The sequence below is a fragment of the Aulonocara sp. 'chitande type north' Nkhata Bay genome, linkage group LG1 (assembly GCF_057382095.1).
Source record: "Aulonocara sp. 'chitande type north' Nkhata Bay isolate Kocher_YH1m ecotype deep benthic linkage group LG1, A_spYH_male_GT1.1, whole genome shotgun sequence".
NCBI classification, from domain to species: Eukaryota; Metazoa; Chordata; class Actinopteri; order Cichliformes; family Cichlidae; genus Aulonocara; species Aulonocara sp. 'chitande type north' Nkhata Bay.
The window spans coordinates 13,949,983-14,010,930 of record NC_141344.1 but is presented as its reverse complement, the minus strand read 5'-3'; the positions used below and the strand labels follow the sequence as shown (position 1 = coordinate 14,010,930).

The 60,948-nt window shown below is 41.9% G+C and overlaps 3 protein-coding genes across 5 annotated transcripts; 2 read left to right on the top strand and 1 right to left on the bottom strand.

Annotated features, from left to right (window-relative positions):
• The first annotated feature begins 1,215 nt into the window (after window positions 1-1,215).
• On the top strand, window positions 1,216-36,946 carry LOC147338790 (b(0,+)-type amino acid transporter 1-like). Of its 2 annotated transcripts, none has more exons than XM_086278976.1 (13): window positions 1,216-1,352; window positions 2,327-2,445; window positions 13,378-13,525; window positions 14,588-14,830; window positions 18,774-18,899; window positions 19,013-19,112; window positions 32,853-32,897; window positions 32,996-33,119; window positions 33,783-33,886; window positions 34,135-34,231; window positions 34,479-34,628; window positions 35,053-35,227; window positions 35,369-36,946. In XM_086278976.1, the coding sequence occupies exons 2-13, from the start codon at window positions 2,341-2,343 to the stop codon at window positions 35,428-35,430; spliced, it is 1,479 nt and encodes a 492-aa protein (XP_086135102.1). In that variant the 5' UTR covers window positions 1,216-1,352; window positions 2,327-2,340; the 3' UTR covers window positions 35,431-36,946. The 2 variants fall into 2 exon arrangements, with proteins under 2 accessions (XP_086135102.1, XP_086135167.1); XM_086279041.1 differs by having other exon boundaries at window positions 1,242-1,343.
• Window positions 23,867-29,911, bottom strand: LOC147338791 (uncharacterized). 2 transcript variants are annotated; one of them, XR_015126788.1, is made up of 4 exons: window positions 27,021-29,911; window positions 26,574-26,655; window positions 24,965-25,144; window positions 23,867-24,477 (listed from the first exon to the last, which is right to left on the bottom strand). XR_015126788.1 is itself a non-coding variant. In XM_086279150.1 (3 exons), exons 1-3 carry the CDS (start codon window positions 26,699-26,701, stop codon window positions 24,339-24,341), a joined length of 447 nt encoding a protein of 148 aa, XP_086135276.1. In that variant the 5' UTR covers window positions 26,702-29,911; the 3' UTR covers window positions 23,867-24,338. The 2 variants fall into 2 exon arrangements, 1 of the variants encoding a protein (XP_086135276.1); XM_086279150.1 differs by having other exon boundaries at window positions 26,574-29,911.
• An 80-nt stretch (window positions 36,947-37,026) lies between the features above and the next one.
• Window positions 37,027-51,574, top strand: LOC147338789 (b(0,+)-type amino acid transporter 1-like). Its single transcript, XM_086297743.1, has 4 exons — window positions 37,027-38,450; window positions 40,143-40,261; window positions 45,951-46,098; window positions 51,279-51,574. Exons 2-4 carry the CDS (start codon window positions 40,157-40,159, stop codon window positions 51,572-51,574), a joined length of 549 nt encoding a protein of 182 aa, XP_086153869.1. The 5' UTR covers window positions 37,027-38,450; window positions 40,143-40,156.
• The last annotated feature ends 9,374 nt before the right edge of the window (window positions 51,575-60,948 follow it).

The window sequence follows — 60,948 nt, the reverse complement described above, 5'->3', positions numbered from 1 at the left end:
CTCTAGATCTGACCTCCACCTGCTGCCTTTTATTGAGAGACAGTTCACACAAAACACGTCAGAACAAAGCCACGCCCCCTTGGTTCCAAGACAAGGCATTGTATGTATATGTGTGAACTTCTGTATCTAAGTAAGTGTGTGTGTGCGTGTGTGTGTGTGCGTGCGTGTGCGTGTGTGTGTGTGTGTGTGTGTGTGTGTGTCAGACCTCCTGCTGACCAAAGGGTCGTAAACGCAGGAAGCTTACATCAAAAGCACAAGGATGTGTCTGTGATAAAAGACTACAGCTCCCCACCTAGAACCTCGAGAATCTGGGGGGAAGGACAGTGAAATTTCTTTCATCAGAGTTAAAACAATGTACAAATGGTAAACATAAAAATGACAAACATTTAACAATTCACTCTAACAATATACAAAGCTTTCTCATTTTTAGCTTGATTCACTCATTTCATTGAATATTAATGTCTGTAATAGAATCTGTGGATGTCATAATGAAGCAAAGATTTGTATAATAATATCTGAAGGTATATTTAAAGGTGACCTAGTCAGAGCTAACTTTACAGCCTAAAATACATGTTCTTTCAGAGGTAAAAGAACATGTATAGTGGAAAGGGAATGTCAAACACACAAACTCACAAATGTTCAAGCACACAACTGCAGGGGTGTCACATATCCTTATCAAAGAGGCATTGTGAAGGAAGTCAGGCTAGGTAAACTCAGAAGGAAGGAATTCTTTCAGAGTATCAAAAAACAAAACAGAAAAAAACGTAATAGGTGTTTTGGTTGTGTCACTTTTAGTTTCTTACTGGGATTCTTGGAGTGCTCACTGAGTAACAGATTAAGTGATCTCCCTCAAGAAACAAAAGGGTATAAATTAAATGAAATAAAGCTTATCATGTGATTTTCTTTTTTTATGGTTATAGTATTGCCGTCAGACTCTCACTCTATTCTTACTCTCAGTTACTGTTTTACAAAGTTGGGGAGCTGCATATGTATAAAATTTTGCTATTGCACAATATTATGAGTTAAGAAAATCTGCTGTGTAATTCAAAGCAGTACCTTTTTAAAGCTTCTGCTCAATAGATTTCATGAAGCTAGAACTTCGCCTTAACCCATCCCCCTTCTCATGTAGAGCTGTCCAATCACATTTGGGAACCTCCCACCAGAGGAGTTACTCAGTCTCATGGAGATTTTTGTCTTTTCCCCCCCAATTTTCATCAGACATTTCTGCTCTACTTCACTGAACTTAGCTTAACATAATTTGCGTGTTCACAATACTGCACCTGGGTTTGGAAAAGCTGCATTCAAGGTTCATGGACCAACATTGAGGTTTTTGTTTTCTTCAAGTAAGTTAAGTAAGTTAAAACATGTTTTTTAAATGTGCATTTCTTTATAATCATGTATTACATAGTATGTGATAGTGGTGATGCAGAGCTACTGTTAAATGTAATTACATTCAAGCAATTCTTTCCTACAATTTGTATTTAAATATTATCACTGAGTGTCAGAGTAAGACACATTTCCGCTCTCCCCATTCTTTTTATAATGTTTGACTTACTGCCGGTCTGTACCAGTTCTCCTAGTATGACTAAGTTGGAGTCTATGTTTACAATAGTAATATATTCACAGTTTTTCCCAGTTAAAAAGCATATGAAGCATATGAGCTGATCATTACTGCACTAAAGAGCACCAAATCCAAATTTTACAAAATCCAAATTTTACAAATCACAAAAAATCACTAAAATTAACCCTTTGACTCTCAAATAGTTAATGAATGTTAAGGATTACAGTTAATACAGCTCTAAGGGACATTTGTTAAAAATTGCTATTATATTTGTTTAAAAGCTCCACACAAACAATGCTTACATGCTGAATCACCTTATAATAAACTTAAAATCAACCCAAAACCCTTCTAAAGATATTTCAGTGATCTCTTTAAGGCTGTTATTGAGCTGCTCTATTGATGATTAGTCTAAGATATCACTGCATGAGGTTAATACTGTAGTGAAACTCTTTAAAATCAAAATTTGTGCAATTCAGCCATATCTGTTCCTGGTAATGTAATTAAATCTGTAAGATTATGGGAATCAATTTGTGAACAAATTTAGTTTTGATTTGGCTTTGAGTGGATTTTTAGTGAGCTCTTGTTTCTGAGAGTCACTGTGTATCTTGATGAAAGGGAACATTTACTGCCCATGGAAGAGCATAGTTTTCCCTCTAAACGTTATCATGTCATGATAACCTTTTATAGGGACAACAAAGATGTGTTTCCTGTAAAAGTTAATGCAAGTGGTCTGTAATGTGTGTCAACACTTATGTTACCTCATAGACCAGTGTGTTGCTATGGATGAAAGTGGAATAAGGAAGAGAAAGGAGTCACAGAATGGCTCCACTGACCTTACCAAAGACAACAAGGAGGTGGTGAAGGCCGTTGCCCTTCAAAAAGATGTAAGTATGAACCAGTGTGCTTGACTTTTATATACATGCAGGTTCCTGAGAACAAGTCTCACTAAATTTTCACACTAAAGGATCATCCTTACCTTTTACAATAATAGAGCCTTGGAACTGAGTACCAGGCAGTACCACAGCAAGCGTCTCTACAGATTAACTCCATAATCATCCACTCAGCAGTGCAATCCAGACCCCTAATAAGCTCCATAAGACCTAAAATAAACTTATGGGAACTGAAAGGTTTTCTCAGGTTAAAATAGGATTATTATGATAGTCGTTGCTCTCATCCTGGAAAAGTCCATTCACACATATTTTCCTGCAGACTTCTGTAATTCTCTTTCTGGCATAAAGAAAAGTCACTGGCTTTGTATCTTTATATCAAGCCCCACCAGATCGCTGTTTATTTTAATAGATTTTTAAGATTTTACCCAATGTTTGCATCCTTATATCCTCAGGTAGGGCCCTTCTGGGAGGCCGTCTCACATTTGAAGCATAAATCTAAAAGTGACCACACCCTAGGCTTTAGAATGACCTACCTGAAGAGATAAGGCTTGGAAAATCAGTTACTTTGGTCTCTTCTTTAAACACATTTTATAGACTTGTTTTTATGTGATATTGCTTTTTTATTGCTTCTTCAATCAATCAATCAATCAATCAATCAATCAATCTTTATTTATAAAGCACTTTTCATACAAAAAAAATGTAGCACAAAGTGCTTTACATGGTTAAAAGCAGCTCACCCCACCCTCCAACTCACTCCCCACACTCTCATTAACATAAACGATGTGAATACACGCACATCTTCCCCCCCCCCACACACACACAAACACGTAATTCTGCTGCGTGTCTTCTTTTATTATATCGGCATTTACAGTCATGGTAAAAGTAACCCTCCATCAATCCTAATTCAAGACAGTAAAAAAAAAAATCCAGTCCTTACCAGGTACTAAAATGATTTAAATAAACATTAAATGAACAACAACACATAGCATATTATAATGTTTCATTATTTATTTACCAAAAACTGAGCCAAAATGCAGAAGCAGTTTGTGGACAAACTAAGTACACCCAATGATTCAGTATCTTGTAGAACCACTTTTATTTGCCATAACTTGAAGTAATTATTATCTTATTGGTCTCTCACATTATTGTGGAGGATTTTTTTTTACCTAATTTTCTTTACAATATTGCTTCAGTGCTCTAAAGTTTGTAGGTATTTGTTTATGCAGCTTTTCAATTAGGTTCAAGACTTAGACAGGGAACTTCAGCACCTTGATTAGTTTCTTTTTTTCAGCCACTTTGTTACAGATTTGCTGATGTGTTTGGGGTCATTCTCCTGGCTCATGACTCACTTTTGGTCAAGCTAGCTGTTGGACAGATAAATCTGACTCTAGAATACTTTTGTATACAGGAGTTAGCGGTTGACTAAATGACTACAAGGTGCCCAAGTCCTGTGGCTGAGTCACCCAAACCATTACCCTTCCACTAGTGTGCTAAACATTTGTCAAAAGTTGTTTGTGTTGATATGGTGTGCCTAAAGGACATTTTTACCCTACAATTTCACCTGGCAACCCATGCAACTTGTCAAACTTCAGCTATGCTGCCATGTTCTTTTTAGATACAAAATGCTTTTTCCTTCCTAAAATAAACTTATGGGAACTGAAAGGTTTTCTCAGGTTAAAATAGGATTATGATAGTCGTTGCTCTCATCCTGGAAAAGTCCATTCACACATATTTTCCTGCAGACTTCTGTAATTCTCTTTCTGGCATAAAGAAAAGTCACTGGCTTTGTATCTTTATATCAAGCCCCACCAGATCGCTGTTTATTTTAATAGATCTTTAAGATTTTACCCAATGTTTGCATCCTTATATCCTCAGGTAGGGCCCTTCTGGGAGGGCCCTAAAAGTGACCACACCCTAGGCTTTAGAATGACCTACCTGAAGAGATAAGGCTTGGAAAATCAGTTACTTTGGTCTCTTCTTTAAACACATTTTATAGACTTGTTTTTATGTGATATTGCTTTTTTATTGCTTCTTAATTGTCTTCTTTTATTATATCGGCATTTACAGTCATGGTAAAAGTAACCCTCCATCAATCCTAATTCAAGCAGCGCTCGCAAAATTTTTCCAGTCGGGCTACCAAAATCTAACTCAGCCCTGCCCGTCGGGCTATCATAGGAAGGAAAATATATGTCTATGCTTTTGCATTCTTTCGCCAATGTAGCTGAGTAATTATGTCATTGGCATCGATGAGCCACTGTCAATATGTGACATATTGAAATTGCGTTTGAATTTGCGCTTGTTTTTTGCTTTCACTTTCATTTTGCAATTGTGCGAACGGTGTGTAGAGAGCAGCAGCACTGATTGGTGAGTGACGATTAATTGCGCACCAATTCCTCTGACATCGTCTTATCACTCATTAGCTTACTATTCAAAAGTGACAAGTGAAATCTCTCGCAGCAAGCTTAAACATGTGAGAGGTTGAGTGTGCAAAGAATCGCTGACCGTTATGTAAGTACGTGTGTAAAAGCAGCAGGATTTACGCTGGTATTTTAGTTCTGCTCAGCCAAATAAGACAGGTCAGGGTGAAGAAGGGGCAGCCAAAGAAAAGCTTACCACAAAACGGAAAAGTTAGGACAAATCAGACTATGAGGCAAAAAGAAAGCGCAGCTTTTTTGGTTTCATGGACAAAAGAATTTCTGTGGCTGGAATATGACAAGCTAAATAACATGATGTTCTGCCAGGCGTGTTGTGAGTTTCATTTGATTTCTGAGTCGACAAGCGCCTTTGTTACTGGGACCAGTAATTTTAAGAAAGACCCCATCAGAACCCATGAGAAATGCAAGAAATGCATTATTGCCCAGTCTGCAGTATCTTTCCCAGAACAAACAGCAATTGCAAAAAAACATACTAAAAATAAACCAAGCACAACAAGAACTCCTGAAAAAGCTGTTTAGAACAGCGTGCTATATTGGAAAGAGTGAACTACTATTGGCAAAATTTAGCAGTCTTTGCAAACTTCAAAAAGCAAATGGCCTAGATCTTGGTTCCACTTGCCTCTTACCCATGACTTCAGTGGAAATTTCAGATTCAGGATCTGACACAGACTGATTCTTACAAGTTCATAGAAATTTCTGTTCAATTTGAACCAAGTATTTGAGTTGATGGTTGTAATTTTTATACAGTTGTTGTGATTTGTATTTTAACATTTTTTTTGATTCATTTTTGTTTCCATTACAATATTATACATTAAAGTATAATATTGTAACGGAAACAAAACATTAAAAAATTGCTTTCTTTTTTATTCGGGCTACTAAATTTATTTTGGGCTACCAAAAACTGAAGAATGCCTGCCCGAATGGCTACCAGAGATTTTGAAATTTTGCGAGCCTTGTCAAGACAGCAAAAAAAATATCCAGTCCTTACCAGGTACTAAAATGATTTAAATAAACATTAAATGAACAAAACACATAGCATATTATACTGTTTCATTATTTATTTACCAAAAACTGAGCCAAAATGCAGAAGCAGTTTGTGGACAAACTAAGTACACCCAATGATTCAGTATCTTGTAGAACCACTTTTATTTGCCATAACTTGAAGTAACTATTATCTTATTGGTCTCTCACATTATTGTGGAGGATTTTTCCACCTAATTTTCTATACAATATTGCTTCAGTGCTCTAAAGTTTGTAGATATTTGTTTATGCAGCTTTTCAATGAGGTTCAAGACTTAGACAGGGAACTTCAGCACCTTGATTAGTTTCTTTTTTCAGCCACTTTGTTACAGATTTGCTGATGTGTTTGGGGTCATTCTCCTGGTTCATGACTCACTTTTGGCCAAGCTAGCTGTTGGACAGATAAATCTGACTCTAGAATACTTTTGTATACAGGAGTTAGTGGTTGACTAAATGACTACAAGGTGCCTAAGTCACCTAAACCATTACCCTTCCACTAGTGTGCTAAATATTTGTCAAAAGTTGTTTGTGTTGATATGGTGTGTCTAAAGGACATTGTTCCCTAACAATTTCACCTGGCAACCCATGCAACTTTTCAAACTTTAGCTGTGTTGTCATGTTCTTTTTAGATACAAAAGGCTTTGTGTCACGATCTGAGGAGACAGACCGTGCGGTGGTGTGTGTGGTGGACCCCGGTGCGAATACAAGAGAGCAGGTTTCAAACAAAGCAGAAATACTGTGACTAAACTGAACTTAAACTAAACTGGAAGCAGATACTGATAAGCTATGAAGACTAAGAAAACCATGAAGATGACTGTAAAGACTGGCCGTGAGGACATGGAGGGTGGGAACACAGACGACGCAACACAGACTGCATGAAACACAGAGACTAAATACACATGAGGGATGATCAGGGGAAGTGGCCACACATGGGAGCACAGCTGACACACATGAACCTAAAGACAGGACAGGAGAAGTGAAACTAAATACACTGACATTGAATACAGACTTTCAAAGTAAAACAGGAAACATGGAGATTAGACATGACATGAACTAAACATAACCACGCATGACAGGTAGACGCACGAACCAGGGAGACTGAGTACAGGGAGATGACATAAACAACTAAGAAACAAAGGGCTAAACAGCACCCTAGAAATTAACTAGACGAACTAAGCTAAAGCATAAATGAATACAAAAGATACATAAAACTCAACACGGGGTCACACGACCCAGGACCATGACACTTTGTCCTTCCAACCCTTCTACACAAACCATGTTTGTATAGTCTTTTTCAAATCGCACTGTCATGATCCGCAACATTTAACATGCTAGCGGAGGCCTGTGGATTCTGAGATGCAGCTCTTGTTTTTTGGGGGGTCTTTTTTCACCTTAGGGTGAATTTTCTGGAATATTCACTCTTGAAAACATTGGGAAGTGTCTTGAAACCTCAGATTTATTGGTAGTAATAATTGATTCTTTAACATGTTTACTAATGTCTTTCCTTTACAGCATTGTGTTATCAGACACTTGAATGCTTCAGACCCACAACTTGACAATGTTTCTGCTCTTAGAAGTGGTCATACTTGCTGATGATCAGTTAATTGTGTAAAAGTGTATTTGATCATTGGCAGTTGGCTGGTACTCAATTCTCACTGAATGAGGTATACTTAGTTTTCTATTATTATTATTTTTTATATACTGCTTTTTGAATTTTGGCTTAATTTTTGTTAAATAAATGAAAAAGTATAATGTTTTGTGAAACCATTTTTTCCTATTAAAACAATTAGAATTGAAAGAGTGTGTAATTTTTATTTTATTTTTTCATATTGATTGTGTGACATTCCTCCTGTGTTCTTACTGTTAGTGGAATGTAAGCTGAACTAGTTAATTATCTCTTTGGTCCCACGGACACTGGTCAGTGACCTGGATTCAATAACCCCAGGATGTGTCGTTCCTGTTTTTCTTTATTAATCAATACAATATAATAAATATAGTATCAAGTTAGGTTTGCCTTTAGCCAGTTTACATTACTCATGCTGGTTTACTTGTGAAAATGTAATAGGATTAGCCAAATTCTTGGAAAATACTAACTGAAAACTCAGAGGTTGTTGGTTGTTGGTTGTTGTGTTGATCTTTGGATCCTCCTCCAAAATTATTATGATGATATCAGATCAACACCAACAAAGGGATATCAGGGTGTGTGCTGACATGCCTCTGAAACATTGTGGTCAAGGTGGTGTCTTTGAATGTGCAAACTAAAGTGGTGGTCATCCTTTTTATGAAGACGGGACCATACTCTGTATCCTCCCTTACAAGATGCATGCAAGGGTACAAAAGAGAAGAGTCTGCCCCTTTGTTGGACCTCAGATTCAGAATAAAAAATGTGGTTTCACTCTGGTTGAGGAACATTAAACCAGCTCTTTGCTCCTCTCAAGGATACTTGGGAAATTTCTAAACAAGTATAGAGATGACAAGCCTCTCTGTTTTTTTTTTTCATGACTGGGTAAGGCTGTATGAGATCCACAGAAAGATCTGGAACACTTTTGCAGTGATTTAGACAAAGTACAAGTTTAGTGTATTACCCTTATCTCTAGCCTCATCTATCTATAGTGACTAAAAAATGAAATTACCTATAAAAGTGACATTGCTGTTTGTTTTCACATGTTGTGAGATGTGAGAATTTTGCCTTTAATGATAAGGGACTTCTTCATCTTTAATTTAGTCTTTAGCAGCTTACTCTGCCTCACTCAACGTGGCAATGTAATGATATCTGATTCAACCAGTTCTTGAGTTTGTTAACTGCTGCTGTCAACCAACTTAAAATCAAAATATGACACGGAAATGGTGCATCAACTATTTCCACTATTATTTTATTTATTTATTTATTTTTTTGCCTGTCCCGTTTGGCTCTTTTGCCATCAGAATTATTGTCTAAAGGCAAAGAAAGATGCCCAACGGATTTACTTTACCAAATTGACCATCCCAGCCTTGCCATAATGGTCCATTTGATTCACCTTTTATTGTTTATTTTATTTTCACTTGCTGAATACGGGACAGACTTGACTGGGGGAAAGAAGGGGAGAAAGAAAGAGGGAAAGGGAAACAGCTGAGAAGAGGGACGGGGGAGAAGGGCAAAAGACAAAAACCAACAGAATAAGCAGGAAAAAAAAAGAAAAAGAAAATGCATATATCGATCACCTGGATCACCTGTTGAGAAAGAAAAAAGAAAACAAGCAGAAGAGAACAAGAGTAATAGAATAAACAACATCACAATGATATATGGGAATATGACAGTAAATACAAAATATTAAACATTATTGTGCAGCACATAAGATCAACAGAACACAGTGTGCTTTGAGGTAGGAGCCAAAAAGGGTGTAGTTTGTGGGTGTGATCACCCGTGTGTACTAGAGATGGACCGATCCGATATTACGTATCGGTCCGATACTGACCTAAATTACTGGATCGGATATCGGAAAAAAATAAAAAATGTAATCCGATCCATTAAATATCACGAAAGCACCTCACAAAACTTGCAACACGCCGTAACTCACCTCAGAACGTTAGCACTCGGAGCAGTATGCATCACGTGATAGAGCGGCTGTGGCATGCGGGACCTGTCGGTGGTCTGGATAGCATGTGGAGCTTCGCTAGCAACCCGGCATTTCATCTCCGACAAAGTTATCCCCGAGAGAAGTAAAGCAAGTGTGTAAGTCCATCTCTGAATGTTTGTAAAGCATTCCTGCGTTAAGCTTAACAAACGATATATGGAACGACTGCCTCTTCTCGCTGCTACTTCAATCATGAAACTGCTTAATGATCAGCTGATCGGCTTTTCTGTCGCGAGTCCGTCTCTCTTGTTTGTTTTTGGCCCACTTTGCACCAGAAAGAGGAAACCAGCGGCTGAACAACAGCAGCAGGTTTAAGCTTGATCAGCTGTTGTTAGAATGTATTTAATATTACTTTCTACACCAGGATCTTTTTCTACGTAGCTGACGGCTGGTAACTGTGCAGGGGCGGATCTAGCAAAGTTTAGCCAGGGGGGCCGATAGGGCATTAACAGGGAAAAGGGGGCACAAAGACATACTTTTCTTTCTTATTCTCATTTAAAATGTCTAGCTTTTAATAAATAATTATCTGACACCCAAAGTTTTAATTTGATGTAAAATGAATAGAAGTCAATTACTGTATATAGTGACTATTAAGTCTAATATATATATACCCTAGTAAGCTATAGTACTTTTTCCTTTGGGAAGGTACCATCTGTGCAGTCTGCAATTTTGTTGAAGAAAGATGTTGAATCTATTTAATATTTCTTGAAAAATAATTGATTTCTGTGCATTTTTTTTCACACTGCATCAAATTAAGGTTGATTACGTTGATTAAGCATCATGAGGTGGAGTGTGAGGGGTGGTTCCCTATTTTTTATTTATTTATTTTTGTTGTTGCTGGGAGTTGGAACCCTATTAGTTAGGTTGCTTAATATTTACGCTAAGTACTCTTTAAAATACCAGAATAGGGAGGATGGTGTAGGTTTAAGTTTATTAGATTGATCAGTATTGCTGAACTATGAAATATCTTTTTTTTGCATACAGGTATAACAGAATAGCTTTAGTGTAGTTGTTGTTTTAAACTTGAGTATGAACTTATACAAAATGCAGCAAGATATTTAAAAAAAAACAGTTTTGTTGATTAAAAAACATTATATCGGATTCATATCGGTATCGGCAGATATCCAAATTTATGATATCGGTATCGGTATCGGACATAAAAAAGTGGTATCGTGCCATCTCTAGTGTGTACACCTGTGAGCATGGACGCGCTTGTTTTTTTAAAAGGGTCCTTCATGTAATGATCTGCTAGAGGGTGTGGGGGGGCCACAGCCCCGTCCTCCAGGGCATGAAGCAGGTATGAAGGAGATCAAAACTCCAGACATCCAGAGGCCCTCAGAACACAAGAGACCAAGGAAGACCAACAGAGGGGCAGCCGCGCCACTGTCCCAGAAAGAGCTGAGGAGAGTCCCAGATGAGGGCTCACTCAGCAGCCGCGGAGCAGAAGCCAGGGGGGGTTGCAGTGACGTGCCCGTGAGCTCCGCCGGCAGCCAGCTGTGCCTGAGTGACCGAGCCCCAGGCCGAGAGGCCGAGGGCACCCCACCTCCGAAGTGGCCCGAGCGAGCCCCAGGCTCCAGGCCCCGATAAGCGGCCGCCAAGGAGTGAGCCGGTGTGTACCCGGACGCCCACCCCCAGACACAAAGAACCACCAATGCACCGACACCTGAGGGAGTCCGCCACTGGCAGGGGAAGTGGTGGTGGGGGGAGATAGGCGTCCAAACCTTGGAGGGCCTGAGATGTCCCCAGAGAGGTGGCGTCTGACACCCAACCTGACATATAGACACAGACATACAGGCACACACAGATACAAACATCCATTCCCACCCTCATGCTCTCATATGCACTTACTCCACACTCAACCAACGTGGAGACAGACATAAAGAGACGCTGTACACACAATCACACTCCCCAAGCGTACTCTACGAACCGGGTCTAGGTACCCTTGCCCCTGGAGGGGGAACTGCACCCAGACCCAGGTGGTGTTACCCTTTTCCCTGCGGTGGGGGGAGGCAGACCGCCCCGACTCCGCAGCAGCAGGGAGGCCCCACACTCCAGACCGCAGTCGGACGGCCAACTCCTCCTCCTAGCCCCCCCGCTCCAGCAGGCCGCAGAGAATGGGGGTGAGAGAAGACTCCAAACCTCCCTCCACCCGCTCATTGTAGTGTTGATGCATGTGTGTTCTAAGGTGCATTTAAAACCCAGGAGGGCATGGAGCTACCTGCCAGAGAGCAGCAGGTAAGCGCATAGTCCCTCCTGCTAGCCCTCAATGTCTACGTGTATTTAAAATTGAGAGGTGGGCAACGACGCCAGGGGTGAGGTGTACACCCTGATGGTAATTTGGATTCCGTGTATCGTGCCCACCCCCAAGATCCTATATGTATGTGTAATGAGAGTGTGAGTAATGTGAATGTCTAAGTTGTGGGATAAAATTGAGGCAGAGGCAGCCAGAAGGGGACAGGGGGGTAGCCTCCTCTGCACCCTGGTGACATACCCCTACTCCAAGGCCCTGCATGTGTGGGTGGTTGTGGTGGAGCGGGAAGAGGGAGGCAGCTGGAGATGGGGAGGGAAGGAAGGGAGGGGCAGGTAACCCCTCCCTGGGGCCAGCTCCCCCGCTGACCCCAGTAGGCACCCCCATACTCCGCGACCCGCCAGGGAAAGGGGGCCCAGGCCCATCCAGACCGGGGCCCAGTGCAGCAGCGCCCCCCGGCCCCACAGAGCCCAGGACAGTCCACCCAACCCCACCACAGAGAAAACTGCACCCACACCACCATCCACTCATAAGACAATAGACGCCCAGGCTGAGATCTTCCTCCACCTCTCCTGTATCTCCCCCTCCTGCAGAGAGAGTTCCTGAAGAGCGGAAAGCTCCTGCAAGATGTGACAATATCCCCCACCAGTTGAAGAGCCCCCCAGGTGGCTCGACGCACCGGCGGCACCCTGCGCCAGGCCCCCATGCACCCACCCGCCCACAACCCCGGCAACACACCAACCAGGACCCAAGATTCAGAATGAAAAATGTGGTTTCACTCTGGTTGAGGAACATTAAACCAGCTCTTTACTCCTCTCAAGGATACTTGGGAAATTTCTAAACAGGTATAGAGATGACAAGCCTCTCTGGGTTTTTTTTTTTCATGACTGGGTAAGGCTGTATGAGATCCACAGAAAGATCTGGAACACTTTTGCAGTGATTTAGACAAAGTACGAGTTTAGTGTGTGAATGTGTGTGTGAATGGGTGGATGACTGGATGTGAAAAGCGCTTTGGGGTCCTTAGGGACTAGTAAAGCACTATATAAATACAGGCCATTTACCATTTAGTGCATTCTTACCCTTATCTCTTGCCTGATATACTTATGGTGACTAAAAAATGAAATTACCTATAAAAGTGGCATTGATGTTTGTTTTCACATGTTGTGAGATAAGATAAGATAAGATAACCTTTATTAGTCCCACACGTGGGAAATTTGTTTTGTCACAGCAGATGTGAGGATTTTGCCTTTAATGATAAGGGACTTCTTCATCTTTAATTTAGTCTTTAGCAGCTTACTCTGCCTCACTCAGCGTGGCAACGTAATGATGTCTGATTCAACCAGTTCTGGAGTTTAACTGCTGCTGTCAACCAACTTAAAATCAAAATATGACACGGAAATGGTGCATCAACTATTTCCACTATTATTTCAGATCCCAAGAGCTGAAGCACAGCCACGCATTAAACGGTGTTGCTAAAAAAATTATTATTTTATAATATAATTATGATGTTATAGAACACATGGGAATGATAGTTTCCTGAAAACAGTTACTGACATTAAATAACTGAAAAAACACATTAATATTTTTTATTTTCCATGTGCTTGCTTAGGTTGGTCTGCTGAGTGGCATTTGTCTCATTGTGGGGACTATGATTGGCTCAGGCATTTTCATTTCCCCAAAGTCTGTTTTGCTGTACTCGGGAGCTGTGGGACCTTGCCTCCTAATCTGGACTGCTTGCGGCGTGTTATCTACTCTTGGTGAGACCAACATTTTAACTCATATTTCATTGTATTCGGCAACCAGTTCTGTTGCTATATCAGGAATCTAATATTCTTTTCAAGTCATGTAGACAAATAATGATGGTCAGAATAGGAACAAGCTCACACAGTATCACCTTTTGTTTTCTGCCAGGAATATAATTTTTCATTGTGGAAGATGTTTTTACTGGCTGTTGAAGTCAAAATCGTTATTGTGAGGATTTTTAGTGCACATTAGTCTTCAGATTAATTAAGCTCACAGATACAAAGGAGATGTTCCCGAAAAGCGTAAAGAACATCGTTGTTTTATCACTCAGACACTGAACTGTTTGATGTGAGAAAACAATTAAATGGGGAAAAAATAACAAAAGATGTCTGATCTAAGTCAGTTAAATTTTTGTTTTGTACTGTTTATACTAGCACACGCTATTTAGTATGGCTTTAGTTTGTATTTCAGTTATGTTGTATTTAGATTTTGATTATTGTAGTTTGACAGAGTTTTATATAAAATGGGTTCCATCTAATCTGGATTTCCTGAATCTAATTATATGGATCTGAAGATATACTTTCTGGTCAACCTAACTTGAAAGCCCAGAAATTGGGTGGCACACTGGTGAAGTGTGTGTGTGTGTGTGTGTGTGTGTGTGTGTGTGTGTGAGAGAGTGTGTGTGTGTGTCTACATATCTATATCTCTATATCTCTATATCTATCTATATAGATATATATCTATATCTATCTATATATCATATATTACATATATTTCTGGAAGCACAAGCACCTGCAATGTAATGCAAAAATTTAGAAAAAAAACAAATTTGAAACCATTTCTTTTGATCTTATTAAAACTAAAATAAGAGGTGAAGAGCATTGAAAATGAGAGCATAAGAAGCAAGGGAGATATAATGACAGCGATTGAGTGTGCCAAGCATATATGAGTGTCACAGACATGCAAGGTTTCTTACCACTGCTTTGAATACATGAACTCATACAAAGTTTTGAAAGTCCCTTCTTCTGTGTTGTTTTACAACTTTCCTTTCTGTGTTTTTGTGTGTGGCTGCATAGGAGCACTGTGTTATGCTGAACTTGGAACCATGATCACCAAATCAGGCGGCGAGTACCCCTATTTCATGGAGGCTTTTGGCTCTATTGTTGCCTACCTTTACTCCTGGACAACTATTATGGTGTTAAAGCCTTCATCCTTTGCTATCATCACACTGAGCTTTGCAGAATATGCCTCTACTCCTTTCTACCCTGGCTGCTCTCCACCTCTAATTGTCACCAAGTGTCTAGCAGCAGCGGCTATATGTAAGTTCATGCTTAACAGCAATAAACTATACACAAGTACAGAGTCACTTTAGAAGCTCATACATGACTATACTTTATAATGGAAACCACAAAGTGATTGTGAAGACAATCGGTTTTCAGGCCACATTAGCCATTTCAAGCTAATGTGTGCCTTACTTTGTAAGGTGTCCAGAACGATGTCACTCTCCAATTTGCAGATGTAAAAAAAAATACTTTTATTGAAATTAAAATAATTAAAGCCAACTGTGATGCCTACACACAACTCAGACCACACAGTATTCTTGCTATGGGTTTTGTTACGGATTCAAATATTGGGGATGGATACAAGAGGAAAAACCAAAATAACAACACTGGTCCGGCCGGGTTGAGTCAAACGATGATTTTAATGATCACACGCGTGGGAGATGGACACCGTACGCAGACAGCATCAGATCTCAAAATGGTGGAGCATTGATCAAACTCTTATAGCCTCTAGTGGCCCCCACCTAATCATAAAAGCCTAAACATTCACATTCTTTCTCTCACACAGCGCCTAAGCTACGACCTTGGCTCCCTGTTTATCTGCTCCTGCTGAGATGGGGCAGAAAACTCCAGTATGTTCTGTTCTCTTCTAATCAGACAAATAAGGCGATGACTTTCTGCGAACAGTATTTCTTATAACTCAGCAGTATAATGCATCATAAAACAATATCATTCATTCACAATAAATCAGCAGTCTAATGTAATGCAAATCAGTTTAACAAATGCAATAGTTATCACCTTCTTCTAATTCAGGAGAATAATGCAAACTAAAACTACATAATAATTCACAATCTTTAATTAGGGGTATAACATGGCATAAAATAATATTATAATCCCACAGTTTCTTTTGTTTGTTACGCTTCCACAGTGTTTCGGGGTAAACACTTTCCAGCTGACTCCACTCTCCTGTCACCAGCTCCTTCTCACTCTGTCAGCTTCTGGCTGATGTACAAGATCGGTCACTTTACCCCCCTTACCTGCAGGGACAAAACGGCCAGCCCTCCATTCGAGGTGTCTGTTTGCAGGACAAAAAGGGAGGAAAAAAGTTAGGTGTGGGGACCTCCCCACAGAAGAGCTTCTTCACCTACACAAATGCCGCCTGACACCACTCCATCCACTGGACCAGATCTGGTTCACCCTTCCGGGCATGAACCTGTGGTAGTACACGACCAGCCCCAAGAACCGCCTCACCTCCTTCTTGGTCTTGGGACACGGGCAGGCTGTGATGGATGCTGTTTTCTCCATCTTTGGGTGCACCTGTCCGCCCCCAAAGTGGTACCCCAAATACTGGACCTCCCTCTGTTCAACTGCACACTTCTTCAGGTTGGATGTGAGCCCAGCTGCCTCAGGGACTCCAGGATCCCAGCCACCCATTGCACATGCACAAGCATGACTATGGATGATAACATCTTCCAGGTAGGCAGCAGGATATGAAGCGTGTGGACGCTACACCTGGTCTATGAGGCACTGGAAGGTGGCTGTGGCACTGAACAAGTCAAACGGAAGTGTTACAAATTGGTACAATCCTTACGGAGTGGAGAAGGACATTTTTTTCTTGGACTCTGCAGACAAGGGAATTTGCCAGTAGCCCTTGGTTAAATCCAGTGGCATGAAAAATTCAGCTGTGCCTGACTGGTCCAGAGCCTCGTTGTCCTGGGGCATGGGGTAGGCATCACATCATGACACTTCATTCACTTTGCAGTACAATACAGACCCATCTTTTTTCACCACAAGAACTATGGGGCTACACCACGTAGTGTGTGACTCTTCTATTATCCCCATTTTTATGTTCGGGTGTGTTTTATGTTCAGGTAACCTGTATGGCTGTGAACGCACCGTCACACCAGGCTGGGTTTCAAAATGGTGCTCTATGAGAGGTTCATACAGCCGGACAGGGGGCAAACACATCTGCAAACAACATCTGAGCCTTTTCTTAACCAGGCTCACCAGAAAGTCGGTTTCCACCTCTCTTCATGCTTGCACAATGTTGAGATGACATATTTGTGTGGCTCTTCCCCGACCGCACCACCTCACAGTTAATGTCCCGTAATCATCGTGTCCTTGTCACTTGGTGAGTAACATTAAGCTTAAAGAAGGAAGTAATAAAAGCACTTTGTCTCCTGGTGAAAATTGCCTGAGTCAGCGGTGTTGACGTTCCCGGATCTGGAGTATATTTTCCCCTGATAACCTCCTCAAAGTGTGCAGCTTTGCTCTCAGGTCCAGGATGCATTGAATCTCATTTTTGGCTTGGACCTTTCTTTCAGTTTTCTTTAATCAGGTGCAACATCCCCCGTGGCTTTCTGCCGAGGAGTAGCTCAAAGGCTGAAAGTCCTGTGGAGCCCTGGGGAGCCTTCCTCACTGCAAATAACAAAGGGTCTAACCAATGACCACAACTGCATTCATCCTCGTGAATGAACTTAAAGTCTTATTCAGTTACTCCACCAACCCGTCAGTTTGAGGGTGGTAGACGCAGGTCTGAACAGATTTAATGCCCAACAATTCCTACAACTCCTTAAGTGTGTGAGACATGAATGATGTGCCCTGATCAGTCAGTAATCTTTGGTGATCCCGACTCAGGAGATGACCTGAAACAGATAAGCATTCCAGGAGGTAATACCTGGAGTAGACCATCCACCGGATAGCCATTCGTATCACATCCCTAGCAAATTGTTCCCAGAAATAGGGGATAGACGTGAGTTATCTGCAGCCTTAACTGTATGCATTTTTCCTTTAAATTTTATATGCAGCGGTACAATGGGAAACTTGCGAAGATCCCCATGACCACAGTTCACCTCATCCACTCCGCCTTCACTAGTAGCCCATTCGCCATGGGGCATTATTGAAGGCAGAGTGGATTCGCCACCAGGGTTTAGTGGACCAGGGTCTGTGTACTATCCATGTCCACCAAAACCTAGCGTATACCCCCTTGACACCTTACTGGAATGCTGTATGTCCCTCTTTGACCAGGGGAGGGGTTTGGAGCCCCGGGTATGCGAAACACCTCAACAGACACTCCCGTTTCAGATCCCGGGCGCACTCCTTCCAGCACTCCAGGGCCTGGGCAAGCAGACCAGGTAAAAATTGGTTTGTTGCATGAAGCATCAGCGACCGCTCCACTGGGGAGGGGTCGGGGAGCCTCTGTCTGAGTGCTTGCATGAGCTGTGGTCTGGTAACTGGCTGGCTGTGGCTCTCTGCTCCCTTGGTCTGCGCAGCCAGGTGGTCCTCCGCAAGTGTGACCACAGCTTCCAAGCTTGCTGACCGATGGGAGCAGACCCATCGTGCCATTTCCCTGGGCAGCCCTTCAATGAACTGCTGCAGAACCACCAGTTCATGGTGGTTTCCCTCTGACGGCCTGGGCTACAGCCACCTCACTGCTGTGTCATTCAGTTTCCAGGACCACATGAACAGTTGTTCCACTACCTTCATCTGACTGTCCCGAAACCGTTCATGATGGTCTTCCGGGGAGAGGCCCAAGTTATCCATGATGGCCCAGCAGATGTCGTTGAAGCTCTATCGTAAGGCCAGCGGCAGGCTCATTTGATCCTTTCCAGAGAGCGGAGGCAGTAGTCACGATGCTCACTCTGCAGGAGGCCACTGTTATGCCTCCAGCGTGGCTTGGAAGACCCGAGGGTCATCACCCTCTCCCATCCAGTATATCGTCACCGCCAGTAGATGATTGGGCAGCAACAAAGTGACCCTCAACAACCTCTCCAACACCTATGTCAATACTCAGTCTGGTCCTGAAGTCTCTACAGTTGCTGCTGCTTGCTCCACGTGCATTTGCACTCACATTCACACCTTTGGTCAATTTAGAATTATCAGATAAACTAACCCCCTAATACCAAGTCTTCTTCGAAAAATGTGTTTAATTATAAATGTATAGGTGGGAAAATATATGATTACATTTTCTGTTTTTTTGCAGTGATCATCACATTCATCAACTGTTTGAGTGTCAAACTGGCAAGTTATGTGCAGAACTTCTTTACTGCAGCCAAACTTATAATCATTCTTGTCATAGTTGGAGCAGGAATCGTTCTGTTGGCACAAGGTCAGTCTTCTTATAGATCTATACATACAACTCTGTCTTTAAATGTTTGTGTTAATAAATGTTAACCAATGTATAACCACTAACATTATTGTATATTATGTATTTGTGTCTAGGAAAAACAGAGAATTTTTCAAATGCTTTTGATGGCACTGCAACATCTTTTGGAGCAATTGGACTTGCATTTTATAATGGGCTTTGGGCTTATGATGGATGGTAATTATTTACTTGGTTTCATACTTTCTCAGGCTATATGTGATAATATGATGAGTACTGCTCTTCTGAATTCAAATAAGGGGCACCATCCTCAGCATTCAGAAAAGAAAAGAACAAAACTGTTTTACAGCTTTGTTTTTAAAAATGACATACTTCAAACTGCTTGCATTTTATCTCAAATAACCTTACTGATGTATCCAGATCAGGCAGCATTCAACAAATTACACTAAAATATTTTTAGTAAGCAGATATACACCCCCCCCCCCCCCCCCCCCCACACACACACACACACACACACACAACATATTATATGTAATTAATTAGTTAATGAAGTAGTTATATCAAAATGCAGGAACAGTGTATGAAAATTGGAATACACTCCATGATTCAACCCCTTTTGGCAGCAATAAATTAACTTAGTCATTTCTTCTATGACTCTCAGTTTCCTTCATCATTATAGAGGATTTCTGGCCCACTGCTTTTGCAATACTGTTCAGTTCAGTGAGGTTTTGGGCATTTGTTTATGCACGACTCCTACCACAGCTTTTCAGCTAGAAAGGGCTGAATTTTGACTGAGTGACAGATATACCTATATTTTTTATTTGTATTTTTCACTCATTCTCTTGTAGTTTTGCTGGTGTGGTTAGGGTCACTGCTCTCTTGCATGATCCAATTTGGCCAATTTTAATTGTTGGATAAATGGTCTCATATTTGATTCTAGAATGCTTTGGTATATAGAGGAGTTAATGGTCAACTCAATGACTGCAAGGTGCCCAGGTTCTGTAAAACGAGCACAAATCATTACCGCTCTACCACCTTGCTTGGCAGTTGGTATGAGGTGTTTGTGCTGATATAATTTCTTTTGTTTTTGGCAAATATTCTCCACTTTGGTCTCATCTTTGAAAAGAATATACTTCCAGGAATCTTGGGTTTTTTTCAGATGTATTTGCAAATCTTGCTACCATATTTTATTAGAGAACTGAGATATTTTTCTGGCAACCCTTCCAAGCAAAGCCATACTTGTTCAGTATTTTTCTATTTGTACTGTCATCAACTTTAACATTGAACATGCTAACTAAGGCCTGTAGAGACTGAAATGTAACTCTTCGGTTTTTGGCAACTTCTCTAATCCTGGGAATATTGGCACTTGTCTTGAATGTTTCCTACTATAGATTCATGAATTTCAAATTGCTTGCTTGCTTTAAAATGTATACATGGCTTATAACTCTTCTGAAATTGACAAATAGTAAAGTTGTTTCTCCAGTATCTTTACTAACTTCTATCTTTACTATCTTACCTCCTCAGTATTGGGAAGATTACTTTTAAAATGTATTCCACTACAGATTACTGAATACATGCCCCAAAATGTACTTTGTAACGTATTCCGTTACGTTACTCAATGAGAGTAACATATTCTGAATACTTTGGATTACTTAATATATTACCATGCTTTTTTACAACTACATGAATGTACTATTGCTGTGTGATTTATTACTGAAGGTTACTCGCCATGCCAATAGCAACTAGATTTTTAAATCTTAATATAAAATGAGTAACAGTAGGTGGACATTAGGTATAGCTGCACTTTTTACAGTCATCTCGTATATAAAACTATTCCGCGCGTATATAAAACAGGTCCGCGGCTCCAAACCATAGTAAAGGGACCTCTGGCTAATACGGGCTCGTAGCTGAAAACTAGCTTTACTTTGTTGTCAACTTTGCTAGCGAGAGACAGAGAGAGGTGTTGAAAGGCTGCTCCTAAGGAACTTATTGGTTTGGAGGAAAACACGAACACAGTGTACAGTCGAGTCTTAATAGCTTACTTACAACTGGGCTTGTCAGGCACTCTTTTTGGCTGCAGTGGTTATTATTATATTTACATGCTTCCATCTCCCACTTCTGCTCGGTGACAGCTCGTACTTTTCCACTCTACTTTTTCTCCCCCCCTGGCGCTCACAGACACATAACTATGGCGTTATTTTTGTGCCAGTATTCTGAGCGCACGTAAAAAAAACTTTGCAGGTGCAAGTGTCGCATTTTGAGGAGAAATTTATTTTGAGTGAAGAAAAGCTAAATTTGAGTGAACAAAATTCATTGCTGCGTGCAAAAAAATGTATTTCAGTGTTTGCTATTATCCATACGCACACACAATAGCAGCCCCTCTTGCTCAGTTTTTGCATTTGCGCTTGCCCTCAATGTGTTGCTTGCTCTTTCAACTTTTCTGCCCGTGCGCGCTCAACTCTTTCTGTACACCATTATATTTGTGCCACAAAACCAGCCAATCACAGTCTTGGATGCAAGTCTGTTTTGGTCTCCAATCAGCTCAAAATGACGAAATGCAATATCCCAGAATCCATTACGTCCAAAACTCAAACAAGGCAGTGGCAGAGGAACACAGAGTGGCGGAGTTTGAAATATTACTCTTTCTGGGTCACAAAATAAACTTTTACGATATTTTCAGGCAAGAATAGTGCTGTGTAAACTTGAAATATCTGCTTGATTTATCAAGACATCACATATTTGCATAAGTGCTCTAATGTTTTCGGAGATGCCTGTTACCCACTAGCTGACCGCATAGCTGGACTGGCCATTGGGGCATTTGCCCAGTGGGCCGATGGTGATTTTTCATTTTTATGGACCAGGCGAAGCAGAAGCTGAGGCTGGACGGACTCCTCGGGCCCCCCAGCTGACGAAGAGAGATGCTGGCTGCATTCACATGACATCTTACAGTTATCAGTCCAGAAGCAAACAGGTGTTAGATGTCCTGAGGCAGGGACCAGCTCATTCACTTCAAGACTCATGTTGGCTGTCATAATAGGCTCTAAAACAGAAAGCCCTGTTTCTACATTCCTCCTTTCAGTCTCAATCAATGACTTATCTTTATGGCCCAGATAAGCTGGGTCAGCCACAGGGAAAACAAGGATTACAATATTACCCACAAAAACATGACTTAAACCTTCATGGATAAGCTCCTGGGCAAACATGAAATATTCAGGTATGAATCTGGTTGATGAGAACTGACCAGCATGATAGTGGTAATGGTACATTGACTTGGAACCATGCTTGAGGTGGACTGTAACTCAAGGGTGTTATGTAGAGTGTATGGAGAAATGGGTACAGATAATGCTGTGCTAGCACCCTTAGCTGAGACAGGTGACATTTTAGGCTGTGTGCTGGTGGTAACATTATCCTTGGAACTCAAAACCTTGTCTAATAATGTGCTCACAGAAACACAGGAGAATTGTGTCAAGTTAACTCCGTGAGGGGACACCACATGTTCATTAACAGTAGAATTGTATCCCCTGGTCTCAGCCTCAATCTTCTGATTGGAGGTGGCAGTGCTGGAGGTAAACAGTCCAAAAACACCCTGTTCACGATTGTGAGGAAAACAGAATTCAGGTTGGGACATTTCACAGTTCGTGTTACCCTGATTTGAATCCATGTTGTCATCTTTAAGTTTCAACGTGAGCTCATGATCAGCATTTTCAGTTTTAAGTTAATTGAAAATAGGAGCAGCAGGCAAAACATGATCACACATCATCCCACACTCAGTCCTTTTATACTTTACGTCATGACCCTCCTCCTCTAAAATATCCTTACTTGCTATGAAAGCACAGGGGCCTACTTTAAGTAGCTCGTTGGTGAGCAGAGCAGACTCAGGAAGGGAGGTGTTAGTGTAACCCATATTTAAGGATGGCTTGGATAAAATATACCAAAATGAAAAAAGGACCATTAATCTTAGCAGTACACTCTGTTTATAGTGAATAACGGTGTGTTCACACCGAACGCGATGGGCGCGAGAAAAAAGCCCCAAACGCCCCTAACTTGACGCGTGCACATTCGCACCTCTACACGTGTCCAAGAAAAATCCATCGCGCCCCAAAATATCATATTTTAACGCGCGTGAACCGGAAATGTGGGAGGGATGTGGGAGGAAGTTTTGCCAGACCGGTATCTTTGCAAGATGGCAGCTGTCGAGCTAGCGCTTGAAGAGAGAGTCTCCCTTCTCTATTTACTGTGGAGAGCAGAGTAGCGGCGTAAAGGACATCCTCGCCGTACCTGGGTCCATCAGGTCCTCCAGAGGTGTGAGCAGTTTGGTGAGTTTCACCACTTGCTCCAGGAGCTGCGCCTGGATGACGGCCGATTCCAGCGCTATCACCGTCATTCACTCTGCCAGTTTGAGGACCTGCTGTCCCGCGTCGGTCCCAGAATCGCCCGCCTAGACACCAATTACAGGAGCTCAATCCCACCTGCAGAGCGCCTGTCCGTCTGCCTGAGGTTAGTAAAAGTGTTTAATACGGTAGTCCTTTATTGACACCTGTGCTAATATATGCTAAACCATCCATTTATACACTGCTAACATGGATGTGCTATGCTAACAGTGAATGCTGTCGGTGTTTACTGAAAGCAAACTGTGGTACAGAGACGACTGTTTATAATATTTCTAGTGATACTCAGAAGGTCTCATCAAGCCCCGATTTAATTCGATTTATGCTGTTATCAGTGTTTGCGATGATAGCATGGCTGTGGTGTCCTATCAATGTATGCGCTCGGTGTTTGCTGATATCAAACTGTAGCATTAGGACCACTGAGTTAACCTTTGTAGTGATACTCACTCCTTTTTATTTAGACCTGGTTTGATTCTGGGATAGTTGAATATTTGTATATAATCCCTGCAGCTGTCAGACTCTATAGCATGGGTCACCAGCCTTTATTAAAACAGAGTTAGATAAAACTGTGAACAGTTTGGTTCATCTCTAGTTACATGGTTCTATCTTGATAAGCTAGGTCTTATCACAGATTAATTTTTCAAAAATACTAATGATTTAAGCAAGGAAAGGGCTACATGTCAACATACAACTCTTTATTTCTATTAATGTCTCACTTCATTCCTACCTGATTGACATGTTTAGGAATTGTGAGTGATTGGCACACTGTAGTTGTGAAAGTTGCTACCAATCAAATTATATGTTAAAGTTAAAATAAAACACAACTGTTTTAGATATTATCTAATATACATTTTGTAATTATCCTTATAATTACAAAATGTTTTATGTAAGATTTAAGTTTTGTGATTTAAATCTGACATCACAAAAGTATTTTGGAATTTGAATAATGTATTTTGTAACTGCAGTACACATAATACTGATTTTGAACAATTTTGTCCAGGTTCCTTGTCACCGCGGACTCCTTCAGCACCAAGCGTTCAGTTACAGAGTCGGTGTGTCAGATCACCCCCCAGGCAGCGACGGCCATCTGGGACTGTCTAGTGGACGACTTCATGGCTATGCCTTCACCTGGAGACTGGCGGTCCATCACAGAGGAATTCCAGGAGCGCTGGAACTTTCCTCTGTGCTGTGCAGCTCTGGATGGGAAGCACGTCCAGACAAAGGCACCCCATTTATCATATAGGAGACACACACATTGATATACACTAAATATTTATTTCATTTCTTTTTTGTGGTGCCCAAATTTATGCACCTGCTTGATTTTGTTTAAACAATTATTGCACACTTTCTGTAAATCCAGTAAACTTCTTTTCACTTCTCAAATATCACTGTGTGTGTCTCCTGTATGATATTTAACTGACATTTTTTATTGTAACAACCAACGATTTATACAGGAAAATGATGTCTATTAACAAGGTTGCCCAAACTTTTGCATCCCACTGTATTAGTATATTTTGTCATTAGTATAATATGAAATAAATTCTACATGTGTCAAGTCGTGTGCCAACATTTGCTGTGTAGTAGAACTGAGACATTAGTCATTATAAAAATGTATTTGAAATAATATTAGAATTCTCAAACAGAAAAACATTAAACATAAATATATAAAATATAAGTATTTACAGAGAGACAGGAATAAAAAGGACCAGCTGCTCTCCAGAGCAGGAACAAGGCTGAGGAGGAAATGCTCCATTGGAGACTGGTGTGGACTCTTCAGGGACACCAGGATGGCCAGCTCCACCACCGATGGACCGTCCTGGGACCCGTCCCTCATCTGCCTCGGAGCCGTCCTCCCCTGTGGGCCTGTAAAACAGCACAAAACACAAAGAAATGAGAAGGCTGCTACTAGATTTTAATTTCAACATTGAAAAAAAACAAAAAACAAAAACAGGATAGTATTAGTATTTAGTATTTATTTATTTATTGTCATTGTCAAGAACAATGAAATTGCGTTTGGGGCTTCCATACAACCCAAAAAAAAGAAGAAAATAATAAATACCCCTTAAAACCCAAGTGTACATATTTAACCCAGTGTGACTCCAATGCAATAAGACAATCCTTAGCAATAATGTTCGTAGAAATTCAGACAAAGACCTGAGAAACATGACAAAATACAACAATGCAACCCATTCAATATTATTGTACTGTGAGATATGATATCAGATATGATAGTTATCTATTTAAGAAAGAGGGGGGGGGGGGGGGCAGGAGGGGGAAGAGAATAAAGATATGATGCACCAATGCAGACCAGTTCATTGCTATTAAGAAGTTGGATATGGTTATTGTCCGTGAGAGGGGGGCAGAGAGTTCAGGAGCCTCACAGCCTGTGGATACAGGCTGTTGGCCAGTCTGGATGTTCTGGCCTGTATAGACCTGTACCTTCTCCCTGAGGGCAGCAGATGGAAAAGGTGGCGCGCAGGGTGATGTTGGTCCCGCAGGATACTGTGCACCCTCCTCAGACAGCGAGTGGGGAAGATATTACTGATCTCTGGCAGACTTGTTCCAATAATTCTGCCAGCTTCTTTCACCACCCGCTGGAGTGCTTGCTGATCGGCCTTGGTGCAGCTGGGGAACCACACTAGAAATCCATACGTCAGAACGCTGCTGATGGCACAGTTGTAGAAGTTCAACATCAGAGATCTGGGAATGTGTGCGCTCCGCAGTCTCCTCAGGTAGTAGAGGCGCTGTTGGGCCTTCCGTACAACTGAGGTGATATGGTTGCCCCAGGACAGGTCCTCGGTCACAGTTACCCCCAAGAATTTAAAACTGCTCACCCTCTCCACCGCCTCACTGCCAATGAAGAGAGGCAGATGGTTGTTATGACCCCTCTTCCGGAAATCTACAATGATCTCCTTGGTCTTTTTGGTGTTTAAGACCAAGTTATTGTCGTGGCACCATGACTCTAGTTGTTGCACCTCTGTCCTATAGTTTGTCTCATCATTGTTGGATATAAGTCCGAGCACTGTAGTGTCATCTGCAAACTTAACAATGAGATTGGACGCGCAGGAGGAAATACAGTCATGGGTGAAGAGAGTGTATAGCAGAGGGCTCAGAACACACCCCTGAGGGGCACCGGTGTTGACCACAAGGGTGGAAGAGGTGTTCTTACCCACTCTGACACAACCAATATCTACAACCAATCTGATTATATCAGATTGGTTGTAGATATTTAGTAAAGGTGATCACAAGGGAACCCACCGACTAAAAAGGTATCAGTGCTTGCTGTACATACCTGTGGGTGCAGCAGCAGGAGCTCAGGGACTGGGGAGCCAGGAGAAGCAACTGCGGATGCTCTGCTTCAGAATCAGTTGGTTCTATCAATACAGTATTAAATGTTAACAGGTTGAATATAATAATCATAGAGTAGACAGTGGTCCCTCATTTATTGCAGCAGGGGTTCTCAGAATAACTAGCCCCTGGCCACGCACTTTATACACTTTTTTCCACACACACACGAACATTGGTCACAGTTCTCACAATTGATTCTCAAAGTGCAAACCTTTGTAGATTGCAAAACGTGGAAGCCAGACGAACAGACCACACCATTCACAGTACTAGAGTCAGCCATCTTCACACTATGTGTCTCTTTTAACTTTGACCCTTGAATCTGTAATTCTGAATCTAGTTCATCTTCTAATGTTTCAATGGAGGTTGGTGATGAAAGACTGCATTCACTCACCTCTGGTCGTCGTGCAGCGCGACTGGGACGCGAACACCGTTTCTTCTTGATTGTAGTTTCCGATGAACCAGACAGCGGCGCCTCATGCGCGCCGGGCAGCATCGCAGAGGCTGGGGAACTGGGTGCTGATGGAGTGGTAGGTGAGAGTTCCTGGAAGCTCAGGGGACCCCCGAGAGCCAGGCGAGTTCCCCGGAAGATCTCTTCATAGTTAGGAGTGAGCCACGGCTTCCACCGGAGCTCTTCCTCCAGTTGAGCGCATGCAGCGCGCTGCCGCTCCTCGAGGTCGAAATCCATGACCTCCACAGCATCCTCGCGTTGCTCAGTGGAGGGCGAGACATGCCGTAGCAATGAGCGACGGCAACGTGAACGCCGGTTCCTTTTTGAAGCGGTCGTGGACGAAACTTGAATTTCTGACCGGCTCCTCGTCTTCCGACCACATCCGTGCCAGATAAGAAGCGGGAGACGGGTAGTCCGGTCGAGGCGGCGAGGTTGAACGACTGAGCTGTGATAGCGAAGTGGAAACCGGCGAGCTGAGGGGTGGCGCCGGCGCAGAAGAGTGTGGTGCCGTGGCGAACTTCAGCGTGCCGACTCGCATGCTTACAGCAGGCGGAGGGGAGGCTGCGTGGCCACGGGGCTGTGGTGATGCAGCCCGCACACCGGGCCGCTGATGCTGCCATGGACGGGGTTGGAGGATGGTGCGGAGGTAGCGCTTCCCATAACCAAGGAAAAACCTTGACGCTTACCCGCAACGAGTGAAGTAACTCCTCCCTCTCCTCCTCTCTAGAGCTTTGCCTCCACTGGCAGCATAACGACTCCACTGCTCGGATTACGTCTCAACTATGTGTCGCTGGGTCCGACATGGTCAGGTCGTTCTGTCACGGCGGGGTGCGCCGATAAGTTTAGTTTACAGGATCCAGAAGCAGACACTGAAAGGCGGAGTTGCTGGCTGAACAGAAGACGATCCTTTATTTGGATGTTGGCACACGAAAAAGCATGAAGCTATGAAAACTAAGAAAACTGTGAACACTCAGAAAACTAAAGGACTAAGAAACTCAGTGAAAATGCAATGACAAACTATGAACACTGAGTAAACTATGACGAAACACTATGGGGATGCAAACAGACGACCTGACAACGAAACATAGAAACCAGAGGACTTAAATACACACATGAGGTGATCAGGGGAAGTTGAGACACATGAGGAAACAGCTGACAAGGATGAACATAACGATGCACAGGAAATGTAAATTCAAACACAATAACATGAAAACTGGACTTTCAAAATAAAATAGGAAACATAAGACGCAGACATGACAACCTGAACTTGACAACGTAAGACACAGACATGAAGCACATGAAGGGCAAGGGAGACTTAACAGGGGTGGAAGACACAAGGGGAATCTAATAACAAAGAACTAGAACAACCTAGGCATGATAAAAAATGAACTTAGAAAACCTGAAGGGCTTAAACATAAACTAAAACTCAAAACGCTGGGTCAAAAGACCCAGGATCGTGACAGAAAAGCATTTCTTTGTACCCCCTTTCCCTGTTATTGCCCTACCCTGCCCCCTGGCAAAACTTTGCTAGACCCACCCCTGCACAGTTACCAGCTGTCAGCTACTTAGAAAAGGATCCTGGTGTTATTTGTCTCTCAGAAACAGTTCATAGCTTCCCTTCAACTCATTCATGTCGCCTAAAAGGTAAAACCTGTTTCTCCATCACCTGTTCAGCTCTGATGATTCAGTAAGGACATCTCCTGGTTTCATCTTCATGTTTCCCTCTCACCACATATCCAAACCGATATCATGACCAGCAGCTTTTACAGCTGTGGCTCCAGCAAACATCAGCTGATACTAGAAATTAATATTAAATAAATTCTAACAACAGCTGATCAAGCTTAAACGTGCTGCTGTTGTTTAGCGCAACATCCGCTGGTTTCCTCTTTCTGGCGCAAAGTGGGCGATAAGCCAACAAGAGAGAAAAGCCGATCAGCTGATCATTGATCAGTTTCATGATTGAAGTAGCAACAGGAGAGGGAGGGGGGAGAATGAGAGAAGAAGAGGCAGCTGACAGCGTAAAGACACAGAATAACTCCAGCTTTGTGTCTTTTTCCATTTTAGCTGAAGTACGGGACAAACTGTTCCTTCTCAGCTCAATATGAAACGCGTAATATTTTCTCTGAATAAGAGACGATTCTGTTTTTTATGGGATGGCTGGCAACTCCACTAACTAACCTTATGAATAAAATAAAGTTCACTATCAGTAACATCACAGCACCCACCCAGCTGTATAGAAACTCCGTCATGCTAGCTAGTACGCAGTACCAGTTATTGTAACTGACTGTAAAAAGTCAGCACAACGAAAATAAACTACACCTAAACTTGGTTTATATCTGACCCAGATAGACTGCAGGTCATAACTTCTTACCTGAAGTTCAGTTCACCTGACACTCGGACCTGCGGCCGCCTAGGGTCTCTCCTTCTGCCTCACCTTTCCCTCATCCTCCCGCTGGCCTCTGTGGAAGCTCCGCCATAGCCACCACCAAACAACTGAGTTGTTTTTACACATTGACCAGCATTAGTGATGCGCGAATCATGAACGAATCGTTCAATACTCGAGAATCACTTTACTGACTCATGAATCATGATTCACAAGCCCAACTGACTCACTGACTCATCCCTGCTGCTGTTAGCAGCAATGTATCTAGCTTATAATTAAAATTGTGGAGAAAAACACAACATCCAGTATCCTAACAACAACATTTCTGCTCTGAACTGGAAGAAAAAACCCTGAGTAGAAGCTCACATCAAGAAAATAGCTCCTCGGTTCACAGTAGCATCGCTCTGCTAACATGCTAACAGCACATTTGAGCTACTCACCCCCTCCCTTCCTGTGCTGAATCGTAAGCGAATCACTCAGGACTCGCTCACCCCCTCCCTCCTGTGCTGAATCATAGAGCGAACGAATCACTCAGGACTCACTAACCCCCTCCCTCCTGTGCTGAATCTTAAGCGTAAGCGAATCACTTAGGACTTGCTCACCCCTCCCTCCTGTGCTGAATCATAGAGCGAAAGAATCACTCACTCACTCACCCCCTCCCTCCTGTGCTGAATCGTAAGCGAATCACTCAGGACTCGCTCACCCCCTCCCTCCTGTGCTGAATCATAGAGCGAACGAATCACTCAGGACTCACTAACCCCCTCCCTCCTGTGCTGAATCTTAAGCGTAAGCGAATCACTTAGGACTTGCTCACCCCTCCCTCCTGTGCTGAATCATAGAGCGAACGAATCACTCACTCACTCACCCCCTCCCTCCTGGCTCACAGCTTCTTCTTCTTGGTTGGCAACCAATGTTAAGGCGCATTACCGCCCCCTGGCTCACAGCTCAGTGGACATTTAGATGAGAAAATATATATTTAACACATTTAAGGAAAATAATAAAAATTAAATTAAATTAAATTAAAATAAATAAATGTTTATTAAGCGATTTTGATAGGAAATTGCTTAATTTTAGAAATGTTTTTGCTCTTTTTTGCTCTATAAAATAGTTGTTTTCTTTTAGAATCATTCATCTTAGCAGTAGGATTTACATGAAAAGAGAAACAAATTAAGTTTGAGTGAAAATGTAAATTTTTTGCACTCTCTGGTCGACTGACTCAGTGAATCAAATGACTCAAAATCCGATTCACTTTGGTGAGTGACTCATTAAAACTCGATTCAGTAAAAAGAATCAAATTTACCATCACTAATCAGCATCTTTTATTGTTTATACCTTTACAAAAAAAAAAATGCCCGGTATGCCCGATGGCCAGTCCAGCTATGGCAAGAGGGGTTGCTATTGTGGATAATAGCAAACACTGAAATACATTTTTTGCACGCAGCAATGAATTTTGTTCACTCAAATTTAGCTTTTCTTCACTCAAAATAAATTTCTCCTCAAAATGCGACACTTTCACCTGTAAATTTGTTTTACGTGCACTCAAAGATTTTTTTACGTGCGCTCAGAATAGTGGCACAAAAATAACGCCATACATAACGGGTATGGCAGTCCATTCTCCCTGCAGCACGGACTACACTGCCCATGAGGCTACATTCTTTAGGGCTAAGCATGTAACACTCTGCCTATTGCCTTCATATTGGATCATAAAAAATATTTCTTCACATCATTATGAGACTCGAGATTGAAACTCAGGCACTAGAGCCTCTTAATGCATGTTTTGTTTGGGTTTCCACTGGCGTGGAATTACCAAAAATAGAGAGGGCATAGCCTAACACAGTGGTTCCCAAACTTTTTTTGCTGGGCCCCCCTTGTTTTACAAGAAAAATATTCGCGCCCCCTCCCCTTTTCGCCCGTGCACACGCACACCCACTTGCACAAACACATCCTCCAACCACACACACCCATATTTTGTTCCATTGTGGTTTATTTCACACCTCAAACATTTAGTAAACAATTAAGCAAATACAAGTGATCTGCAATAAATGACAGTAGTTTATTTTATTACTACCTAACTCTTTTAGGCTATGTCCACACCTACACGGGTATTTTTGAAAACGCAGCTGTTTCATCCACACGTAAACGGCGTTTCGAATCACCGAAAACGGAGATTTTTTTAACTCCTTTTTTGCGTTTACGTGTGGATGAGGAATACAGAGTTTGTCAGGCAACGTCAAAGGTATGTGCCTTTTTCACGTCACGCTGTGCGCACGTTATTGTTTACATGAGATGAATTGCAGAATCGCAGATAGAGACAAAATACTGTTAATCTGTCTATCTTCAGGTTTTACACGCTTACATATACACACACAGTTAATGTCCCTCCATTTAGAAAGGCAGAAGCGTCATGGTGTGATTATTTTACGTGTAGTTTTTTTTTTCATGTGTAATAATATTCAACATTGCTATCAATACATTTCTCAAAAAATGCCTCTCTGTGCAAAATGGGTTTAAAAACATAAACAACTGTGGGATACTGTTTGTCTGTGATTTGAACAGCCCAGCTGCTCCCGACACAGGGAAAACCAATTCTGCAGGGGAGACCTACCTTGGTACTTGTGCAGGTGAAACCAAAGGGAAGATATGCTTCACCATATTTTCTAGTCTTTGGCTTAGAATGAAGTTGGTTTGGAAACATATTCAGCGATGCTTGCTTCATCTCCTGCTTTGCGTTTCTGTGGGCGCCCCGTGTTAGCAGTGTCCAAGCGTTTTGTCCCCCCCCTCTTTCATTCCGCGCCCCCCCTGCAATGGCTCTGCGCCCCCCCCTAGGGGGCGGCCCCCACACTTTGGGAAGGTCTGGCCTAACATATGAAACAGGAAAGACCGTCGTGTAGTCCCTTTATTTTAGCAAAGTAACTGTATTCTGAATACCACCTTTTTAAACGGTAACTGTAACGGAATACAGTTACTCATATTTTGTATTTTAAATACGTAACGGCGGCACATGTATTCCGTTGCTCTCCAACACTGTTCCCCCTTGCCTCTGTGTTAACACACACCTGAATGATCCAGACTAGAAAACTGCCAAAACTGCCAGTGATCACTGCAGTGTAGTTTATTAGCAGCACCAGTTGGTATTAAACCTTTTAATTTCCATGGAAAACATGATTTAGTGTCATTCATCTGAGGTTGTATTTAAAGGGCAAATAAAACATGAAAGACATAAAAGAATAAGTTACTGCTACCGAAGATGCTGAAGAGGCTAACTCTTTTTCTGTTTATTAGGCCAGAAAAACTGGACTTAATTGGGTTACTGAGTATGTGCATATACATTTGAGTCCAGTGCTCTACTGAGAAATATGTATCATATATTTTCTATTTCATTACTTTTACAGGAACCAACTAAATTTCATCACAGAAGAGCTAAAAGACCCATTCAGGTAAAAACAGGCCTTAAAGAGACTCTAGTGTTAAGCAATAACTCACAAGGCATTGAATTTTTTTTTAAAATACTTTTTCTTTTGTTGATTAATTTCAGGGACTTGCCACTGGCGATTGTTATTGGGATTCCTTTGGTTACTGTGTGCTATGTTTTGGTCAATGTTGCTTACTTCACTGTTATGACCACAACTGAACTGCTTTTGTCTCCAGCGGTTGCTGTGGTAAGGATAACACTGGTCAATAAGCATCTTGCTACTGGGATTCACTCACCTATACTTTAACAAATGTTTACTTAGTGACTGCAAATCTGATAATCATTTTTATCTAGCTAGTAATATTAGTTTTTAGGTATGATGTTTCAAGTATTTGACAGTTACAGTAACTGGATAGAAAGGATGATGTGTTTCAGAATTTAAGAAAAAAAGTTTGGTTTCGAGAAAAGTGAAGACAAAATCAAAGAAGGTTTATTTTTGTGTTGATCCTGAAAAAGCTGCTGACTTCTCAGCTTGCCCAGCCTAAGTCACCATTAATGTGAGATGGACACGCTTGTAAAATGGAAACAGCTAAGTTTTCTCTGAGTACAAAACAAGCTTTCTGCAACAATAGCTGACTGCAGGGTCAAGACAACTGTAATGTAAAGGATGGATGCAAACAACCAAGGAGCTTTATTACAACACTGTCTGTAATAAAAGGAAGAGATTGTATTACTTTTTTGGTGGGAGATAGGAAATTAGACATAGTGATATATAATATTGATATTAAAGTGTCAAAATCAAGCTTCATATCTTGAATTACTGTAAATGACATGACAATTGTAAATGAGCATAATAGCCCCTTGTTTTCACACCTTGTATTTTCTGAAACATTAGTTTGTATTTTTTTAGACTTTTGGAGACAGAGTCCTTTACCCAGCATCTTGGATTGTTCCTCTCTTTGTTGTCTTCTCAACATTTGGTTCTGCCAATGGAAGCTGCTTCACTGCTGGCAGGTAAAAGAGACATCTATTACATATTGCATGTCATGCTGATAGTTTGGCATAATCTAGATTATTTCTGTCAGTACCTTTAGAGCGGTTTGAAGTGCATATTTATGTATGTGTAAAAATGAAACAACATCTGAAAATGAAAGTTAGAATCCTGAAGGGGATGGAACGAAAAAGCAAATAAAAAAATACAACAAATTTATAGCAAAAAGAAAAAAATTAATAATGTAAACCTAATGTTTTTTGCTCTACAGATTGGTCTATGCATCTGGCAGAGAAGGACACATGGTGAAAATCTTATCCTACATTAATGTGAAACGCTACACTCCTGCTCCTGCTCTTATATTCAATGTGAGTCTTACGCATTAATGACTCATTTTGTATGCATTCTATTTGGCCTCAGATGATCAGCCATCTATTGTTTAAAACGTTATATGTCCTTTCACGGTGTGTTGATTACAGATTGTAAAAGTTTTAAATGAGCCCAAAAACCAGTGTCATTTCAAGTCCTATAAATTTTACATGGATTCTCAGATAAACAATACACTGTGTTGTTTCACTACATGGCATTTCACTGTTTAATTTTTCTCTGTTTTAGGGTGTTTTGGCTATTTTCTACATTATTCCAGCAGATATCAACGCCCTCATTAACTACTTCAGCTTTGCTCAGTGGTTTTTCTATGGGCTGGCAGCACTGGCTCTCATAGTCATGCGCTTCACTAGAAAGGACCTGGACAGACCAGTTAAGGTGAGCCTAGTTTATCTTTTATGCTGTTTGGCACAAAAGATCATTTTATTCATTTTGATGCCTTGTTAATTTGGATTGACAAACCACATCATACAAAAAATGACCACAATCAAGCCTTGAGTTGAGGATTTATTTTATTTATTTTAACAATACCTAGTTAACAGAATAGTTATGATCAGTAATAGAAGGTCAAATATATACTTGATTTTAGAAACTTTTATCAGTTTTTTAGAAAACATTTCTATCTGTTTTGACTCGTCTATGCAGTCAACAGTAATTTCTGTTTTATTTGTTAGTCAGCCATATTTAGCTTTTGTCTCAAAATGTAGTAGTAAAAGTTATTATTTTTAAGTGTTACATCAAATATTAGACAATCAAATACATAAATCAAATACTTCCTATGTACTTCTCTGTTCCCTTGAAGATACCGGTGGTCTTAGCAGGCATCATGGTCCTGGTGTCCTGCTACCTGGTCTTGGCACCCATCATTGATCAGCCAGAGCTGGAATACCTTTACTGTACCATCTTCATCTTCAGTGGTCTTATCCTTTACTACCCATTTGTCTACCGAAAAGTGAACTGGGGGCGCAAAATCATGAGTAAGTTTATATTTTTGACTGTAAAAATTTAAAATATATATGTTGAGAAGTATGTAGAATTATATGATCAAATATTGATATGAAATGATGATTACTTAAGTGCTTGTGTTGATTTGACCTCTAACTTCTGTTTCCTGATAGGGCCCATCACTATGCATCTCCAGCTGCTAATGGATGTAGCTCCTCCTGAGAAAACTGAATGAGAAGGCATAACGCGTTTCGGTGTCTACGGGGTAATGAAAAATGCTCTGTCTAGTTTTGGAAACAGGAAGTGTGTCTAAAGGCTTAGAGACACATTTTAGAGCTCACTTCTCTGCAAAAGTAGGATGAAATGAAATAATTTAAATTTGTTGGTTCAGGGCTCAGAAATTGTGTTTATATAGAATGACTGCAGGATACAGTGGGAGTATCTGCAGGATATTCCAGAAGTATATGACATATAAACTAAAAACAGATGAAAGGGTACGCTTTCATCTGTTTTTACTTTTAAAAATTATATACTTGTGAACTATACACACACACACACACACACGTACACACACACAATACACATACATATTCGGGGTGCAACAATCCATGTATCGTTATTGAACTGTTTGATACAGTGCTTTCGGTTCGGTACGCATATGTATCGAGCAATACAAAATGTTTTATTTATTTTATCAACTTTTCTTCTGACGATGCTGTCTGTGTTGAGCGCTCAGTGGATCTGCGCTCGACTTCTCTGCCTAGGCTGTACTGTCTAGCACAGATCCACTGAGCGCAGCGCAAGCTAGTGAGACAGAAGCTAAGCGCGTTGCAACATGGCTACTGCCTCAACGCTACCTGAAATTGAACCTCCCCCACCCTCATTCAGATCTGGTGTTTGAAACTGTTTTGGTTTTCATGTGAGGTATGACCCTGAAGGTAAGCGCGTCATGGACAAAAGTAAAACAATATGTCAGATGTGCCATGCAATGCTCAATTACATTGGTGAGCACGCATGCTACAAACTTTACCTGAGTCATTTAGACCAGCGGTGCCCAACCTCCGGGCCTCGGACCAGTACCGGTCCGTGAATCGTTTGGTACCGGGCCGCGAGAGTTGAGGCTCATGTGTGAAATGTATGGTTTTCAGGGTTTTTATTGGTTTTCAGCGGGTTTTTTTTGTTATCGTTTTTATCGTTAACTCGGTTTTCCTGGGTCTTTTCATGTGTGTTATGAATAAATCTTCTTTTTTCGGTACCGGTACTAGTTTTATTTTGTTGTATTTATCCGCGACACCTTAAAGGCCGGTCCGTGAAAATATTGTCGCGGATAAACCAGTCCGTGGCGCAAAAAAGGTTGGGGACCGCTGATTTAGACAGCCGTTAGCACATGATTCTCCTTATGGGGACCTGATATGTTTAATATGCTGCTGAGAGTATACCCCAGAAGAAGCGTATAGTACAGTTTTTATTTTGGAAAGAGCCATTTCTCTGTAATAAATTCTCTTTTCCAAAGATGAGTGATTTCTCGATCAGATAGATTAATTTTTTTTATTACTTTGTTTCAGCAACATTAAATTTAAAAACTGTACCTTTGAGTTAAAATATATATTCATAATTTTAATAAATGACAAATTAAAAAAGCATGAACATTTTTTTGTATCGAAAAAATATCGAACCGTGAATTTTGTGTATCGTTGCACCCCTAATACACACACACACACACACACACATATATCACACACACATATATCACACACACACATATATATATATATATATATATATATATATATATATATATATATATATATATATTGTGATGTGATGTGATGTGATTGCTCAATGCTGAGTTTAGCAATCACTGTATTGAGTAACTGTTTTATTTAGCCACACTGCAAAATGTTTTTTATTTGGTCAAAGATCACTTCATGTAAACCTATTGGGATTTTGAATCAGCACTTGAGCAAAGGGAATTGTAAACATTTTAATTGTGTTGTAAAGACAGAAGCACATGAAGACTTGCAGATGTGTAACTTTTCTTGTTGTTCCCAAACATCAAAGATTTGTAGATGTTTGTGTATTGATTTTTAACAATGCTTTCCCCCCCTGAGTTATACTGTAATGAGGCTGTATTGTGTTTACATGATGGTTAAGGAAATTATTAATCTTATTGGTCATGAAATACACAAAAAAATAAAACGTTTGTGATTACAGCAAATAACCGTTATGGTCTTTTTCATCTGTTTGCTACTTTAACTGCTTAAATATGCTCTGATATGGTCTTCTTCATAATTACAGTTGATGGATAGCAAACAGTGATTCTAAGATATACTCGCCTTTCATTTAATAGAAGTACTTTTAATTGGATGTGTTTGTCACAAATTTTGACATTTCTATTTCAGGTAACTGGTAGCGTCTTATGGCTGGCAATTTCAGTTCATTTAAAAAGTTTCTAAGGCAGGTCAGAGAGATACAGTGAGCTCTTGCAGACTATGTTTGAATTGCTGGTTCCATTAGAGTTCCATTTTAATTTCAGTGTGTGAAGAGTGCTGCAAAGTTATAGCAGCAAGTTGAAGAGACTCTAAGGTCTTCATGACAAACCCTTCTCCTTGTAAAGACACTTTAACAACCAACAGACACTTGAAGGCCTATACCACTGAAAACGTTTGGACTACTGGAAATCTTCGCTTCATCGCTCAGGATCTTTGTACGCCGTCAAGTAGGCGAAAGGGTGGTTCCACAGTGTGTGGCATCAACTGTTTGCCTGCCCGGCGGCCTGCCACTACATTCTGTAAAGAAAGCTTATCATGTGATTTTCTTTTTTATGGTTATAGTATCGCCGTCAGACTCTCACTCTATTCTTACTCTCAGTTACTGTTTTACAAAGTTGGGGAGCTGCATATGTTTAAAATTTTGCTATTGCACAATATGATGAGTTAAGAAAATCTGCTGTGTAATTCAAAGCAGTCCCTTTTTAAAGCTTCTGCTCAATAGATTTCATGAAGCTAGAACTTCGCCTTAACTCATCCCCCTTCTCATGTAGAGCTGTCCAATCACATTTGGGAACCTCCCACCAGAGGAGTTGCTCAGTTTAATGCAGTTTTTTTTTCTTTTCCAATTTTCATCAGACATTTCTGCTCTACTTCGCTGAACTTAGCTTAACATAATTTGTGTGTTCACAACACTGCACCTGGGTTTGAAAAAGCTGCATTCAAGGTCCAACATTGAGTTTTTTATTTTCTTCAAGTAAGTTAAGTAAGTTAAAACATGTTTTTTAGATGTGCATTTCTTTATAATCATGTATTACATAGTATGTGATAGGGGTGGGGGAAAAAATCGATACTGTGTAGTGTCGTGATATTTTGTTTGCTAATAATGTATCGATACAGGGACAGCAGAAATCGATATTTTGTTACAAAAAGGTTTTTGTGGACTGGAACATGCTCTGACTTCAGTGCATGTTGATCCTTTTTCTGAGCAAGAATCCTGACATTCCTTCACTGTCCAAATGTGTTTCACTTTTTTTTTTGGCAGCAATAAACATGACAGTTTACTTATTTTAATTTAAGACATGTTTTATTTTAATTAAGTTTAAAACTTTTTTATTTAATGTAAAATTATATTTTGTTTTAATTTACTTTCAAATTCTTCAGTTGCTGAATGTGCTGCATAGTTTTCATAAATTGCATAGTTCAGAATAGCTATAATTGTACCAGATGGTTGCATTCAGTTAAGTTGGACTAGACTGTAATACAAACCGTTCAAGTTTGTCAACAATAAAACTGACTGAAATGAGAGAAAGACTGAGTGTGACACTTTGATATTAGATAAAATGAATATTGATAAAGTTTACTTTTATGTATAGAATCTGAATATCGCAAAATATTTTTAAAAATTGCAATAATATCGTATCGTGCATTAAATATTGTAAATATTGTGATATCGTATCGTGGGATGCATGGTGATTCCCACCTCTAGTATGTGATAGTGGTGATGCAGAGCTACTGTTAAATGTAATTACATTCAAGCAATTCTATCTTAAACAAGTCGTTTGTTATTTGATATATGTTAAGTATTAATATTATAATTTGTAGTTAAATATTATCACAGAGTGTCAGAGTAAGAGACATTTGAGCTCTTCCCACTCTTTTTTATAATGTTTGACTTACTGCCGGTCTGTACCAGTTCTCCTAGTTTGACTTTAAGTTGGGGTCTATGTTTAGAATACTAATATGTTCACAGTTTTTCCCAGTTAAAAAGCATATGAAGCATATGAGCTGATCATTACTGCACTAAAGAGCGCCAAATCCAAATGTTCTACTTTTAAATTGTATTTTACAAATCACAAAAAAATCACTAAAATTAACCCTTTGACTCTCAAATAGTTAATGAATGTTAAGGATTACAGTTAATACAGCTCTAAGGGACATTTGTTAAAAATTGCTATTATATTTGTTTAAAAGCTCCACACAAACAATGCTTACATGCTGAATCACCTTATAATAAACTTAAAATCAACCCAAAACCCTTCTAAAGATATTTCAGTGATCTCTTTAAGGCTGTTATTGAGCTGCTCTATTGATGATTAGTCTAAGATATCACTGCATGAGGTTAATACTGTAGTGAAACTCTTTAAAATCAAAATTTGTGCAATTGAGCCATATCTGTTCCTGGTAATGTAATTAAATCTGTAAGATTATGGGAATCAATTTGTGAACAAATTTAGTTTTGATTTGGCTTTGAGTGGATTTTTAGTGAGCTCTTGTTTCTGAGAGTCACTGTGTATCTTGATGAAAGGGAACATTTACTGCCCATGGAAGAGCATAGTTTTCCCTCTAAACGTTATCATGTCATGATAACCTTTTATAGGGACAACAAAGATGTGTTTCCTGTAAAAGTTAATGCAAGTGGTCTGTAATGTGTGTCAACACTTATGTTACCTCATAGACCAGTGTGTTGCTATGGATGAAAGTGGAATAAGGAAGAGAAAGGAGTCACAGAATGGCTCCACTGACCTTACCAAAGACAACAAGGAGGTGGTGAAGGCCGTTGCCCTTCAAAAAGATGTAAGTATGAACCAGTGTGCTTGACTTTTATATACATGCAGGTTCCTGAGAACAAGTCTCACTAAATTTTCACACTAAAGGATCATCCTTACCTTTTACAATAATAGAGCCTTGGAACTGAGTACCAGGCAGTACCACAGCAAGCGTCTCTACAGATTAACTCCATAATCATCCACTCAGCAGTGCAATCCAGACGCCTAATAAGCTCCATAAGACCTAAAATAAACTTATGGGAACTGAAAGGTTTTCTCAGGTTAAAATAGGATTATTATGATAGTCGTTGCTCTCATCCTGGAAAAGTCCATTCACACATATTTTCCTGCAGACTTCTGTAATTCTCTTTCTGGCATAAAGAAAAGTCACTGGCTTTGTATCTTTATATCAAGCCCCACCAGATCGCTGTTTATTTTAATAGATCTTTAAGATTTTACCCAATGTTTGCATCCTTATATCCTCAGGTAGGGCCCTTCTGGGAGGCCGTCTCACATTTGAAGCATAAATCTAAAAGTGACCACACCCTAGGCTTTAGAATGACCTACCTGAAGAGATAAGGCTTGGAAAATCAGTTACTTTGGTCTCTTCTTTAAACACATTTTATAGACTTGTTTTTATGTGATATTGCTTTTTTATTGCTTCTTCAATCAATCAATCAATCAATCAATCAATCAATCAATCTTTATTTATAAAGCACTTTTCATACAAAAAAAATGTAGCACAAAGTGCTTTACATGGTTAAAAGCAGCTCACCCCACCCTCCAACTCACTCCCCACACTCTCATTAACATAAACGATGTGAATACACGCATATCTTCCCCCCCCCCACACACACACAAACACGTAATTCTGCTGCGTGTCTTCTTTTATTATATCGGCATTTACAGTCATGGTAAAAGTAACCCTCCATCAATCCTAATTCAAGACAGTAAAAAAAAAAAATCCAGTCCTTACCAGGTACTAAAATGATTTAAATAAACATTAAATGAACAACAACACATAGCATATTATAATGTTTCATTATTTATTTACCAAAAACTGAGCCAAAATGCAGAAGCAGTTTGTGGACAAACTAAGTACACCCAATGATTCAGTATCTTGTAGAACCACTTTTATTTGCCATAACTTGAAGTAATTATTATCTTATTGGTCTCTCACATTATTGTGGAGGATTTTTTTTACCTAATTTTCTTTACAATATTGCTTCAGTGCTCTAAAGTTTGTAGGTATTTGTTTATGCAGCTTTTCAATTAGGTTCAAGACTTAGACAGGGAACTTCAGCACCTTGATTAGTTTCTTTTTTTCAGCCACTTTGTTACAGATTTGCTGATGTGTTTGGGGTCATTCTCCTGGCTCATGACTCACTTTTGGTCAAGCTAGCTGTTGGACAGATAAATCTGACTCTAGAATACTTTTGTATACAGGAGTTAGCGGTTGACTAAATGACTACAAGGTGCCCAAGTCCTGTGGCTGAGTCACCCAAACCATTACCCTTCCACTAGTGTGCTAAACATTTGTCAAAAGTTGTTTGTGTTGATATGGTGTGCCTAAAGGACATTTTTACCCTACAATTTCACCTGGCAACCCATGCAACTTGTCAAACTTCAGCTATGCTGCCATGTTCTTTTTAGATACAAAATGCTTTTTCCTTCCAACCTTTCTACACAAACCATGTTTGTATAGTCTTTTTCAAATTGCACTGTCATGATCCGCAACATTTAACATGCTAGCGGAGGCCTATGGAAGACGCAGCTCTTGTTTTTTGGGGGGTCTTTTTTCCGAGCACCAAACAGCCTGACCTTAGGGTGAATTTTCTGGAATACTCACTCTTGACAACCAGAGATGGGCAGTAACGTGTTACAAGTAACACTTTACTGTAATCTGATTACTTTTTGTAGTAACGAGTAAAGTAAGGGATTACTATTGTAAAAAAGGTAAGTAGATTACTGTTACTTTCCCGTAAGCACGCTGCGTTACTGCGTTACTAAAACCGTGTCTGATGACAATGACGTAAGCGAGTGCAACATTCGTGGCAACAGCTGTGTGCAGATCAGATCAGAGAGTATGAACGTGCAGCGTTTAAAGCGTGGAAGTACTGACCTTACTTTGAGTTTCATTCCGTAAAAAGTGACAAAAACATTAGCGTCCGCTACTCACTGCTTCTTCTTCCTCCTAGCGTTTTTCCCGCTCGGTTGCAGGGTCCACTTTTCTGCAAAGTCGTCTCCACTTGGGTCGGTCAAGGGCGTTGGTCAGATCGGCTTCGATCTTCTTCACGTCGTCCTTGATTCGGTCCATCCATCTCCGCTTTGGTCTGCCTCTAGGTCGACGTCCTTGGGGGCTGAGCCGCAGTGCTGTTCTCACCACTGAGTTCTCATCGCTCCGTACCACATGTCCGTACCACCGCAGCCTCGCTTCTTGCATCTTATCTGTGATTGGCGCGATTCCCATCCTCTTTCTAACGTCGGTGTTCATGACGTGGTCCCATTGTGTCAGGCCTAGGCACCATCGCAGCATCCGCATTTCCATCGTGTGAAGGGCTTGTTCGTGCTTTGCGGTGGCTGGCCAGCACTCGGATCCATAGAGGGCGACGGGGCGCACTACACTCTTGTAGATCTTTGACTTGAGGCGATTGGGCATTCTTCGGTCACACAGGACGCCGGTGACTTGGCGCCATTTCATCCACGCTGCGTTGATCCTGGCTCGTACATCTAGTAGGATATCGCCGTCATTGCTGATCATCGATCCGAGGTATTTGAAATGAGGTACTTTCGCCAGATCTTCTCCATCGACGCTGATCGTGCCGTCGGTCTGGGGGCCAGCCTCTAAGTATTCGGTCTTGTTGGTGTTGAGCCTCAGGCCGAAGTCAGCTAGGCGAGTCTTCCACTGCTGCGTTTGGTATTGCAGTTCTATTCGCGATTCATCGGCCAGGAAGACATCGTCGGCGTAGAGAAGTGTCCAGGGATGGGGTGACTGGAGATCTGCCGTCGCAGTGTCCATGCAAAGGATGAAGAGCAGCGGGTCCGCTGCTCACTGCGTGGGAAGAAAACCCCTAAACTTCCGAGCAAGCACCGGCAAATACTACCAGGGAATGGGAAATTCACAGACAAACTCGCAGATTCTTCCACTGACCGCTGCGGCACACCTGCACCAGGGCAAACATCAGCCTGCTATACAGGTGAAAATAGAGCAACAGGACCGCTGAGTCTTTGATTTAATTTATTTTCTGCTGTTTCACTTGCATTTATTCGAAAGACTGAGTGTAAACACAAAAAATATTTTATTTTATGTGCTGGAATGCGCAGAAAATAGGTTTAAATGTCAAACAAATTTCTTCCACTCAGAGAATGTTGCCTATAATTTAATTTTTGCTTGATGGATAAAGTTAAAAGATTAAAACTAATAAAACAAGTTTAAAAAGAGACTTTTCTACTTGATTACATTTTGTATGATGGATTATGCAGAGAAAGTAGAATTGGGCTGAAAGATCTATTGCTTTATTACCTATTCAGGTTGTAAATCATGTTTTTTAAAAAAAAGTAACTAAGTAATTAATTACTTTTGAAAATAAGTAATCAGTAAAGTAATGAGATTACTTTTGGGGGGACGTAATCAGTAATTAGTTACTGATTACTTTTTCAAGTCACTGTTGAAAACATTGGGAAGTGTCTTGAAACCTCAGATTTATTGGCAGTAATAATTGCTTCTTTAACATTTTTACTAATGTCTTTCCTTTACAACATTGTGTTATCAGACACTTGAATGCTTCAGACCCACAACTTGACAATGTTTCTGCTCTTAGAAGTGGTCATACTTGCTGATGATCAGTTAATTGTGTAAAAGTGTATTTGATTATTGGCAATTGGCTGGTACTCAATTCTCACTGAATGAGGTATACTTAGTTTTCTATTATTGTTTTTGTCACAGCTGCGGGGTGAGCCGTGTGGTGTGGAGGAAAGGAGGACCCAAAATGCAGGCAGCCAACTGATGATATGAGTGGCGTTTATTTACAAGGTGGCAGTGGCAGAAACAGGCAACGAAGCATGAGAAAATACTAACGGAAACCTAAACTGGGAGAAACTAAAGAGCAAACCTGAAATCTTAACGAAACGGAGAGTGGAGCAGAGAGACGCAGACTAAGGAACAGGATACCAAGAAACACAGCCGAGCCGACAATGAACACAGACCAACACCCACTAAATATACACACACAAGGTAATCGGGTAATCACACACAGGAGGGAAGAACAGCTGAACCCAATACACATGAGGACCGGAGGAGACAAGCTGAACACAATGACAACAGACACAGACTTTCAGAACAAAACAGGAAATCTAGAACCCGAACCGGACACAAGGGGGGAGGACACAGAATAACTAGAACAGAGGGAAATAATCATAAAACACAAAACGCTGGGCCAACGACCCAGCACCATGACAGTTTTTTTACATACTGCTTTTTGAATTTTGGCTTAATTTTTGTTAAATAAATGAAAAAGTATAATTTAATGTTTTGTGAAACCATTTTTTCTATTATGTTTTGATAAAAAAAAACAATTAGAATTGAAAGAGTGTGTAATTTTTAATTACTAGTTAACTAGTTAATTATCGCTTTGGTGCCACGGACACTGGTCAGTGACCTGGATTCAATAACCCCAGGATGTGTCTTTTCTGTATTTCTTTATTAATCAATACAATATAATAAATATACTATCAAGTTAGGTTTGCCTTTAGCCAGTTTACATTACTCATGCTGGTTTACTTGTGAAAATGTAATAGGATTAGCCAAATTCTTGGAAAATACTAACTGAAAACTCAGAGGTTGTTGGTTGTTGTGTTGATCTTTGGATCCTCCTCCAAAATTATTATGATGATATCAGATCAACACCAACAAAGGGATATCAGGGTGTGTGCTGACATGCCTCTGAAACATTGTGGTCAAGGTGGTGTCTTTGAATGTGCAAACTAAAGTGGTGGTCATCCTTTTTATGAAGACGGGACCATACTCTGTATCCTCCCTTACAAGATGCATGCAAGGGTACAAAAGAGAAGAGTCTGCCCCTTTGTTGGACCTCAGATTCAGAATAAAAAATGTGGTTTCACTCTGGTTGAGGAACATTAAACCAGCTCTTTGCTCCTCTCAAGGATACTTGGGAAATTTCTAAACAAGTATAGAGATGACAAGCCTCTCTGTTTTTTTTTTTTCATGACTAGGTATTGCTGGGTATTGCCCTTATCTCTTGCCTGATCTATCTATAGTGACTAAAAAATGAAATTACCTATAAAAGTGGCATTGCTGTTTGTTTTCACATGTTGTGAGATGTGAGAATTTTGCTTTTAATGATAAGGGACTTCTTCATCTTTAATTTAGTCTTTAGCAGCTTACTCTGCCTCACTCAGCGTGGCAATGTAATGATATCTGATTGAACCAGTTCTTGAGTTTAACTGCTGCTGTCAACCAACTTAAAATCAAAATATGACACGGAAATGGTGCATCAACTATTTCCACTATTATTTCAGATCCCAAGAGCTGAAGCACAGCCACGCATTAAACCGGTGTTGCTAAAAAAAATATTATTTTATAATATAATTATGATGTTATAGAACACATGGGAATGATAGTTTCCTGAAAACAGTTACTGACATTAAATAACTGAAAAAACACATTAATATTTTTTATTTTCCATGTGCTTGCTTAGGTTGGTCTGCTGAGTGGCATTTGTCTCATTGTGGGGACTATGATTGGCTCAGGCATTTTCATTTCCCCAAAGTCTGTTTTGCTGTACTCGGGAGCTGTGGGACCTTGCCTCCTAATCTGGACTGCTTGCGGCGTGTTATCTACTCTTGGTGAGACCAACATTTTAACTCATATTTCATTGTATTCAGCAACCAGTTCTGTTGCTATATCAGGAATCTAATATTCTTTTCAAGTCATGTAGACAAATAACGATGGTCAAAATAGGAACAAGTTCACACAGTATCCGTACTTTTGAGTAGTCCGTACTAGAAAAGACTCAAAAAGCACTATATAAATATAATAATGTATATATACACGGTTCGCAGCCGAGTGTGAAGCAGCGGGAATGAGGATCAGCACCTCCAAATCTGAGGCCATGGTTCTCAGCCGGAAAAGGGTGGAGTGCCCACTCCGGGTCGGGGATGAGTTCCTGCCCCAAGTGGAGGAGTTCAAGTATCTCGGGGTCTTGTTCGCGAGTGATGGGAGAAGGGAGCCGGAGATCGACAGACGGATTGGGGCTGCAGCTGCAGTAACGCAGACGCTGCACCGGTCCGTCGTGGTGAAGAGGAAGCTGAGTGTAAAAGCGAAGCTCTCAATTTACCGGTCGATCTACGTCCCTACCCTCACCTATGGCCACGAGCTGTGGGTAGTGACCGAAAGAACGAGATCGCGGATACAAGCGGCAGAAATGAGCTTCCTCCGAAGGGTGGCTGGCCTCTCCCTTAGAGATAGGGTGAGAAGTTCAGCCATCCGGGAGGGGCTCAGAGTAGAGCAGCTGCTGCTCCACATCGAAAGGAGCCAGTTGAGGTGGTTCGGGCATCTGACAAGGATGCCCCCTAGGCGCCTCCTGGGTGAGGTGTTCCAGGCATGTCCCACCGGGAGGAGGCCCCGGGGCAGACCCAGGACACGCTGGAGAGATTATATCTCTCGGCTGGCCTGGGAACGCCTTGGTATTCCCCCGGATATGCGGGAGGAGGTGGCTGGGGAGAGGGAGGTCTGGGCCTCTTTGCTTAGGCAGCTGCCCCCGCGACCCGGCCTCGGATAAAGCGGATGAAGATGGATGGATGGAATGTATATATATATATATATATATATATACACTCAACAAAAATATAAACGCAACACTTTTGTTTTTGCTCCCATTCCCCATGGGATGGACGTAGAGACCTAAAATTCATTCCAGATACACAATATAACCATCCCTCCCAAACAGTGGTCACAAATCAGTCCAAATGTGTGGTAGTGGGCACATCTGCTATATTGAGATGATCCATCCCACCTCACAGGTGTGCCACATCAGGATGCTGATCTGACATCATGAGTAGTGCACAGGTGTACCTCAGACTGCCCACAACAAAAGGCCACCCTGGAATGTGCAGTTTTTTGCGCTATTGGGGGTCTGGGGACCCAGAACCAGTCAGTATCTGGTGTGACCACCATTTGCCTCATGCAGTGCAACACATCGTCGCATGGAGTCTATCAAATTGTCAATTGTGGCCTGTGGAATGTTGGTCCACTCCACTTCAATGGCTGTGCGAGGTTGTTGGATATTCGTGGGAACTGGTACACGCTGTCGTATACGCCGGTCAAGCACATCCCGAACATGCTCAATGGGTGACATGTCCGGTGAGTATGCTGGCCATGCAAGAACTGGGACATTCTCAGCTGCCATCTGCCCTGAACAATGTGAACCATGATTCATCCGTGAAGCGCACACCTCTCCAACGTGCCAGACGCCATCGAATGTGAGCATTTGCCCACACAAGTCTGTTACGGCGACGAGCTGGAGTCAGGTCAAGACCCCGATGAGGACGACGGGCATGCAGTTGAGCGTCCCTGAGACGGTTTCTGACAGTTTGTGCAGAAATTGTTTGGTTGTGCAAACCAATTGTTCCAGCAGCTGTCTGGGTGGCTGGTCTCAGACGATCTTGGAGGTGAACCTGCTGGATGTGGAGGTCCTGGGCTGGTGTGGTTACACGAGGTCTGCGGTTGTGAGGCTGGTTGGATGCGCTGCCATATTCTCTGAAACGCCTGTGGAGACGGCTTATGGTTGAGAAATGAACATTCAATGCACGGGCGACAGATCTGGTTGACATTCCTGCTGTCAGCATGCCAATTGCACGCTCCCTCATTGCTTGTGGCATCTGTGGCATTTTGCTGTGAGACAAAACTGCACATTCCAGGGTGGCCTTTTGTTGTGGGCAGTCTGAGGTACACCTGTGCACTACTCATGTTGTCAGATCAGCATCCTGATGTGGCACACCTGTGAGGTGGGATGGATTATCTCAATATAGCAGATGTGCCCACTACCACACATTTGGACTGATTTGTGACCACTGTTTGGGAGGGATGGTTATATTGTGTATCTGGAATGAATTTTAGGTCTCTACGTCCATCCCATGGGGAATGGGAGCAGTAACAAAGGTGTTGCGTTTATATTTTTGTTGAGTGTATATATTAGGGGTGCAACGATACTCGTATCGATATTGAACCGTTCGATACAGTGCTTTCGGTTTGGTACCCATATGTATCGAACAATACAAAATAAATTTTTTATTTATTTTATCAACTTTCCTTCTGACGATGCTGTCTGTGTTGAGCGCTCAGTGGATCTGCGCTCCACAGTGCAGCCTAGGCGGAGTAGTCGAAAGCAGATTCACTGAGCGCAGGGCAAGCTAGCGAGACAGAAGTTAAGCTCTCCTTGCAACATGGCAAATTGAACCTCCCCCACCCTCATTCAGATTTGGCGTTTGGAACTATTTTGGTTTTCATGTGACGTATGACCCTGAAGGTAAGCGCGTCATGGACTAAAGTAAAACAGTATGTTGGATGTGCCACGCAATGCTCAATTACATGGGTGGGAGCTAGTGTGTTAGCGCAGTTAGCTCGTTAAGGTGTTGGCCGTCCAGCCCCATGCATGGGCGATCCGCGGTAGCTCGTTAACGGAGATTTGCCGTGTTGTGGCGTTAACGTCATTTCAACGAGATTTACGCTGACAGCACTAGTGGGAACACAACAAATATGACTGCACATTTACACCGACATCATCCTAGTGCAAAGACAAGTGGAAGCAGACAAAAACAACAAGCACGCATGCTACAAACTTTACCCGAGTCATTTAGACAGCCGTTAGCACATGATTCTTCTTATGGGGACCTGATATGTTTAATATGCTGCTGAGAATATAGCCCAGACGAAGCGTATAGTATAGCTTTTATTTTGGAAAGAGCCATTTCTCTGTAATAAACTCTCTTTTCCAAAGATGAGTGATTCCTCAATCAGATACAGGGCTCGCAAAATCGCCGACATCCCGATTTTTCCAGTCGGGCTACCAAAATCTATCTCTGCCCTGCCCGTCGGGCTATCGTAGGAAGGAAAAATATATGTCAATGGTTTTGCATTCTTTCGGAAATGTAGCTGGGTAATTATGTCATTGGCATTGGTGAGCCACTGTCAATATGTGACATATTGAAATCGCGTTTGAATTTGCGCTTGTTTTTTGCTTTCACTTTGCAATCGCGTGAACTGTGTATAGAGAGCGACAGCACTGATTGGTGAGTGATGATAATTTGCGCACCAATTCCTCTGGCATCGTCTTATCAATCGTTAGCTTACTATGCAAACATGACAAGTGAAATCTCCCGCAGCAAGCTTAAACATGTGAGAGGTTGATCGCGCAGAGAATCGCTGAGCGTTATGTGGGTGCGTGTGTAAAAGCAGCAGGATACATATTGTAGCGGGTCAGGGCTGTTCGGGGTTCTGTTTGTACAGTTATGTTTTGTTTATGTTGCCATAGTGACGGGTGACGCCCTCTCGCTGCGACGGTGTGTCCTTCCGGGGTCAGAGGGCGCCCTGTGTGTTGTTGTTGCTGTGCTGTTGCCGCGCTGAGCAGTTAGCTAGCGGCAGTGTTCTTCTGCAGATGTCAATAAACGGCTGTGCTCCCTGGCTAGCTCACGGGAAGCAAGACCAAACGATACCTTCGTCTCCTCCTTGTCTGAGCTCACCACAATATTTTAGTTCTGCTGAGCCAAGTAAGACAGGTCAGGGTGAAGAAGTGACAGCCAAAGAAAAGCTTACCACAAAACGGAAAAGTTATGACAAATCAGACTATAAGGCAAAAAGAAAGTGCAGCTTTATGGTTTCATGGACAAAAGAATTTCTGTGGCTGCAATATGACAAGCGAAATAACCAGGGCTGCACATAAGTGGTCCGCAGGTGCGCATTCGCTGTCAAAATAAAAAACGGGCACAAGATAAGAAGTTGCAACGCGTGTTTGCATACATAAGATTTTCAGGAGGAGGACAGACATTTGTTTAGAACTCTTAAAGATGTCAAAGAAGCAAGCTCCTTTAAGCAATTACTGTGATGTTCTTCCACCTCCAAAGAAATGTCAGAAGGAGTCCGAACCACAAAAGAAGCACGTATTCTCGGAAAAGTAGTTGCAGGAGGTGAGCTGGCTTCAAACAAATGATGAACGCACAGAGATGTGGTGCGGAATGTGCCGTGAAAATTTAATAAATGACAAATTAAAAAGGCATGAACGTTTTTTTTTTTAATCGAAAAAATATTGAACCGTGACACCAAAGTATCGAACCGAACCGAACCGTGAATTTTGTGTATTGTTGCACCCCTAATATATATATATATATATATATATATATATATATATATATATATATATTACATTTATATATAAAATTTATTTCTGGAAGCACAAGCACCTGCAATGTAACACAAAAAGTTAGAAATAAACAAATTTAAAACCATTTATTTTAAGCTTATTAAAACTAAAAGGAGAGGTAAACGGGATTGAAAATGGCCTGTATTTATATAGCGCTTTACTAGTCCCTAAGGACCCCAAAGCGCTTTACACATTCAGTCATCCACCCATTCACACACTGGTGATGGCAAGCTACACTGTAGCCACAGCCACCCTGGGGCGCACTGACAAAGGCAAGGCTGCCGGACATTGGACCCTCTGACCACCACCAGTAGGCAACGGGTAAAGTGTCTTGCCCAAGGACACAACGACCAAGACTGTCCATGCCGGGGCTCGAACCAGCAACCTTCCGATTACAAGGCAAAGTCCCAACTCTTGAGCCACAATCGCCCCATGAGAGCATAAGAAGCAAGGGAGATATAATGACCAAGCATATATGAGTGTCACAGACATGCAAGGTTTCTTACCACTGCTTTGAATGCATGGACTCAAGTTTTGAAAGTCCCTTCTTCTGTGTTGTTTTACAACTTTCTTTTCTGTGTTTTTGTGATTTTATGTGTGGCTGTATAGGAGCACTGTGTTATGCTGAACTTGGAACCATGATCACCAAATCAGGCGGCGAGTACCCCTGTTTCATGGAGGCTTTTGGCTCTATTGTTGCCTACCTTTACTCCTGGACAACTATTATGGTGTTAAAGCCTTCATCCTTTGCTATCATCACACTGAGCTTTGCAGAATATGCCTCTACTCCTTTCTACCCTGGCTGCTCTCCACCTCTAATTGTCACCAAGTGTCTAGCAGCAGCGGCTATATGTAAGTTCATGCTTGACAGCAATAAACTATACACAAGTACAGAGTCACTTTAGAAGTTCATACATGACTATACTTTACAATGGAAACCACGATTTTCAGGCCATATTAGCCATTTCAAGCTAATGTGTGCCTTATTTGTAAGGTGTCCAGAACAATGTCATTCCCCAATTTGCAGATGTAAAAAAACAACAACTTTTATTGAAATTAAAATGATTAAAGCTAACTGTGAAGCCTACACATGACTCAGACCACACAGTATTCTTGCTATGTGTTTCTTTTGTTTGTTGCGCTTCCACAGTGTTTTGGGGTAAAAGGAGTCAGGTTTCCAGCTGACTCCACTCTCCTGTCACCAGCTCTTCCTCGCTCTGTCAGCTTCTGGCTGATGTACAAGATCGGTCACTTTACCCCCCTTACCTGCAGGGACAAAATGGCCAGCCCTCCATTCGAGGTGTCCATTTGCAGGACAAAAAGGGAGGGAAAAGTAAGGTGTGGGGACCTCCCCAAAGAAGGGCTTCTTCACCTACACAAATGCCGCCTGACACCACTCCATCCACTGGACCAGATCTGGTTCACCCTTCCGGGCATGAACTTGTGGTAGTACATGGGCAGGCTGTGATGGATGCTGTTTCTCCATCTTTGGGTGCACCTGTCCGCCCCCAAAGTGGTACCCCAAATACTGGACCTCCCTCTGTTCAACTGCACACTTCTTCAGGTTGGATCTGAACCCAGCTGCCTCAGGGACTCCAGGATCCCAGCCACCCATTGCACATGCTCCGCACATGCTGAGCCTTTTCTTAACCAGGCTCACCAGAGAAGCGCTTTCCACCTCTCTTCATGCTTTCACAATGTGGAGGTGACATATTTGTGTGGCTCCTCCCCAAGCGCACCACCTCATAGTTAACGTCCTCCACTTGTAGTGTGACCACAAAGGGTCCTTGTCACTTGGTGAGTAACGTTCAGCTTAAAGAAGGAAGTAATGCAAGTACTTTGTCTCTCGGTGAAAACTGCCTGAGTCAACAGTGTTGACGTTACCAGATCTGGAGCAAATTTTCCCCAGATAACCTCCTCAAAGTGTGCAGCTTTGCTCTCAGGTCCAGGATGCATTGACTCTCATTTTTGGCTTGGACCTTTCTTTCAGTTTTCTTTAATCAGGTGCAACACCCCCCATGGCTTTCTGCCAAGCAGTAGCTCAAAGGCTGAAAGTCCTGTGGAGCCCTGGGGAGCCTTCCTCACTGCAAATAACAAAGGGTCTAACCAGTGATCCCAATTGCATTCATCCTTGTGAATGAACTTGCAAATCATGGAATTTAAAGTCTCATTCAGTTACTCCACCAACCCATCAGTTTGAGGGTGGTAGACGTACTGTAGGTCTGAACAGATTTAATTCCCAACAATTCCTACAACTCTTTAAGTGTGTGAGAGACATGAATCATGTGCCCTGATCAGTCAGTATCACTTTCATGATCCCAACTCAGGAGATGACCTGAAACAGATGAGCATTCCAGGAGGTAATACCTGGAGTAGACCATCCACCGGATAGCCATTCGTATCACATCCCTAGCAAATTGTTCCCAGAAATAGGGGATAGACGTGAGTTATCTGCAGCCTTCACTGTATGCATTTTTATTTTGAACTTTATGTGCAGAGGTATAATGGGATACTTGTGAAGATCCCTAGGAACACAGTTCACCTCCATCTACTCTGCCTTCATTAATAGCCCATTTGCCATTGGGCATTATTAAAGGCAGAGTGGATTCGCCACTAGGGTTTGGTGGATCAGGGTTTGTGTGTTATCCGTGTCCACCAAAGCCTGGCGTGTACCCCCTTGACAACTTACTGGAATGCTGTACATCCCTCCTGGACCAGGGCAGGTGTTTGGAGCCCCAGGTATGTGAAACACCTCAACAGACACTCAGATCCCAGCCGCCTGCACTTCCAGCACTCCTGTGCCACCCACCCACCGTGGCTTGGATACATTGTCTGCTCCTTCCAGGGCCTGGGCAAGCGGACCAGGTGAAAAATGGTTTGTGGCCCAAAGCACCAGTTGCTGCTCCCCTAAGGAGGGGCCAGGGAGCCTCTATCTCAGTGCTTGCATGAGCTGTGGTCTCCTGGCTGGCTGTGGATCTCTGCTGCCTCGGTCCGTGCAGCCAGGTGGTCCTCTGCAAGGGTGACCGTGGCTTCCAAGCTTGCTGACTGATGGCAGCGGACCCAACGTGCCATTTCCAGGTCGTCCATGAACTGCTCCAGAACCATCATTGCCACGCCTCTCCCTCTGATGGCCGGGCTGCAGACACCTCACTGCTGTGTCATGCAGCTTCCAGGCCCATATGAACAGCTGGTCCTCTGCCATCATTTGATTGTCCCGGAACCGCTGGTGATGGTCTTCCGGGTAGAGGCCCAAGTTATCCATGGCAGATGCCCTTGAAGCTTCGTCGTGAGGCCAGCGGCAGGCTCAGAGCCGCCATCTGAGCCACTCTGCCACTGTTACGCCTGTGGCTCTGAATGCCTCCAGAAAGACCCAAGGGTCGTCACCCTCCCCCATCCAGTATATCATCACCGCCAGTGGACGAGGGGGCGGTGGCAAAGTGACCCTCACCCACCTCCCCAAAATCTGTGCCTGATGCTCGGTCCTGAAGTCTCCACAGCTGCTCTCTTTGCTCTGCTGCTTGCTCCACATGCATCGCAGCCATTTCAGCTGCCACCATCTGTGCCAGCAGTTAAACCAGCTGTGCGGTTTGTGTCCATCCATCCATTCTCTTCTGCTTATCTTTGTCAGGGCCATGTGGGGGCTGGAGCCTATGCCAGCTACCATAGGGCGAGACTGGTGACCTGGCCAGATCGCCAGTCTGTCACAAGGCTAACACAAAAAGACAGCTTGCTCCACGTGCATTCACACTCATATTCACACCTGTGGGCAATTTAGAATTATGAGTTAAACTAACCCCTAATACCAAGTCTTCTTTGAAAAATCCATTTAATGTTAAATGTATAGGTAGGAAATTATATGATTACATTTTCTGTTATTTTGCAGTGACCATCACATCCATCAACTGTTTAAGTGTCAAACTGGCAAGTTATGTGCAAAACTTCTTTACTGCAGCCAAACTTATAATCATTCTTGTCATAGTTGGAGCAGGAATCGTTCTGTTGGCACAAGGTCAGTCTTCTTATAGATCTTTACATACAGCTCTGTCTTTAAATGTTTGTGTTAATAAATGTTAATCAATGTTTAACCACTAACATTATTGTATATTATGTATTTGTGTCTAGGAAAAACAGAGAATTTTTCAAATGCTTTTGATGGCACTGCAACATCTTTTGGAGCAATTGGACTTGCATTTTATAATGGGCTTTGGGCTTATGATGGATGGTAATTATTTACTTGGTTTCATACTTTCTCAGGCTATATGTGATAATATGATGAGTACTGCTCTTCTGAATTCAAATAAGGGGCACCATCCTCAGCATTCAGAAAAGAAAAGAACAAAACTGTTTTACATCTTTGTTTTTAAAAATGACATACTTCAAACTGCTTGCATTTTATCTCAAATAACCTTACTGATGTATCCAGATCAGGCAGCATTCAACAAATTACACTAAAATATTTTTAGTAAGCAGATACCATAACCATCAAGGCCCAGGTAGAAACGTGGGCCTTGATGATGAACCTGTGAAACTATTTTAGCTTTCTATACAATTACAGATGATGTACTGGTTGAGTATGTTGTTTTTAGTTATGCATTTCTGTATTACATTGCTAGTACAAGCATGTGAAAAAGTGTACCCTCTTTCTAAGGTTTTACATAACAGGAGATGAGCAAAAAATCATCTAGATCTTACTAGATCTAGAACCATTAAATTACAACCTCATGATGAAATAGCTATGTCCAAATGCAGGAGCAGTGTATGAAAACTGGAATACACTCCACGATTCAGTAGTTTGTAAAACCCCTTTTGGCAGCAATAAACTAACTTAGTCATTTCTTCTATGACTCTCAGTTTCCTTCATCATTATGGAGGATTTCTGGCCCACTGCTTTTGCAATACTGTTCAGTTCAGTGAGGTTTTGGGCATTTGTTTATGCACGACTCCTACCACTGCTTTTCAGCTAGAAAGGGCTGAATTTTTACTGAGTGACAGATATACCTATTGTTGTGATATTTTGATACCATGGTAGCATTTACAGGATATTGTTTTGTAGTGATATTATACAGAAAAGAGTTACTCAATAAGGCCCATTTACTAGTTGTTTTTCTCTTTCTCTCTGACCCAAGAATTGATGTGTAAGAATCACAGGCTGGTACCCCAAGGTCGAAAATACCACAGAGACGAGACCACTTCCTTACTCCCATCCTCCCTTCCTTATCTTTTAGAAAAGAGCTTGTTAAAAAGCCAGGTGGTTTGTTTCAGAATTTTACTAATGAAAGAACTCTGTATTCTATGTCTAGGAGTGTATTTTGCTGGGATGATCATAAAATGTAGCTGAACTGATAAACTACACAAAGGATACTTCTTTGCTCACAAGGCAGGAAGACGTTTCCTTATTTGGTCTGTAGAATAGAATAGAATAGAATTCAACTTTATTGTCATTGCACATGCACAGGTACAGGGCAACGAAATGCAGTTTGCATCCATCCAGAAGTGCTTTAGTGATATAGATATATTACAGTAAATATAGATATGTAAGTATATTACAGAAATGGGTCTATTATGGTATGTTATAATGTACACGGTATGAAGTATGTTGTGAATATTCTATAACTAAGTATGTACAGGCTGTAGTGAGTACAAGCTATGAACAGGATATAAATATGACAAACTATACAGAATATGAAATAAATAACTTTACAGAAATCTGAGATATACAGCTATACAGAAATGGGAACTATGCAAGTTGTAAACAGTTGTAGGATTAAAGATTATTGAATGTACAGAATGATTATTTACACAGAGCTATACAGTAGTGCAGTTAAGATAAGTGAGGGTGTAGATAGTTTCTACAGAGGCTATATAAAGTGCTAGTGGTTGTGAGTGGTGGTTCACTCCATGTTATTATTGTGTGTTTGAGGGTACAGTTGTCCATTGTGTGTGTGTATGTTCAGTCCATGAGTTTAACGTGGGTCAGATGTCAGGAGGCAGAGTTCAGGAGTCTGACAGCTGTGGGGAAGAAGCTGTTCCGGTACCTGGTGGTCTTAGTCCGGAGGCTCCTGTGGCGCCTCCCAGAGGGCAGGAGGGTGAAGAGTCCATGTGATGGGTGACTGGGGTCTTTGATGATTTTCCCAGCCCTTTTCAGACACCGCTTCCTGTAGATGTCTTTTATGGCAGGAAGTGGTGCTCCGGCGATGCGCTGGGCAGTTTTCACGACCCTCTGCAACGCCTTCCGGTCCGAGGCAGAGCAGTTCCCGTACCAGACTGTTATACAGTTGGTCAGGATGCTCTCGATGGTGCAACGATAGAAGTTCACCAGGATGTCTGAGGACAGGTGGTTCTTCCTCAGAGTCCTCAAGAAGTAGAGGCGCTGGTGAGCCTTCTTGACCAGCTTGGAGCAGTTGGTCGTCCAGGTGAGATCCTCGGAGATGTGGACTCCCAGGAACTTGAAGCTGCTCACACGCTCCACAGCCGTCCCCTTAATGTGGATGGGTGGATGTGGGTCAGCATTCCTCCTGTAGTCCACGATGAGCTCCTTGGTCTTCTCGGTGTTAAGCAGCAGGTTGTTTGTGTCGCACCACTCAGCCAGACGATCCACCTCCTCCCTGTAGGCGGCCTCATCATTGTCACTGATGAGGCCAATCACCGTGGTGTCATCTGCAAACTTAATGATGGTGTTGGAACCATCAGCAGGTCTGCAGTCGTGGGTGAAGAGGGAGTAGAGGAAAGGGCTCATCACACAGCCTTGTGGTACACCGGTGTTCATTGTGATGGTAGATGAGCAGTGGTTATCCAGCTGGACATGTTGGGGGCGGTTGGTCAGGAAGTCCAGTAACCATTTGCAGATGAGGGAACTGATGCCCAGGTCTGTCAGTTTCCTGATGAGTTGTGAGGGGTGGATTGTATTGAATGCTGAACTGAAGTCTATAAACAGCATTCTGGCGTAGGTGTTGTTGTTGTCCAGGTGTGAGAGGACAGAGTGCAGTGCGATGGAGACTGCATCCTCTGTGCTCCTGTTCTGGCGGTATGCGAATTGGTGGGGGTCCAGGGTGGGGGGGAGACAGGATTTGAAGTGTGCTAGGACCAGCTGCTCTAAGCACTTAGTGATGATGGGGGTGAGTGCTACTGGGCGGTAGTCATTGAGGCAAGATGGGTTGGAGTTTTTGGGTATCGGGACGATGGAGGTGGATTTGAAGCAGGCCGGTACCACAGCGTGGGCCAAGGACAGATTGAATATGTCTGTGAGCACTCCTGCAAGCTCCCCAGAACACGCTCTGAGAACACGCCCAGGGATGCCATCAGGACCTGCAGCCTTGTGGACATTGATCCTGCTCAGCACCGCTCCTACATCGGTGGGGGAGAGAGTCAGAGGTTGGTGGTCTGGCGTCATGTCTGCTTTGGTTGTGGTTGTGGGGTTCCCTCACTCAAAACGAGCATAAAAGTTGTTGAGCTCGTTGAGGAAGGAGACATCAGAGGATGCGGGGGAGGGTTTGGTGGTCCTGTAGTCTGTAATGGTCTGGAGTCCTTGCCACATTCGTCGGGGGTTGGAGTTGGAGAAGTGTTCTTCTACCTTCTTTTTGTAATGGTGTCTGGCTTTTTTGATGCCCTTCTTTAGATTAGCCCTGGCTGTGCTGTAGGCGTGTGCATCTCCTGACCTAAAGGCAGTGTTGCGGGCCTTCAGGAGGAGACGAACATCCCGGTTCATCCAAGGCTTCTGGTTGGGGTACATGGTGATCCGTTTCTGGGTGGTGACACTGTCTGTGGTTTCGGAGATGTAATCCAGTACAGATGATGCGTACTGGTCCAGGTCTGTGTGGGTGAACATATTCCAGTCTGTGTTTTTAAATCTGTCCTGGAGCACTGCCTCTGTCCCCTCTGGCCACACTTTAATTGTCCTCACAGCAGGTTTCACACGTTGGATGAGTGGTGAATACCTAGGTGTAAGGAACAGGGAGAGATGGTCCGATTGTCCAATGTGGGGGAGGGGTGTGGCTTTGTAGGCTCCAGCCAGGTTGGAATACACATGGTCTAAAGTCTTGTCTCCTCTGGTGTGGCAGGAGACATGTTGGTGGAATCTGGGGAGGACTGACTTTAAGTTGGTGTGGTTGAAGTCGCCAGCAACAATAAAAGCAGCCTCGGGGTGTTTATTCTGGTGTTTGTTAATGGCTGCAGAAAGTTCTTTCATGGCCAACCTAGCATTAGCGTCGGGGGGGATATACACGGCAGTGAGTATGATCGAAGTGAGTTCTCTGGGGAGATAATAAGGTCTGCATTTGACCATTAAAAACTCCGCATTAGGTGAGCAGTGACTCTCAGTAGTAGTGGAGTTCATGCACCAAGCATTGTTAATATAAATGCACAAACCTCGACCTCTGGTCTTGCCGGAGTCATCTGCTAGCCTGTCGGCTCGGTGTGTGTGGCGTCCTGCTAACTCGATAGCATTGTCCGGGCAGCTGTTGTTCAACCATGTTTCGGTGAAAAACATGACATTTGAGTCCATAATCCGTCTGTTGTTAGTGATGGAGAGCCGTATCTCATCCATTTTGTTTGCCAGAGAACGGACATTGGCGAGAAAAATACTGGGTAAAGGCAGCCGGTGTGGTGTTAGCTTTAGCTTAGCCCGTAGCCCTCCGCGCCTACCTCGCCTTTGTTTACGATCTCAGAGATTGAAAATTAGACATAGTGATAAATAATATTGATATTAAAGTGTCAAAATCAAGCTTCATATCTTGAATTACTGTAAAAACAAGTAGCAAATACAAATATCTTTTGTCAATCATTGAAAGTTAAAATAGCTGAGAGACGTTAATTTTTAAATTTAAATTCAGTCTGTAATAACTTATTACTGATATCAAATTTTAACAGACATAAATGAGAACATCCCCAAAAGACCTAGTTATTAATCCACATGTAATGCAGTATGCCTAAATTTTATTTATTTATGACAGTTGTAAATGAGCATAATAGCCCCTTGTTTTCATACCTTGACGTTAACGCCACAACACGGCAAATCTCCGTTAACGAGCTACCGCGGATCGCCCTGTGCGTGGGGCTGGACGGCGTCAACACGTTAACGAGGAAACTGCACTAACGCAGTAGTTCCCACCCATGTAATTGAGCATTGCCTGGCACATCCGACATACTGTTTTACTTTTGTCCATGACGCGCTTACCTTCAGGGTCATACTTCACATGAAGACCAAAATAGTTTCAAAGGCCAGATCTGAATGAGGGTGGGGAGGTTCAATAAACCATGTTGCAACGAGCTTAGCTTCTGTCTTGCTAGCTTTTTCTGCGCACAGTGGATCTGCGCTCGACAGTGCAGCCTAGGCAGAGTAGTCGAACGCAGATCCACTGAGCACTCAACACAGACAGCGTCGTCAGAAGAAAAGTTGATAAAATAAATTAAAAATTTTGTATTGTTCGATACATATGTGTACCGAACCGAAAGCACTGTATTGAACGGTTCAATATCGATACGAGTATCTATCTATTGCTCAGAGTGATTGCTCAATGCTGAGATGAACAATCACTATACAAGCAACTGTTTTATTTAGCCACACTGCAAAATGTTTTTTATTTGGTCAAAGGTCACTTCATGTTGGGATTCTATTGGGATTCTCAGTGAATCGGTTTGAATCAGCACTTGAGCAAAGGGAATTGTAAACATTTTAACTGTGTTGTAACAGACAGAAGCACATGAAGACCTTGCATATGTCTAACTTTTCTTGTTGTTCCCAAACATCAAAGATTTGTAAACGTTTGTGCATTAATTTTTAACAATGCTTCTCCCCTGAGTTATACTGTAATGAGGCTATTGTGTTTACATGATGGTTTATGAAATTATTAATCTTATTGGTCATGAAATACACATAAAAATAAAATGTTTGTGATTACAGCAAATAACCGTTCTGGTCTTTTTCATCTGTTTGCTACTTTAACTAACTGCTTAAATATGCTCTGATATGGTCTTTTTCATAATTGCAGTTGGATGGATAGCAAACAGTGATTCTAAGATATAGTCGCCTTTAATTAATAGAAGTACTTCTACTTGGATGTGTTTACGCCTACTTGACGGTGTACAACGATCCTGAGCGATGAAGCGAAGATTTCCACTTTTGACACATCAGATGGTCATGAAAAAGTGTTTCTTTCTTTCAGGTCCATGTGCATAAATTAATAAATGTATTTTGATAGGAAAAATATGCTAGGTAAAACATGCTTGTACTGGGTTGGGCCCACTTTGGCATTAAGAACTCTTCATGGAATAGATTCAATAA

Bases quoted from the DNA above. Each gene is read 5' to 3' on its own strand.
- LOC147338790 (XM_086278976.1), top strand. From the start codon at position 2,341: ATGGATGAAAGTGGAATAAGGAAGAGAAAGGAGTCACAGAATGGCTCC. The intron at 32,898-32,995 runs GTAAAAACAGGC...GATTAATTTCAG, and splicing joins GAGCTAAAAGACCCATTCAG to GGACTTGCCACTGGCGATTG. The intron at 34,629-35,052 runs GTGAGCCTAGTT...GTTCCCTTGAAG, and splicing joins ACCTGGACAGACCAGTTAAG to ATACCGGTGGTCTTAGCAGG.
- LOC147338791 (XM_086279150.1), bottom strand. From the start codon at position 26,701: ATGATTATTATATTCAACCTGTTAACATTTAATACTGTATTGATAGAA. The intron at 25,145-26,573 runs GTATGTACAGCA...GCTGTTTTACAG, and splicing joins TCCTGCTGCTGCACCCACAG to GCCCACAGGGGAGGACGGCT. The intron at 24,478-24,964 runs GTAAATACTTAT...CTTCCCATCCAG, and splicing joins CTTTTTATTCCTGTCTCTCT to AGCTGCACAGCACAGAGGAA.
- LOC147338789 (XM_086297743.1), top strand. From the start codon at position 40,157: ATGGATGAAAGTGGAATAAGGAAGAGAAAGGAGTCACAGAATGGCTCC. The intron at 40,262-45,950 runs GTAAGTATGAAC...GTGCTTGCTTAG, and splicing joins CCGTTGCCCTTCAAAAAGAT to GTTGGTCTGCTGAGTGGCAT. The intron at 46,099-51,278 runs GTGAGACCAACA...GTGGCTGTATAG, and splicing joins CGGCGTGTTATCTACTCTTG to GAGCACTGTGTTATGCTGAA.